The sequence below is a fragment of the Carcharodon carcharias genome, chromosome 10 (genome assembly GCF_017639515.1).
Source record: "Carcharodon carcharias isolate sCarCar2 chromosome 10, sCarCar2.pri, whole genome shotgun sequence".
NCBI lineage: Eukaryota > Metazoa > Chordata > Chondrichthyes > Lamniformes > Lamnidae > Carcharodon > Carcharodon carcharias.
In genome coordinates this window covers 164,973,005-165,045,093 of record NC_054476.1, presented here as the reverse complement: position 1 = coordinate 165,045,093, position 72,089 = coordinate 164,973,005, and positions in this window count along the sequence as shown.

The following is a 72,089-nucleotide window of genomic DNA, read 5'->3' as shown; positions in this document are numbered from 1 at the left end:
TGGTCTTTCCACTAAGTTTTTCAGGTATACCGGCCCTCCCACAGTAAATTTCCTCTCACGACTATGCCAGCCATGTCTAATTTTCTGGCTTCCCTGAATCCTTTCCAACTTCCCCTGTAAATTCAGCATTATTAAGCTCAATCGCGTCCTGAGATGGCGTTTCAACAATAACTTCACAGGTGTGACGCCTGTTGTTGTGTGAGGGGTAGCCAAGTAATGAAAAAGAAAGCACATTAGCTTGGTTGCCAAGGAATTGCCAGTTAGCTTTTTCATGCCTGCCTTGAACATTTGAACCGTCTTTTGAGGAAGGGTGGGTATGGTACGCTTTTCACATCAGTGGTACTGTTGAAGCTGATAAACTATTGAAACTCAGCATTCATAAATGCTGTGCCGTTATCAGAAACGAGTATTTCTGGTAGTCCATGAATGGCAAACCTCTGACATAGTTTCTCAATTGTGGTGGCTGAAATTGGTGACTTCACCTCCAACCATTTTGAATGGGCATCGACAATGAGGAGAAACTTTGTTCCCAGGAAAGGTCCAACATAGTCAATGTGTAACCACACCCAGGGTCTACCGGCCACTCCCATGGGTGTAATGGAGCTGTCACTGGCAACTTTTGCAGTTGCTGACATTGCACACAGTGCTTTACTAAACTCTCTATTTCACCATCCATACCAGGCCACCATAGATAGTTGGGTGCTATGGTCTTCATTCGGGAAATTCCTGGATGGACACTGTGTAGTTCAATTAAAAGAGGCTCCCTTCCCTTTGGAGGAACTATCACTCGTGCTCCCCACAATAAGATGCCATCCTGGCTGGTTATTTCACGTCTCCTGTTGAAGTACGGTTTTATTTCGTCAGATATGGGCTCCTGTGACCAACTACGTAGCACTTGTTCTCATACTTGAGATAGGACTGGCTCCCGACTTGTCCAGTCTCTGATCTGTCGAGCACATACCAGTGAGGAGTTTAAGAAATTTAACTGTAAGACAAGTTCCTGTGGAACTGGAAAACATCATTTTCCCGTAAAGGCAAACGAGTAAGGGCATCAGTGTTTGCGATGTGATTGCCAGGCCTATGTATGAAAGTGTATTCGTATGCTGCCAGGATTAAAGCTCATCATTGTATTCTTGCTGAGCTATGGGTGGTATAGCCTTGTCCTCACCAAACAATCTTAGCAATAGTTTGTGACCTGAAACAATTGTAAAATGGCAGCCATGTATGTATTGGTGAAATTTCTTGACACCAAAGCTGGTGGACAGGCCTTCTTTTTCTATCTGCGAGTATCCCTTTTCCACTGTGGTGAGCATTCTTGATACCTATTGGCCGTTCTGTGCCATCGTCCATCCAATGAGAGAGCACTGCTCCCAATCCATAGGGAAATGTGTCATATGTTAGCACCAATTCTTTCATCTGGTTATAATGCAATATTAGGTTGGACAAGTGCAACAATTGTTTCCCCTTTATGAAAGCTTCTTTCTGTGGCACCTCCCAAGACCAACGTTGGTTCTTTTTGAGTAGAGAATGCAGGGAGGCCAACACTGTAGACAAATTGGGTAAGAACCGGCCCTAATAGTTGATCATTCCTGAGAATGATTTGAGCTCTGAGGTGTTCTTTGGCACACATGCCTATCTTATGGCTCTCACCATCTCCTCAGCCGGGTGGAGGCCCTGTGAATGTACCCAGTGACCCAAATAGATGACCTCCCTCGCTTGGAATGTACACTTTTCATTTTTTAAATGCACTCCAGCTTGCAAGAAACATTTTAAGACTTCTTCTAAATTTGCCAAATGCTCTTTTTCAGCGAATCCTGTCACCAATACGTCGTCTAAATAGACTACAACCTGGGGCAGCCTCTGCAGGAAGTTTCCCATTGTTCTCTGAAAGATGGCCCAAGTGGGGGAGACACCAAAAAGCAATTGTGTATATTGATACAACGCTTTGTAGGTATTAATTGTGACAAATTCCCGGGTGGCATTATCCAACTCTCATTGTTGATAAGCATGATTCATGTCAAGCTTTCTGTACATTGTCCCTCCTGCCGGCTTGGCATACAGGTCTTTGATTCTTGGAATAGGGTGAATGTCTAGCTTAGCTGCTTTATTAACCATCAATTTGTAGTCTCCACAAATTCAGACACTTTGGTTGGGTTTAAAGACAGGGACTATGGGTGCTGCCCATTCTGAGAACTGAACAGGTTGTATAACGCTCAGTTTCTCCAGTCAGTTCAGTTCAATGTCAACTTTTTCTCTCAGGGTGTATGGCACCGGCCTCACCTTCATGAAGTGAGGGGTTGCTTCCGGATCCATGTGAACCTTGGCCTGCAGACCCTGGATTTTCCTCAGTTTGTCCTTAAGGACCATGGAATACTTTCTAAGTAACTCTGATGGCCTACTTGCTCTCATCTGGAAAATTTCAACCCATTCTAACTTCATCTCTTTTAACCAATTTCACCCCAGGAGACTTGGCCCTTCACCTGCTGCCACCATCAAGGGTAGCTTTGCCGATTGGCTTCCATAATAGACAGTTACTCGGCTTATGTCTTTTCCTTGAATGACTTCACCCGTGTATGTTTTTAGTTTGGTGGCTGTTTCTTCTAAACTTCTAAGCTCCCGTGTCCACTTCCATTCTAACAGGTTTGCCATTTACTTTCACTGTGACAAATATTAGTTCTGTCTTACCAACTTTCAGATTAAACGAGTAAATGTCTGAGTTTATTTGTTTCGAGCTCTTGTACATTGTAGATTTCACTGGGCAACTACACGTGTGCTTTCAACTCCAACTCTATCTCTACACTGACTGCTGAGGTAGCTGGCGCTACTCTCCTATTGGTAACTACAGATCATGTGATCTTGTCTAACAAGTATTATTCCTACAGGTACATTACACACCAAATAAAACTATAATTACTACAGAAACCCTGCCATCTGAAAAATCCTGGCCATTGTACATCAGCAGAAAGCCAAGAATCAGTTATTTTCCCATTAAAGTCAACGATAGCTTTAACAATACTTTTGTTTGATGATTCCATGTTTTCTTTGTAAAAATATACTAAGGGCCTTGAAGTTTTAATATTGCCCTGATATATTCGTTTCTTCGCTCAATGTGTGACATCAGGAACACTCCCTTCCCCAAATCCCAGCCCCCGCAACCCCATCACAAATGCATGTGGTTAAAAACATGCACCCAAGGGCTATTTTGATAGTGTTTCCTTGGCAGCACCTCTTGACATCTACACTATTTCCTCAGTGATGACCATAACCACCTAAGTGTTGATTCTAATAAGCGCCCAGCTGTGTTGAGATGCTGTGGCCCATTGGAACTAAGTGAGGTGACCAATCTCAGACTTGACTCTAATCAAACTTCCAATTGGTTTCATATACAAAATCTGGAAGTAGAATTCCTGCTTTGCGCACAATCTGTGTGCAAACTGTGCCCAAAATTGCGCCATGAACTAAATCTGTCATGAACCAGCATGATCGAATGTTTACTATATGAGTGTATAGACCCAAAACATTGGGGAAGTGTGAGGAATTGCTTGTTTCAGACACATTGGAACAATAATTCAACTTTTGGCCTAAGGTTGGAAGACTGTGAAAAATGCTGTCGTTATAAATGAACTGAGTAAGTGTGATTTTGTTCAACATGCTTCTTCTACATACAGTTCTATAGTCTTCCTGTTTCTCTTTTATTGTCCGACTACCCCATCTATTCTTTACCTAGAAGATGCCAATGGAGTTTTGTTGTTACCCTGATGTATTCATGCAGTATTGCTCCAGAATGAAGCTAGAGATGGCCTTGCATTTTGCCCCAAGCCTTGAACCCATAGAATAAACAAAATATCTCACTAGTGAGGATAAACTCCAAGCATTTCCTTTCCAGTTAAACAAAGGACTGTCATAACTCACTTAGGCCAGTATTGGTCCTGAGTGATGAATCTTTCACACTCATGAAAGAGCTATTATAGCACAATGTCCCAAGTGGGATATCCTCCATGGAATAAATGACTGATTTATGATCATTTAAGTGCTGTAGCCCAGGTGAACTAACATATGGGATCCTCCGTGTTTGAATACAATACCAACGCTTGAATTAGCCATCAAAATTCTAACAAATTTATTTTATTTGTAATCTAATTATTCTACATTCTTGTTAACGCGTCAAAGTTTACCTGTGATAGTAGTGCATTGTAATACTGTTACAGCAGGGATTGTGTGAGATCAACTCTTAGCATCAAATAGCCCTTAAAGATCCTGGGTCACCCTATGAGAGGGATGAGCCATTTGCATCACCATTGGATGAGTCCAGTTTCTAAGCATTACAGGCACATATTTTAACAATATTCCAACTGACCCACAATGAATCAAGGAGCAATGAGGTTTTAGCTCTGTGAAGATGTAGCTCTCAGTGAATTGTTTGAAGGAAGAGTTCAGCTATGTTACAGAATTAAATGTCATTTCTAACTTTCTGGTCGTACTGGGTTGGGCTTTGTTTTTTGTCTTTATTGTATAAAGCAAAGAATCTACCCCGCAATGCTGAAATTAATTTCAATTCTATTTTCGGCCCAGGATACTGTGAAAGTTTTATTCTTGATCTGTGTTGAGGGGACTTTCAAAATGGCAACCAAAGAGCCAGTACAGAAGGGGAGATATCACAGCTAATACACAAATCATGGAATATAATTTACCTTTTACATATGTTAAATAATAAATATTTCTACTGGCGTGCTTACATTTAGACTTCTGGCATAAAATTGCTTTTTCAAGCGTAACTTAATTCCAAGGCCATTTAATTCCATACATTCATTCCCATGGGGATGCCGGCTAGCTCAGTTGGTCGTATGTGATAACATGTGATTCAGAATGATGCCAACCGTGAGAGGCTGAGGTAGACTTGGGACCTACCTCCTTGTCCTGCCCCTGAGACTGGAAGGCAACAGCAAACTACCACTGACAAAAAATAGCCAAGGAAATGGCTCAGGGTGAGGCATCAGCAGACAATGAGTTAAGGACCTGCCTTCAGTCAGAGGTCACATGACATGATGACTCATTCCCATAGTACATGGATAAATAAAAACTTTAAAGATTTTATAACACCTCAGCATAGCACTCGGAAACATTTATGGGATCATAGGTGGTTACAGCCTATCAGGCCCGTGTCCACTTTCTGCAGGAAAAGTTTAGCTTGCCCCTTTCCCAGTAGCCCTGCAATTTTTTTTTCCTTTCCAGTGTTTATCCAATTCCCTTCAGAAGCCATGATTGAATCTGCCTTCGCCACACTCTCAGACAGTGCATTCCAGATCATAAAGACTAGCTGCGTAAAAGTATTTTTCCTCATGTCACCTTTGGTTCTTTTGCCAATCACTTTAAACCTGCGTCCTCTGGGTCTCAACCCTTCTGCAAATGGGAACAGTTTCTCTTTATCTACTCTGTCCAGACCCCTCGTGATTTTGAACACCTCTATATGAAATCTCATCTCAACCTCCCCTTCTTTAAGAACAGCCCCAGCTCCTTCAATTTCAATTTCAAATGCTTGACAACCAGTAAATTATTTTGACGTGCAGTGACTGGTGTTAGGTAGATGAACATAAACAGCCATTTTAAGTCTAGCAGCATCCCACAGTGATGAGATGACCTATTCTAGGTGTTTGCTGGTTGAGAGATGAATGTTTGCCAGCACTTCAGGATGACTCCTGCCTGCTATTTTAAGAAAGTCATGGGAAAGTCAATATCTTCTTGAACGGGCAGTCTGGGCTTCCCTGTAACATCTTAGCTGAAGGACAGGTTAATGATTTCACAAGGTGATTATTCAATTGTATTTTAGTTTTTTAAAAAAATCTACAAATAAAGCATGTCTTCATTAGCACATCGGTTAAAAGTGTACACACCACAAATTTAATTGATCATTTATTTTTCTCTCTGTTTGATATCTGTTTCTCAGTGCCTAATCTCTATTCGTCGTTTTATGTCTGCAACAGAAAATTTGTACCTCACAACCTTTTCAGTGGCTTTGAAACAATGGATTAATATGTTTATGTTTGGAGTGTGTGTCAGGCCCTTCCTTCACTGAAGTGAAATCTCTGGCCCAGCTACATACCTGGGGTGTTAACTTAGCCCATCATATGTCGGCTCAGTTTTACTAGTACCTATCTCATAGGCATTGTACAAAGTTAAGATAGTTTTATACTTCACAGTTTCAGAAAAGTGGCTTCCTCAAGGAGCCGATATCAAAAATCTTAAACATGCTCATTGATGGTACTTTTAACTCCCGAAAATGAGTGGGCTATAGTCAGGTGGGAAGTTAAAATGTTAAAAATCTGAAACAGGAAGCTAACCCACCTTGAGCCCACTAACTTGCTGCTTCAACGGAGGCGGGATGAGGATTGGGTGACCAACCAATTGGTGGGTCAGTTGTTGAAACCTTTTATGGAGCTACATGCCTTCATTTTCTATTTTTTTTATTTTTAACTTGTGTTGTTTTGGTTTCCCTGGCCTCAGGAAACTGGGCAGGTAAAAGGAGGCAAAAGGAGCAAGATCCATCAGGTGAGTTCCTTTCACAGCACTGCTTGTGGGACAAGAGAAGCAGGGCCAATAATAAAACCTGTAAACATCCCCTTACTTCCACGATTTCCCCCATCACCAACAACCCCCACCCCCTATATCCAACACCACCTGCAATCTCTTCTAACACCCTCGAATCTCTACCGAGCCACCCTATCCCACCACGCAAAACAATGTCCAATTCTTTCTCCATCTCTGCGCCAATCCCCTGATCCCTCTTTCAATCTCTCCCTGAGCAGTCTTCATGATCTTCCAATCCCTATGATCATTGTGGTTTCTCCCAACCACCTGGTACACACTCCCAACTCTGCAATCGCTACCCACCCCCAACTACCACTAAACCTACTTGTTCCTGGGCTGTGGTCTTTTCTGGAGCATCCCCCACCAGAAAAGCAGCTGGATTGTCAGTCAGGCTGGTTTCCAGGTGGGACATCTGTTAGCAATAAAAAAAATACATCACAATGGAATTAAAACTCCATGGTGTTCCAAAACATAGCTCCTAAAAGTTCTAGCTGGATACCCTGGTGAAGGAACATAGGAACAGGAGTAAGATATTCAGCCCACCTAGCCTGCTTCTTGCTCCTCTGTCAGGTACCATGCCCTAAGAGAGTGTTGGGGACCATGGACTTCCTTTGGATTGGTCCATGATTGTGCTTGGCAAAGTACTGCAGTGGTTTGACATCAAGTCCTGAACTGGGACTTGATCCCTGAGCTGCTGGTCCAGAGATAGGAATGCTACCATTGTACCACAAAACCTCCCTTATGGGCTACCTCACCATTCATTTAGATCCTTGTATCTCTGTACCTCAGCTCCATTCATCTGCTTTAGCTCCATGTTCCTGACACATAACATAACTCCATCACTACTGTAAGAAATTGGGCATTAACCTCTACCTTAACAAAATATAACCCATTACATGATCTCTACTTCCCAAGTAGAAAGCATTATGGAATTTAACTTACATAGTAATTAAGCTTAACCATTAATATGGTTATAAAATGCTGAAATTGTAGTGTTTTACTGAGGACAAATTGGCCTGGACTTTTCAGGGCAGCAGGGAGTGTGCTAGGAGGCATAAATCAGGTGGGAAGGAGGGGTTGACATGCCCGACACCTTCCAGCAGTGGGTGGGCCCTTTGTCACGTGGAGAAACTGCCAGATGTATCCTGGCAACAAAGCTCTGGGCCGGTGGGGGGGAGCAGGGGGGGGGGGGTGGGGAGGTAGGTAGGGTGGTGGGGGTGCAGGGTAGGACCACTTCCCTTAAAGGGTGGGAGCCCCAAGTGCAGCCAATTAATTGCCTGAGTACTGTAAGATGTATTCAGGGCTTCCATGACCAGCAGAGACAGGGTTGCCCCTGACTTTTAGGCCATTGGATGGGGCATCTGCCACTCTGTAAAATCCTGGCCCTCGTTACTGCCTTCAGAATTACTTGGCAGAAACAACATTATAGGACATTAACCATTAATTTATGCCATTGTCTTTTAATAAAACTGTAAATAATTTCATTACTAATATTGCATAGTAGAATTTCAGCCCCTTACAGTCAGGGAGCCTATGATAACAGAATAATCTTGTTTCTGTTCAGATTCCCACTAAACATTTACCGTAGCATTCCCTCTTCAAGATTCTCCACTGATAAACATTGGAGAACAAAAGAATGCAAGAAGAATCCTTTCACTCTTCGAAAGTAGGATATTCAAATGTGTCCCTGGGAAACATTTTCAATTTATGCATTTTGACAACACAGCACAATGTGAGTATGCTATATAAAAGCAAAAAACTGCAGATGCTGGAAATCCAAAACAAAAACAAAAATACCTGGAAAAACTCAGCAGGTCTGGCAGCATCTGTTGAAGGGTCATTCGGACTCGAAACGTTAACTGTATTCCTCTCCACAGATGCTGCCAGACCTGCTGAGTTTTTCCAGGTGTGTATGTTATATTTGGACAACAAAGTTGCAAACCACATCCAGAATGTAATCCCAGAAAAAGTTAGACAACAGATTGCTCACCTGAACTGAAAACAAAACAAGATTTATTAGAAAGGCGTTATTGACCAAGACCATGGTGTCACTCTTTTTAAAACAACAATAAATCAATAAAATAACCTGGTTAACAAGGAAATAGCCCCTTAAAGGGGCACTGTAACAAAAGGACAAAACATTAAAGGAAACTTAGCAAAACTGCATTAAAATATCGTTCCCAACGCTGATGATACACTCCAGCCCCCCTGTGTTGCCCACCGGTCTTGGAAGACTAGGAATTCAATGTCTTATCAATTACATCGTTAAGGTTTGTTAGTGTCAATTATGTTGTTAATTGGGTGATGGGATATTTCAACACATATAAATAGGGGATAGTTGGACCACTGAGTGTGGGTAAGGAGTCTTGCTATTGGATAAAGTCAATAAATGTTCTCAAGAAGGAAAGGCGCTGTGCCTTAGTTTTGATTTCACCAATTGGCTTGGATCCTGTTAAACACAGTGGGGTGGTACCAGAGGCCTGGAGAATTGCAAATATTACATCCTTGTTCAAAAAAGGGTGTAAGGATAAACCCAGCAACTACAGGCCCGTCAATTTAACCTTGCTGATGGGGAAACTTACAGAAAAGTCAGTTCATCTCAAAGTTAATAGTCATTTGGACAAACGTGGGTTAAATAAGGAAAGCCAGCATGGATTTTATAAGTGCAAATCATGTTTAACTAACTTGCTGGAGTTTTTTGGTGAGGTAACAGAGAAGGTTGATGAGGGTAATGCTGTAGATGGACTTCCAGAAGGCACTTGATAAAGTGCTGCATAACAGACTTGTGGGCATAGTTATAGCTCATGGAATAAAAGGGCAGTAGCAACATGGATATGAAATTGGCTGAATGACAGGAAACAGAGAGTAGTGGTTAATGGGATGTTTTTCGGACTGGAGGAATGTTTGTAGTAGAGTTCTCCAAGGGTGAGTTTTGGACCCTTGCTCTTCCTGATAAATCTTCATGACCTAAACCTTGGTTTACAGGGCACAATTGCAAAATTTGCAGATGATACAAAACCTGGAAGCAATGTGAGCTGTGAGGAGGATAGTGTTTAACTTTAAAGAGAGATGGACAGGTTGATGGAATGGGTGGACAAGTGACAGATGAATCTTAATGCAGAGAGGTGTGAAATTATTCATTTTGGTGGGAGGAACATGGAGAGACAATATCAAATAAAAGGTACAATTCTAAAGGGGATGCAAGTGCAGAGGGAGCTGGGTCTATGTGTGCATAAATCATTGAAAGTGGCAGGATAGGTTGAGAGAGCAGTTAATAAAGCATACAGCATCCTAGGCTTTATTAATAGGGGCGTAAAATGTAAAAGCAAAGAGTTTATGTTAAACTTATATAGAACACTGGTTCGGCCTCAAATGGAGTATTGTATCCAGTTCTGGGTGCCACACTTTAGAAAAGATGTGAGGGCATTAGAAAGAGTGCAAAAAAGATTCACAAGAATGGTCCCAGGGATGAGGAACTTCAGTTAGATAGATTGGAGAAGATGGGGCTGTTTTCCTTGAAGAGAAGGTTGCGGGAAGATTTGATAGAGGCATTCAAAATCATGAGGGGTTTGGGATAGAGTAGATAGGGTGAAAAGGTTCCCATTGATGGAAGGATCAAGAACAAGTGGGCACAGGTTTAAGGTAATTGGCAAAAGAAGCAATGGCGACATGAAGACAAACTTTGTCACGCAGTGAGTGGTTAGGATCTGGAATACGCTGCCCAAAAGTGTGGTGGAGGCAGGTTCAGTTGAGGCATTCAAGTAGGAATTGGATTGTTATGTGTAAATGAAGAAGGCTCAGGGTTATGAGAAGAAGGTGGAGGAACGGCACTAGGTAAGTTGCTCCTACAGAGAGCTGGCACAGACACAATGGGCCAAAGAGCTGACTTCTGCCCTGTACCATTTCTGTGATTCTAATGAGAACAGTTAGCTTGCATGGTTCAATTGGTAATACTTTTTGTCTGTGTCAGAATGTTGTGAGCATAGAACTTTAACACAATATAACAAAAATAAAGACTTGTATTATGTAGCACCTTTCACAACCTCAGGGTGTCCTAAAATACTTCACAGTCAATAAAATTAAGTAGATGTCAAGTGTAGTCAATGTGGTAATGTAGGAAACACAGCAGCCAATTTGTGCACAGCAAAGCTCTCTCAAACAACAACATGATAATGACCAGATAATGCATTTTGTTTCAGTCTTGTTTGAGATTGATTGAAAAGTAAGTATTGCTCAGGCCACTTGGGATAACTTGCCTATCTTCTTCAAAATATTACCATGGGATCACTTACATCCACTGATAGGGCAGACAGTGTCTCTGTTTAATGGCTCATTCGAAAGGTGGCACCTCCCTCTGTACTGCACTGGGAGTGTCGGCCTAGACTTATGTGCCCATGTCTCTGGAGTGAGACTTAAACACATAACTTCCTGACTCAGAGGCAAGAATGCTATGGGTGACATTGTGGTTGACATTCCACTGCACTGTTGAGGAACTGCTGGATGGTCTGAGATGTCATAACCCCAATAAGGTATTAAGTTGGAGCCCCATCGGCCTGCTCCACTGGTTCAGGTGGACACTAAAACATCCCATAGTATCCAAAGAAGAGTATGCAATTCACTCAGTAACCAAACCAGTGTTTCTCCCTCAACCAATACCATCAGAAACAGATTAGCTAGTAATTCATCTCTTCTATTTGTGGGATTTTGCCGTTGCAAATTAGCTGCTCTGTTTACCTCCGCAATAGCAGTGGCTGTATTTCAAAGTAATAAATTCCAGAATTTCCTGGAATTTTCCCATAATGCATAACTGCTGTGTAAGAATGGTGTAGCATAGTTTTTTTTTTAAATGAGGAAATTCATGCATAACTAGTTTACACTGAAATATTGTTCTGGGCAAATTCCCTCCATTACTTACCAGGTACATCTGGCAAAAGTTCAAATCGATAAGATTGGCATAGAAACTGGACTAAATTTCAATATAAATTGAGTCAGGAAATTCTGGCTCAAGATACGTGACATGCTTTCAAGTGAGATATAGTACTGTAGGAGTACAAATCTTTCTAATAACTTGGCTGATTTCAGACAAACCTCGCACTTACTCCATAAACCTCTCTCAGCCTAGAAACAGTGTTGCTGTGATCAATATTGTGTTATAATGCTCCACCGATGGGCCAGTAATGATGACAAACAGTAAAACAAAAGCAAAATACTGGATGCTGGAACTCTGCAATAAAAACAGGAAGTACTGGAAATATTCAGCATGTCTGGAAGCATCTGCGGAGAGAGAAACAGAGTTAACAGAGTTCAGGTCAACTGTTTGTTATCCTTAATGTTTTAAGTCAAATTTGACTTTTCAGAACTGAAGGAAGGGAGAAGGAATATTATGTCTCTGAAAGGTGGGATGGGGGAGGAAGAGCAAAAGGGAAGGCTTGGGATAGGGTAGAAGGTGGGAGAGATTAAATGACAAAGATGTGCTGGAACAAAAGGCTAAGGGACTGGTAATGATTGTAATAAAGCAAACACCAGGAGGGAAATGGAAAGCAACGAAGGTGAACAAGGTAAAAGAGACAAATTGAAATCCGGGATGCCTACCTTGAAGAAATTCTGCTCTTCTCTCCAACGTGTTCCCATTTTCTCTTTTACCTTGTTCACATTCATTGCTTTCCATTTCCTGCCTGGTGTTTGGTTTACCACAACCATTACCACTCCCTTAACCTTTTGTTCCGTAACATCTTTGTCAGTTAATCTTTATTTCTCTTTCATAGGATGCAGGTGTCACTGGCTAGGCCAACACTTGTTGCCCATCCCTGATATCTCTCCTGCCCTCCACCCTATCCCAGACCTTCCTCTTTTGTTCTTCCTCCCCCTCCTGCCTTTTGGAGGCATAAAACCCTCATATTTCTACCTTCCTTCAGATCTGAAGAAAAGTCATATTTGACTCAAGACATTAAGGATGACAAACAATTGGACTGAACTGGCTACCAATCAAAGTTGAATAAGCTACCTTTTAGTCCTGCCTGTTTTTGCCTTTTTACAATTAACGCCAATAATGGTCATAAAGAGTAAATTGTACCATTGTTAAAAACACTTGTAAAATATTGTCTTTAATGTTAACACCCTTTCTTTTTAATTTCTGTTCTCTTGATATGTTTGTCATCGGCGTTCAATATTTCATCAATTAATGTACACACTATTGAAGTTATAGCATCCAGATTAATAACTTCAGCCAACTTGCACTGTTATGCTCACTCACCCCTCCCAGCCAATTCCACTGATGGTGTCATTAGCCTTCACTTGATCCTTTTACACTGCTCCAATGTCCTCTTTGTGCCATCGACACTCAATGCACCATTCTCAGCTGGCTGGTCTTTCTGGACTTTGTGAATCCAGCAAACTTCTTTAGGTGTTGCTACCAGCTCCACACGACCAGCATTCGATGGAACTGGGGTGGCACTTGACCAATATGCAAAACAGCGTTAGTTGAAATAGAAAACCTTTTCAAGATTATCAAAGATGGAACCAAGAAAAGGATTCTAAATAATGATTTTTGATAAACATTTTGAGTTTTGAAGAAGTCCTTGGTGACTTACTCAATTCGTGGCTTCCAACATGAACATTCGATGAGGATTTGAGCAATACAAAAGAACTGAAATTTGAATTTTGGGGAATAATCAAGATAACGCTTTACAATCTTTTGTAAATTTATCCTACAAGCTGAGTTGTGCTAATCTCACAGTTGTAGCTGTCTCAATTGGAAAATTTCACGTTACAGGGCACCAACCGAGCAGCTTAAGACGGACAACATTGTCCTGGCCAAACTTCCTTTTACATTAACACTACTGGGTTTATCTTCCTCTATTCAATAAAACTGGCAAAATGTTGGTATGAATACAGGTTAGTTTCCCCATAAACCAACTTATCTCCTTTGAGTAAATTATATTTCTCTATGCTGCAACACTGACTATACCTTTAAAAAGTGCTTAATTAGCTGTAAAGCATTTTAAGACGTCCAATGGTCATGAAAGATGCTATATATAAACACAAGTTCATTTTTCTTTTACTCATTACTAACAAATCTCAGCTAACCTGGCTTTAAGGGCACACCGCCTTCACAAAAAATAGCTTGGCAATTTTTTTTTTCAAATGCAAACTGTGTTGAAATACATCATTATGTCAGCTGGAGGAATCTGGAAAGATAATGTACAGTCTTTCTGGTTCATCTCCCCTCCCAAACAAAAATAGCTTTGTCAGCTTACAAGAAGAAAAGGCTCCTTTAAAGCATCTACATGAAACTCAGCACAGTATTTGCCTTTTTGACAGTGCTCTCCTCTTCATTTCTGTCTGTCTCTGTTTTCCTATCTCTCTATGTCTGTCTGTCTCTCTTGTCAGTCAGAAATGTTTTTATTTGTATTGTGCTCTGTATTGCCTACAATTAAACAGTGTGTCTTACCTTTTTAAAGCTGATGGATGTGCCATCTCATGCTAATGTGCCTTCTCCAATGTCCTTCATTTGTCAGAGATCATGCCCATTTACTGCAGGTCATTATTTCATTAAGATTTCAACAGAATACTTCCAATATACAGTGAGTGATCCATTTCTCATACACACCCACCGCATTAGCCTCTGAATACTCTCATTATACCATTACTAATTAGAAATTCTCAAATCAACGGTTGCATTAAAAGACAGTGTGTGGAGCATATGGGCATAATATCCTATTAATGAACACTCTAAATTCAAACTCAGGTCAGATGCTCATTTCATGTTCGTGTCACAGAGCAAAAGAGCGACCTTCTTTTAAAATGCATAATGGAGCCTGACTCTGAGAGATGATGCCTTGGGCAAATGCTTAATTCTTTTTTAAGCTTTGCTCCCCCCTACAATTACAAATAAGACAATTTTTTGTTTTTGCAAAATAATAGTTTGCAAACTGTTATTGTACCATTAATTTAAATGTGCTGTAAATATCACTCCTTGTCATCTTACATTATTAGCCTTAGTGGTTCTGTTGGTCATCCAGACAAACTTTACTGTTTCAGTAGATTATTGTAATTATGTTAACATCTCTCTTGCTGCCATAAGTTATGGCTCATGCTTGAATTTCTTTCGTGTCACTGGTGCATACTTTTCAAAAAATTAATTTTGATGGTGCTTCGATTAAATTGGATATTTCATACTTGCTTCATGTGCGCAGGTTCACAATTCAAACGAGCTTACTGACGACATTGCACAAAGCCAGTGTAAAGGACAACAGCAAAACAAGTCTGATCAAAGGAAAGCCACTCATATCAAAACAGAAAGTGCTGGAAATATTCAGCAGGTCCTGCAGCATCTGTGGAGAGAGAAACAGTTAACGTTTGGAGCATAACATGACTCTTCTTAGACACAGAAATCCCACCACCCCACCCCCCCCCACGTCCCTAACCCCCACCCCCATGCCCCTAACCCCCACCCCCACCAGAGAGTTGCAGGCCAATCAGAGGCCAGAGGCTGTGCACCTGCTTGGCAATGCCACTGGGGCGGTGGTGATAGCTGCCAGTAATGCACTGACCCAAGGCCCACGATCGCTGAGGGACCCACGCACTGGAGAGTGCTGTTGGGATGAGGGTCAAGGGGTGGGGGTTGCTGGGGGCGGGAGAGGTGCAGCAACAAGAGCAGGGACTAAATGCCTTTGAACGAGGGACCCCCTCCCCGAAGCTGCAGGCAACCCTGACAGATTTTGCTTTTCAGACTCCCCACATGATGACACCCCGCCCACCACTGGATGAGGCCCTTAAGTGGGCATTAGTTGCCCTCTAAGGGCCTCAATTAGTGCAAGGTAGGGAGGGCCATCCATGAGCCTCTTGCCCCAGGTTTAATTGGCTTAGAGCTGGGAAGGTGGCAGGGACCCCACCCACCACCTTCCTGTTCAATCAACTGCCTCTCTGCCACCAAACCTGCCTCGGGGAAGCACATCAAGTTCCATCCTGTGTATCAGATAATCCATCTCTCTTGAGTTCTAGAAAGAAAGAACTAGAGGACTAGGTCTGATCTTTGCTTCACAATCGTGTTTGGCTGATCGCTAGAATTTTGTGATGCAAAGCCAAAAAAGAAACAAATCAAAATTTGATTTTGCCATGAATATTAATTCAGGGTGAACATAACTTTGCTCCCACCGCTCCCCTTTGTATTTCGCTTATGATGTATGTTTTTATAAATTCGTTAAAAATTAAAGAATATAAAATTGAAAGAAAAAAATGGCATTAATGCAGAAATTTTCGTTATCTCAAGACATCACAAAGCACTTCATCACCAAGGAAGTACCCTTGAAGTGTGATAATTGTTGTCATGTAGGGAAATATCACAAAGCATTTACATACAGCAAGATCCTGAAAATAGCCATGGACTAAATAACCCAATAACCTGTTTTCGGCAATGTTGGTTGAGGAATAAATATTTAATAGAACTCTGAGAAAATTCCCTGCTCTTCAGATAGCCTGGGATCGTTCATGTCCGCTAGACAGGGCAGACAATGTCTCATCTGAAAGATGGCACCTCCAACAGTACAGCATTCCCTCAACACTGCACTGAATTACTGGCCTAGATAATGTGCTGTACGTTTGATTTTCTAATGAAGGTGTTGCATGAGCTCCTGAACTTCAATTTAAATAATATGTAATCTTTTATTCAACTTTATTCCTTTGTCAGCTTTTCTGTAATAGATTTCAGTGAATAAAATGTCAACTGTTCATCTACCAAATACATGCTTTTATGTTTCAAGATCACGGCCCAGTGGCTACGTATGTGTCTCCCATGTTTCCACAAGTCACTTTAAAAGTTTAAAAGTCACTTTGTTTTGTAACAGTTTGTGGTCCTGAACAGCTGAACACTCTCCCGAATACTGAGCATAATATACTGTTGAACATGGGGCCAACAAATTAAATAATTACAGATTTTTTCAAAATAAAAAAATAACTTTGGATATCTTCTCATTATTGCCATGAAAGGTGCTCAAATGAAGATTTCCCTTGGGTGCATACAGATTTTTTTCTGTAGTTTAAACTTCTTTCCAGGTAGATGAAGTCACGTGGTTGTAAAATCTGGCACTGGGCTGGGATTGCAAACTGTGATTTAATGTTTTCCTGGAGACTTCATCACGCAACTTGTCTCCGTGCTCCAGCCATTAGTCGGCCAACACATGATGCACTACCTTCCTATGCCATTGGAAAGAAAAAAAGATACATTCCCCAATCGAATGATGCTTGGCTGTCAGCCTAACAGCCTTTTTCCCCCCCATTTTTAATATTTTTATATCTGGTAAAGAGAAACGTTCAAAGAAAATGACAGAAAAAAAAATCTTGTTTTCATATTCCAATGATTTTTCTCCAGGGTTGCACACAGCAGTGTCCTGGTCTTCAATTCCTGGAGACTCCTGGCCAACCCTACACTGGGCAGTCTAAATTGTTAGAGTTAACAATGGTTCTTGGAGCATTAAAATGAAAGGTGCCAATAGAAGCCTAAGTCTGCCATGTTTATTCTGGGACAATAAATGTTTCAGCTTAAATGTAAAAAAAAACTGCTTCAAGCCTCTCCTAAAACTCTGTCATGACAAGACAGGTTCTGTATTTTCCTGATGCTATGTATAGGAGCGTTCATTCTGCCACTACAATTTCTTGTTTGCAATCAAGAAGACCTAGATTCTATAATGCAGCCTCAAAAGGAGGGACATTTGAGATAGATTTATATTACAGTGGGAATTTTAACCTTGCCGCCCAGCAGAAACCAGGTGAGCAGCAGTTAAAATGGAGGGCGATTTACCCACCTCGATCTGGCCAGCTTCATGGCTGGTGGCAGCCAGTAGGGACCTTCTTTAAACATGTGGGTGGGCTGTGATGATGTAATCAAGATCTGACCGCAGTATTAAACTGAGGCTTGAGCAGAGGTGGTTTCTTCACAAGGCCAAAGCTGTCGAAAGTGGATTCAGAACCAGAAGAGACCCAAACAGGTAAGTTTGGATTAAATTATCTTTAAGGAACATTGCATTTTTTTGGTCTTCAAAGGTATATAAATCTGCATTATGTATGTCAACTGACAGCATATATATTTACTTGTGTCATGCAATGACATAGTGGCACAGTTTAAGCCCCCTTTCAGGGCAGATGAAGTCACATGGTTGTAAAGCCTGGCACTGGGCTAGGGGTTGCCAACTGCAATATCTTCAAAAAGTTGTGTTATCTTCAAAAAATAACAAAATATGGTTAAAAGATGGGGTCTATTCTACTTTTTCCCCCCTAAATTCAATAAAACTACAGCTCGATACCAGCCCTGAGCTGCTAGACACGTTGATGGGGTTGCTTTAGATTTTTCATTCCTTCGGGCGTAGATTTGTGAAAAGTTTGGGTTTTCTTTGAAAGGCTGTTCTCCCCAGCCAGCCTGTGTCAAGTAGGGATTGTCCTGTGGGCAAATGGTCCACAGCTGCAATAATTTTACTCAAGGACAAAACCGTTCTGCTTTGTCCCTCTTGTACCTTTAAAAGGCAGGTGCTAGCTGTATTGTATTTGAATTTGTAGTGGTCCAAACATTGTCAATTCAGGTTAGCCCTTCAAATTCAGCAGGGCCCCCCCCCCCACCACTGAAGCAGAACTTCACCCATGACAATGGAATCAAGGCCACCCTATTGTTCGTATGAAACATCAAAGGAAAAGTTTTCATTTATGTAGCACACATGCTTAGGAGATGTCAATGTGCCTTATATCCAATGGATTTCTATGTTTAAAGTGTTGTGTAGACGAATATAAATTTCCAGGTGCACGTATTGCACAATGGTCACATTGCGGGACCATTAACCCAGAGACATGAGTTCAAATTCCACCATGGTATTCTGTGAATTTAAATTCAGATCAATGAACAAATCTGGAATAAAATGTGAATATCACCGACAGTGACCATGAAGCTACCATATTTTTGTAAAAACCTATTATTATACTAACATCCTTTAGGGAAAACCTGCCGACCTTATCAGGCCTAGATGTCATCAGACCCACAGCAATGTAGCTGATTCTTAAACAGAATTACCTGGAAAAACTCAGCAGGTCTGGCAGCATCGGCGGAGAAGAAAAGAGTTGACGTTTCGAGTCCTCATGACCAAGGGTGGCAGCCAGTGGGGACCTTCTTTAAACATGTGGGTGGGCTGTGATGATGTAATCAAGATCTGACCGCAGTATTAAACTGAGGCTTGAGCAGAGGTGGTTTCTTCACAAGGCGATGCTGCCAGACCTGCTGAGTTTTTCCAGGTAATTCTGTTTTTGTTTTGGATTTCCAGCATCCGCAGTTTTTTTGTTTTTATCTCTGTGTTTAATTGACTGCCACTGCTCTTCAAGAAATGCCTACCTCCTTGAAGAAGTTCTGTTACTATTGTCGTTGACATCTTTTGATGAACTGCTTCTATCACTGCTTGTTTGTCCCTACAACCACACCCCACCCCCCCCTCCACCTCTTTGTCTCTCTATCTCTCCGCGCCCCACACACACACCTTAAACCAGCTTATATTTCAACTCTTTCTTGGACTCAAACGCAAGTTCTGTCGAAGGGTCATGAGGACTCGAAACGTCAACTCTTTTCTTCTCCGCCGATGCTACCAGACCTGCTGAGTTTTTCCAGGTAATTCTGTTTTTGTTTTGGATTTCCAGCATCCGCAGTTTTTTTGTTTTTATCTCTGTGTTTAATTGACTGCCACTGCTCTTCAAGAAATGCCTACCTCCTTGAAGAAGTTCTGTTACTATTGTCGTTGACATCTTTTGATGATCTGCTTCTATCACTGCTTGTTTGTCCCTACAACCACACCGCCCCCCCCCCCACCTCTTTGTCTCTCTATCTCTCCGCCCCCCACACACACACCTTAAACCAGCTTATATTTCAACTCTTTCTTGGACTCAAACGCAAGTTCTGTCGAAGGGTCATGAGGACTCGAAACGTCAACTCTTTTCTTCTCCGCCGATGCTGCCAGACCTGCTGAGTTTTTCCAGGTAATTCTGTTTTTGTTTTGGATTTCCAGCATCCGCAGTTTTTTTGTTTTTATCTCTGTGTTTAATTGACTGCCACTGCTCTTCAAGAAATGCCTACCTCCTTGAAGAAGTTCTGTTACTATTGTCGTTGACATCTTTTGATGATCTGCTTCTATCACTGCTTGTTTGTCCCTACAACCACACCCCCCCCCCTCCACCTCTTTGTCTCTCTATCTCTCCGCCCCCCACACACACACCTTAAACCAGCTTATATTTCAACTCTTTCTTGGACTCAAACGCAAGTTCTGTCGAAGGGTCATGAGGACTCGAAACGTCAACTCTTTTCTTCTCCGCCGATGCTGCCAGACCTGCTGAGTTTTTCCAGGTAATTCTGTTTTTGTTTTGGATTTCCAGCATCCGCAGTTTTTTTGTTTTTATCTCTGTGTTTAATTGACTGCCACTGCTCTTCAAGAAATGCCTACCTCCTTGAAGAAGTTCTGTTACTATTGTCGTTGACATCTTTTGATGATCTGCTTCTATCACTGCTTGTTTGTCCCTACAACCACACCCCCCCCCTCCACCTCTTTGTCTCTCTATCTCTCCGCCCCCCACACACACACCTTAAACCAGCTTATATTTCAACTCTTTCTTGGACTCGAACGCAAGTTCTGTCAAAGGGTCATGAGGACTCGAAATGTCAACTCTTTTCTTCTCCGCCGATGCTGCCAGACCTGCTGAGTTTTTCCAGGTAATTCTGTTTTTGTTTTGGATTTCCAGCATCCGCTGTTTTTTTGTTTTTATCTCTGTGTTTAATTGACTGCCACTGCTCTTCAAGAAATGCCTACCTCCTTGAAGAAGTTCTGTTACTATTGTCGTTGACATCTTTTGATGATCTGCTTCTATCACTGCTTGTTTGTCCCCACAACCACACCCCCCCCCCCACCTCTTTGTCTCTCTATCTCTCCGCCCCCCACACACACACCTTAAACCAGCTTATATTTCAACTCTTTCTTGGACTCAAACGCAAGTTCTGTCGAAGTGTCATGAGGACTCAAAACGTCAACTCTTTTCTTCTCCGCCGATGCTGCCAGACCTGCTGAGTTTTTCCAGGTAATTCTGTTTTTGTTTTGGATTTCCAGCATCCGCAGTTTTTTTGTTTTTATCTCTGTGTTTAATTGACTGCCACTGCTCTTCAAGAAATGCCTACCTCCTTGAAGAAGTTCTGTTACTATTGTCGTTGACATCTTTTGATGATCTGCTTCTATCACTGCTTGTTTGTCCCTACAACCACACCGCCCCCCCCCCCCCACCTCTTTGTCTCTCTATCTCTCCGCCCCCCACACACACACCTTAAACCAGCTTATATTTCAACTCTTTCTTGGACTCGAACGCAAGTTCTGTCGAAGGGTCATGAGGACTCGAAATGTCAACTCTTTTCTTCTCCGCCGATGCTGCCAGACCTGCTGAGTTTTTCCAGGTAATTCTGTTTTTGTGTCAGTTTGAGTTAGTCAGCTGGTCAGTTTTAATCAAAAAAGAAGTGTCCCAGAGAGAGGGACAAGGGAGAGGTCCCAAAAGGAAATCCAAGGTAAGGGGCAAAGACAGGGGACAGAAACAGGCCCCAGTTAAGTTAGGAAAAAGAGTGGAGCAGAGAAACAGGCTGCAATTAGAAAAAGGACTGCAGGGAGATTTTAAGTGAAATGGGCTCAGGAGAAGCCCTGGTGATCAGAACGGGCTCAGAAGAAACCCTGAAGATTCAAGAAGGCAGCTGAAGGTTGGTGACTCTGTGCTGCAGGGTTGGGGAAAAGGTACCTTTTGAAGCATTAGTGCTCTGCTTGGCACAGCCGAAGAGCTGAAATTGTGTTTGTAAGTTGATGCTTGAATGTACTCGGGAATCCAGGGTAACAGAATCTCGGAAGGCAAGGTTGAAACCATGCAGGGTAGGCCATCATTGAAGCTGTCGGAGTTGGTGCGAGAGAATAGAGAGAATTCCAAGGCAAGATCTTCGAAGATGAAGATTGGAAACCCTTGTGAGAGAGACAGAGTTTCAGTGAGATTGATTGATTAAAAGTGTGACTGACATCTGGGTGGGTCATTGAGAAATCCATGGAATCTGTTTTGGTTGCATCTGTCATTTATTGTGTGGTGTGATGTGGTCAACCACAGTTTTCCTCATTTCTCAGCATGTACCTCATTCGTGCCATGAATGCTAGAATATGAGAGATATTGTAAATTATTTTATCTTTCTGATCTTATATAGTAAAGTTTATTTTTGTTTGTTCAAAATCCATGGAATTGTGTGGCTCCATTCTATTAGCAGGTGCCTTAAATCTCAAAATTTGTCAATTTTAAACAAAACTTTATTTGTCCCTCACCGGATCTCACCAACAACTTGGGTTCTGGCCAAGGATCAAAACACCACCCAATATTGACCTAGGCATTGGATTCAAATACAACCAAGACATACTCGGCCCAACTGACCTTCATCACACAGACTGCTGCAGTTCAAAAAGATGGTCCACCACCACCTTCTCAAGGGAAAAAAGGCCTGGATTTATAGCTAAGCCCCACAAACAGCAAGTGAATGGATGACTACACAATCTATTTTTGGTGCTGGCTGATGTTCTTCCCAATACTAGGAAGACCCCCTGCTCCCCCTCAGGTCAAGACACAGGACAATTTAAATCCACATGGGTAGGCCTAATGGCTCACCAGAAAGACAACACAGAAAACATTGCCAGACTCCCCCAGTGCTGCATTGAAGCATCGGCCGAGTTAACGTGCTGGTCCATTCTTGTCTGAGCTCACAACTTCCTGAATCGGAAGTGAATGGGTTACCAAGGGAACCAAGCTGACATTAAATGTATGTTTTGATGAGATGGGCAGTACCCATGCACAACTTTATTAACCCGCCGTTACAGCATCTAAATCAGGTTGATTTTGATTAAACTGATCTTTGCAATCGTGTTTTACCCAATGAACAGTTCGTGAATGGGAATTTTATGACGGGTCACATTTCCCACTGCTGGACGTCGGGAAAATCATTTTAATACATCTGCAAATCATTATAATCGCTGCTCGCCAAAACCATCACCCCTCCCCTCTCCCCCTGCCCCCCCCACCACGCTGGATCAACCAGGCACGTCAGTGTGATTTCACACCGATGTGTTTCACAACAGCGTTTAAAAGGTGTGCACCTGGTGAGCTGAACTTCGAGGGGAGCTCGGCGGTGAGCGCTCCCCAGGGTCACCCATTCGAATTCAAGGTTGAGGCGCCGCACATTCAGGCGAGGGCACGGGCAAGTCACTTCTCCCCAGCTGGCTGACAGTGCGGTGCCGGGGGCAAGGGCTGCACTGCAGTTGGGGGTGAGTTGTGGGGGCAAGGTAGCATGGTCCGATGGTAGTGCACAAGCACATACAGGGGGGATGTGGGGAGTGGAGGGAAGTGGCCACGCATAAGGAAACCTTGTATAACGTGACCATTCTTCCACAGCTGAGACAGTTCAGGCGCGGCCACAGTGACATGGAGCCGGGCCTCTAGCCTATCTGCCCACTCAAACAACACAGAGGCATGAAAATGCCACCAAATGCTCAAGAACCTTTCACCCCCCCACCCCCCCAACCCCCCGCAACCCCGCACTCCCTGCCCCAGGCACAGACTGCAAACTAATGAGCATTTTAGTGGACTGCAGGGCACGTTGTACAATCTCCTTGCTAAATTTGGCCATGGCTCAATCATTGGTGGAGGAGCTTACAGCCCCTTATAATGTAATTCGGTTTGGGCCAGTCTCCCCCATGGTTCAAGCTAACAGTGCAGCCTTGCAGTGCGGGTTAGGAGAATGTCTGTGCCTGAGCTGAGAGCACAGCCTGCCGTCCAGGGGATGAATCTGCTGCCAATCGGTCGGGTGGAGTGGGGCGGAGGTGGGTGGGGTTTCAGGCAGCCATGCAGTGCACTAAACTCTGACCATCCAAGTGGTGACCAGCACTCTCTGGGATGCATTAAGGGGCCTTCAGACTTAAGCAAGGCAGGTACTTAGTACACCCATGCTAACCCATGCACCTCTCTCTCTTTCATCCTGCAGGAGGAGTACATGAGGACCATGGAGCCTGTATGCTACAGAGAACGGAGTCGAAGGAGAAGAGAGCAACATAGACACCTGACTGGGCAGAGGGAGGAGCAGCACCCTCAAGAAGAAAGGGCAGCTGGGGCCCCAGATTTTCATTAAATGCAGTAACGGGCAGGGAAAGGGACATTTTACCCGCTAGCCGCAATGGCGGATTTTCATGCCATATCATCCCATTCCCACCTCATTAATTATGCATTCCTGGGAAACATGCTGGATGTCTGGTGGGGTGTCCTCTGATTCGCCCACCCCACTGCCACCTCAGGTCTTCAGTAAACCAGCGCCATATTTAAAGGCTGCCCCTGCAAACCCAGCTCTCTTCAAGGGATAGGAAGCTGCTGGGAACTGATGGCTGCCAAAGGGAGGAAACGTGCTGCCCCCCCCCAGATTTAGCGACACCTCCCTGAAGCACCTGCTGGACACAGTGGAGGCCCGGTGCGATGTCCTCTAACCCCTCTCTGAGTAAAGGCCAGCAAGCAGAGATGGTCAGTGCCAACGACCTGCAAAAAAGGACAGTCATCCAGTGCAGCAAGAGGATGAATGGCCTTATCTGCTCCGCCAGGGTAAGTTACTCTTCGCATCACTCTCAACTCTCACACTCACAAACCCATCCCACATCCACAGGGATCTCACACCTCAAGGGACAACACCACTAACTCTCGCACGCACACCCTCACACCTCCATCAGGCTCATACCCTCTGGAGCTCACTCCCTCATCCTGTCCATGGCTCCGCTCACCACACAAACATTCCCCTCAGTGCCATATATCCCGCTCACACTCTCTCCATCTGTTTCCATGCAGGAGAAGCTGCAACAGGGAGTGTTCCCAGAGTGCGGGTGGAGTGGCCTACTTTAGGCACCTCATTCATTTTGAGGAGTGTGCCATCACACTGACTGGTGAGGGTGTGGATCGTGCCTGCGGTGACAGTAAGGTCGGCGGCAAACACCCACTTTAGGATCCTGCACCACATTAACCTTCACTTCACGTAACTGTAAATGCTCTCTCTCCTGCTTTTGACTCTGCTGCCATGCACTATTATCTCTACTCTGGTTCACAGGGAGATCCGCCAAGCGACTGACACCCTCAGCCAGACAGTCCCTCAGCTCCATCCAGGTCCTCACTTCCAGCCAAGAGGACACCTCCTCCATTGAAGAGCTGGAAATAAGCAGCCTGGAAGACCCATCACATCGCTTACCCACACCCTCCACCAGCACAGAGACACACACCTCGGTGGGACCTAGATCTAGAGCAGGCTCGGGTTCACAATCTGGTGATCACCGCATGGACACGTGTCCACAGCAGGAGGGGGCAGGTTCAGCCGAGCTCCCCGGCATTTGGGGACTGCTGGGGAAGAGGCATCTGTGAGGCCTGAGTCAGATGACAAGCCTCTGGATTCCGCCTTCTTACTCAGCCTGGAGATTCAGCAGAAGGCATGGGGACATCATGCAGAGCTGTTGGAAGCCCTCAACAGAGTGACATGTGAGTCAGAGGAGTGTGCCCGCCTGCTCTCTGATGAAGTGGTGCCCACATGTGCACATATGGAGGTCTCCATGGGGAGGCTGGCGGATGCCATGGAGACTCTGGTCCAGCAGAATGTGGAGATGTGCGCAGACCTGCACTCCATTGCGGGAGCCATGGGTGAGTTCCTGCATTGCAAGTGGGAAACAGGGCACCCATCTCCTTCCAGGTGCTCCTTCCCCTCAAGGATTCAGGCCAGGGTCAAGGCCCTCGGGTACCCAAAGGGAGGAGGAGCAGCAGCTGAACATCCCTGGATCATCCACTCAGGAATCTCAGAGGTTGTCTTCTCCCTCCAAGTCCCCTTTGCCTGTTACCCCCTCAACCTCATCCTCTGTCACCGCAGAGAGAGCAGCTGGCCCACAGGAGGACATCCAAAGCATCCCAGGGCCCTCAAGGCCTAGGCTTTCCAGAGGACCCATGCCAAAATCATGAGGCAAGTTGGCCAACCATTGCCCAGTCTGTCTCCACCCCTGCTGCTGATCTCAGGGCAGCACCTAGAAGAAGTGGTAGGCCTAGAAAAGTTAAGAATTTCTGATCACAAGTGGTTGCATGGGTGAACACATTTTGTCACTTTATAATCTGAAAATATATTCACTTTCTCTGAATAATGTGTAACAATAATATCTTTCAGCTTCATTTACAGGCTTCACGAGCTCTTCCCCACCCCCTGCCAATCCCCACACTAGCCGGCCCATAAGTAATTCTGGAAGGCTTTTCAGACCCTTGTGCAAACATTCTCCTACACAGCCTTCTTCCATCATTCCCATCTCAATGTCCTGAGCATTGTCAATGCTGCCTGCTGGGGTTCCCTTTCAGTTGTCCATCTGAGCTGTATCTCCGCCCACCCCCTGATCTCACTCCCATGCTGCACCTGTACCCGCCCAACACGAGGCTCTGCTCACTTTCCATTTCGGAAACATGCTCATTGTAAGGTTTGGTTTCAGCCCACCCATCCCTTCCCCTCCCCCAGTCACCCGTGTCCTTTCCCCCATCACTGTCGACCCCCTGGCATCACCTTCCACCTCCCCACCATCACCAACAACCTGAACCCTTCTCTTTCCAGGATGTTCAGGTGAGCGTGCACATTCCCTACCTTCCCAAGAATCCCACCCCCATCCACATTGACCTCTCCGACCTCCTCCATCCCAATCCAAGGGTCCGTATCTGCCTCAGAGTCCCCACCATCCACCCTCACCATCCCTTCTACCACTGCCGTCACACCCTCCCCCTCCCACCTTACTAGTTCACTCTGCCCCCTCTCATTCTCACCATCCCTCCCCCCTCGCCCATCCTCATTTTGCTCCCCAGGAGGCAGTCATCGACTCCACAGACCCCTCCCTTGCATGTTCACCTAGATGTTCTCCCCTTACTCCTTACTCCACCTTTACTCCTTCCTCCACCCTTGTTCTTTCCTTTCCCCTAACTCCCTCCTCCTCCCAGACCCCTCACCTCCTCTGAACTCCTTCCTCCCTCCGAACCCCTTCCTATACACCTTCCTCCCCTCCTTAGTTGCCACATTCTCCCCTGTTACTTCCATCCTCCCAAATTCAGCCCCATGACATCATCGTTCCCCCTCCCAACCTCATCCCCCTGACACCATCATTAACCCCACCCTCCACCACCATTGGGTACATCTTCCTCTCCCAGTCAAACCTAGACCTTCCTCTTCCACTCCCCAGTACACCTTCCTCCCCACTCCCTCGACGACCATCCATAGCAGACCATGGCCAAGACACTGATGTCCCAAAGCAGACCCCAGATATCAATGGTGACCTTCCACCTTCCGTGAGCTGCTTCATGGTGGAGCCATGTCCATCAGAATCAACCCAGCATGCGATGCATGTGTTCCACCAGTGTCTGGTAGCTATAGGGCTCCAGCATCTTCTGTTCCTCGGATGTCTGCAATATAAGCAAGGTCCTAACAGTAAGTCCTGACTTCTGCATGTCACACTTGTCAAGACGTGTTCCGGGCCTATGTTTTTTCCCACCGACATGGGTAGTAGATTTGACATTTGGGGATGATTCCAGCGAGCAGGGCTTATAATTAGACGCAGATGCATTAAAGTGATGTTCCTGATGAGCGGCAGCAGGCAAGGCGGACAATCACAAACTGGCTTCACGACAGCGTGAAACCGATGTTTGGTCTTCCCACCATATTGTCTGCTCACATCCGTCATGATGCCTGATGCCAATGGCGATGGAAAATTGTGGCCTTAGCCTTTGGCGGACAAGAAACCTTGTAAAGAAAGATGTAAAGGTTTGTGACAACTTTGCAGTCAAGTTTGGAATGAAGCAAACAAACTCCATCAAAAAACAATGGCCCAGAATTTATGATAGTAATAATAGCTTGGCTGTCAATGCTCACCATTATTGATGAGTAAAACTGACAGCAACCCTCTGGCATCCACACAGGCACAGTTAAATGCGGAAATCCAAAGTTGCTGTCAGATACCCTACTCTTTGACAGGGTGCACTGTTATCATCTTCACAGATGGAATCAACAGAAATCAGTGACTTGGTGTAAGCCTTAACTACAGCTCCACTATCCTCACTGTAAAGACCAATGTAAAAAGTTAAGCCTTGTTTAATCAGGGGTAACTGAAATTTTAATGTTGTAATGGTGTTTTACTTGTACTCTGTCACAATTATTGCTGAACAATTTCCCTGGCACTGAAAAAATAATTTCACAAATGTGGAGCCTCATTCCCCCTCAGAAGAAAATTGAAATGTTATAAATTTAAAAAGATATTTTACACTTCGTGTTTTGCTATTTGTTTATTTCTTAATTACATGTCTATATCCCAACTTTATCACGCTTTTTAAAAATGACTTAAATGTGATCTATGTTCTCTGCTTTGCCATCTGTTAGAATTTTTCAATTTAATTGGTTGAGCAGCTTGCCTGTACCTTCCCTGATCTTGGATTTGACAAATCCATTGGAGAAGGTGCCAAATTCAAAGTTGATGTTGGAATTGAAGTGGTGTATCATGGGATTACCCAGGCTTGACCAAGTTGTTGGTTTAGGTTTTAAAAGTATTTACAGTAAAAAAAAACACTAGAGTGGATGAGACCTTTCGGTCAGGCCAGGAAGCTGATGACTAGCCTATGGCTTAGGCTAAGATAAGCTAAGGAATGTGACCTTCAGGGCCAGGCTAAGATATGCAGATGACTGGACAATTTAGTAACTCATCAGAACAGATAGGGGAAAGATTGTGATTCACTAAAACTGTGGGTATTGTTTCTGCCAAAGGTCAGGTCATTCAGTGATTATTTTGTAAACTCATTTGTAATTGCAGACATACCAAACTAAACGTACAAGATAAGAGCATTGTGAGTTAATGATGAGTTATCACAAAGATGGTATAAGCAGCTGACAGAAACTGTGTAAATTTGAATTGCCTCCTACAGCATCCTGTGAGAACATATTCATATGCATATTCGTATTGAATAAACTGCTAAACTGCTGCTTGACTTGCTTATAACTGACTCTGTGCCGAGTGCCTTTAGATACTCCACAACAGAATGGAGGAAGTCTGCGCCCTAGAGTCTGCCAAAGCTTTGTCGACAGCTTTTTTGGAAGTAAAAGACGAGTACCATTCCTTTGCTGCTGACCACAAAAATCTGGTTCAATGCTTTTTAAGAGAATACCACAGAATGGCATGTTTCACGGATGGGGCCACTGAATATCTCCTGAAAGAAGTTGGGCAGTGCACGGGTCCTCCTCACCAAAGGGCACCGCAAGCTCCTGACAACCTAACAAAACTGGAGAGAAGCTGAGGATTTAGCCTCCAAATGTTCTACTGAATCTTCTTAAAGGGCTCCTTAGAGCTACTTCAGTCAATAGCAATCCTAACAATTCTAGATACCAATTTCATGTAAGAAGATGCATGAAAAAGTGCGGTACTGGTGTGAATGCCAGGAATTTAGAGTCTGGAGCACATAATCTAAGGTGGCACTTCAGTGAAATACTAAGGGAGCAGGTGCCATCTTTTGGATGTGACATTCAATCAAGGTCCCCTCTGCCCTCTCAAGTGAATGTAAAAGATCTCAGAGCAGTCTTTGAAGAAAGGTTGTGGAGTATTCCCTGGCATCCTGTCCAATATTTATCTCACACCCAATGTCACTACAAACAGATTACCCCAGTCATTATCTCACTGCTGTTTGTGGGAACTTGCTGTGTGCAATTGTGACTGCGCTTCAGATGTGCTTCATTGGCTGCAAAGGTTTTGGGGACATAATGAGGTAGTGAAATTCAAGTTTTTATTTATTTATTTCTGTGCACAGTGCTGTGATCTAATTTTCACTAAAAACAAACTTTTTATTTTTCTGTCCTTCTGCCAATTGCTGATCATTAATGTTATCTAATGTGCATGGATCTACCCACCAACTGGTGAGCACATTTGGCAGTTGGCGATTTAATATCACAAAATTGGATACAGCACTAAATAGATAAAGGTTCAGTGCCTTGATCCTTCTCCAAAATTACGCTCATTTGTTGAATGAAACTAAATCAGAAAATCTTGGCTAGTGTATTGTCAGGCACGTAAACCAAAAATGCAAATATAATCACCAAGTTATTTTGTTGCTGTTGTTGAATCAGGCGTGATGGGTCAAATCTTTTAACCAAACGGTAAGCTTACAAGCACTGGAGAGTATTCTGAGTACCTGGACAACAAAATAATAGGGCTGAATTTTCCGCTCAGCGTGCAGGCGCGTGCCCGAAACGCAAGAGCGTGAAATAGCGCGCGATGACATGGGGCAAGCATCCCGATGTCATCGAGCACTTGCACCGTATTTCGGTGGGTGGGCCTGTGCGAGAATTGGCAGCTCGCCCGCCGACAATCGAGAGGCCCATTGAGGCCATTAATAAAAACCTAAGCACAGAACTTTTATAACATCCACGCGCACAGGTAACTCATTCTGACGCGAGGACGTTTTTTTTTCCGGATTTTAAATTCCGCCCTTATTGATTTAAATTTGTCAGCTCCCTGAGGCAGCTCGTTCCCCAGACACTCCCAGGCCTACCAATCACGCCTGTCGGCCAACCCGAAAATTCCACCCAATGTGCTGGTTTATCGGTAGCATAAAGCACATTGACACCCACGTCACTCACGTTAGATGAAACTTAGGTATCTTCCTTCAACTATGGCTTTTTTGTGTTTTTCAATCTGTTCCCTTTCTCGCTTATATCGTATGGTAAGCAAAACAGGCCACAAAATGACCTGCTGTTTGGAAAATTCTTCCTATAAAACAGCAGCAAAATTTAAAAGAACATTTATCTGACAAAGGGATGTTCTATTTGTTCCTAACAGCGATAATTGTTAGATTGAAATAATAAACACTACAGCAGGAAGAGGCCACTGGCCTCATCATATCCACACCTATTTTTCTGCACGTAAATCTTGTCATCTAATCTCACTCTCCTCCCGAACTTCCCATGTTTTTTTTTTAATATTCCTCCTTTTACGAGCAACTTTAAATTCTCTTCTAAAAATGTTTTGTGGGCTCTACTTTAGCCTGTTTATAACCGTGGATTTCACCTGATTGAAGGTGACCAATGAAAAATTTTAAATAAGTTGCTATCAGGTGCAGCCTTCGTTGATGTGCTGTACAGAGTGGAATGGCACAAGCAGGAAATCGTCAGATAATCAAATTGTTATAATACGCTGCTAACTGGAACATCCTTTAGAAGCACAGTGCATCAATGCGCTAGTCCGCTGATATGAAGCCGTGGGACATAACTTTGCATACGTGGTGCCCCAATGGTTTGTTCCAGATCTCAGCTATGATGTTGTGAGAGGTGATGAATGGTTTTCCCATACAGACAATGGGTAATTCAGTGGGGGAGCCATCTGGTACTGTTCTTACATGTTTGATTCAGAGGATGACCTCTTCTAGGGTACTATCCTGGAGGAGTTACTAAACCCAGAAGTGTGAGGGAGTTGAACGAACGCACAAACACTGAAGCGGCAACACCTTAGCTTTTATAGTGGACAGCAGGCCAGGGTTGAATAGTGATGATGTGAGGAAGGATGTACAGGAGATTTGCTTGATTGCTTTTGAGGGTCAGAGTGCACTCACGCAAAACTTTCAGGAAATTAAGTGGGTGAAGTTGAGTCTACGATGAGGTAGGTTACATGGTCTACTAAAAGGCCTGCTTTTCTCATTCAGTACTTTTTAAAAATAGAGTCCTTCTGCTTATATTCATTCTGTTGTACTTGGTATTGGGCTGAATGTGCACAAGAAATCATCAGCTTGGTTTACTCTCCATCTAATTTTCTTATACATTGGAAAAGTCAATCTTTAATGATCAGCAATCGAGTGCAGGACAGAAAATAAAAAAGTTTGTTTTCAGTTCAAACCCTTTGTAATTGTTTTTTTTTCAAGGTTCCTGATGGTGGTTCTTGCTCTTTAGAGTAAAGCAACAAAGTCAGCTATGGGTTATTCTGTGCAGAATATAGGTTATGTGGGCTATGATATTCAGAGACTGTCTGTGCAGGCTCTCGCATTCTTATTGATTTTTCTGAAGGAGGATGTTTTTTGTGACTTGCTGATTTGGTCCTGCAAAATTTTGCATTGATTTTCCCCTTAAGGGTTTGACAAACTTTACTGCAGCATTGGAGCCAAATATTTGATTTATATAGAGCTCATGAATTCTTATTGCAATAAAGGTGAGCAATCTCGGACAGAAATCAAGCCAAGTTCAAACCATTGTTCTGGTTGTAACTCAGCCTGGGTTTAATGAAAATAAAAGAGAAGGCAGAGACCAGTAAACCTATAGCCGTGAAGAGTTTATAAGGCCAATTTTCTGTATCTGACTGTCAACAAGTACTCTTTTTAGAACTATAGTATTACATAGCAAAATATTTCTGGATGGAATGGCAAATTGCAGCTGCAATAAACAATACAGTATGAACTCGCAAAAGTCAAACTGATGATGTACCAAAGATTTTGATGGAAATAAGTTAAGGGGCAGACTGTCCTGTCTCTGCGCCTGGGGCTATTAGATCACCAGGTCAGTTCTAATCCAGGAAACTCAGGTGCAGAGATACACAAGTCTATAAGGGAACCTGTTCGATTTCCTTGCAGTCGCTGTACTTGGGCAATCCATTAGCACCAGGAAAACCTGCCCCTTAATCTCTTGAATATTTACATACCTCAGCATTAACTATATTGAATGTGTTCTGTTATTTTGCTAATCTTTGGGTCGAAGAGAATATTGACCCAGTGAATTAGTCATTTTAGAAAACCAAAAGGTTGCACCTTATTATGAGCTAAAGGATGATAATGTCATTGCTAAGCTTGAGTTCCCTCACTGGTCCATCATTGGCTCAGTTTGACCTTGAAGTTATCTGATCTGTATTCGAAAAGTTTTCATTCAAGTTGCTAGAATACACCCATTATTTCTTCAGGCTTTTTTGTAGGCAGTTCACAAAACCTTTCTGCCTGTTCCCTCTCGCTGATTTATGGCTGTATATCACATTCTACATCTGACACCAAAGAACTGGAAATTTTACTGTCAAACTTTTACAAGCTCATGGGGACTAGCAAAACAATCCTGATCGAAGATTTATATGTCTTTTAGATGTGAGCTCATCGAACTATAATAATGGAGATTGAGGCAGGACCGCAGAAAGTGTTTGGTATAACATGAGACTTGTAATATTGGAGTTTGTTATAACCAGAGGTCTTGTCAGTTCTGACCTCACCCCTGGTTTCCCCCTACAAACACTAACTTTAAAGAACTTTTGCCATTTTTTTTTTTGCTGTTCATTAACAAATGCAACCTGTGACCATAAATTTGGTTAAGATTGATATTGAAAATTTCTCAGCCAGTTAGATATCAATTTGAACAGGTTCAGTCGAAGGGTCATGAGGACTCGAAACGTCAACTCTTTTCTTCTCCGCCGATGCTGCCAGACCTGCTGAGTTTTTCCAGGTAATTCTGTTTTTGTTTTGGATTTCCAGCGTCCGCAGTTTTTTTGTTTTTTCAAACCAAGGACTTTGTCTGGCTCCTCAGAAGAAAATAGAAGGCCTGGAATTTCCCGTGGGGGCGTAATTGGCAAGTGATGCCAAAATTTATGCCTGTTGTTGCTTCCATTTTGCCAACAGCAAGTTACACCTAAATTTCTTGCCAATCTCATTAGCATTGGACGGAATCTAAAAATCAGCATATAATGGTGTGAATCAACCTAAACAAGCTGAACTCTCACAACATATTCCTTCATTAAGTATGAAAATTAAAGTTTAAGTAATTTAAACATTACTCATACACCCGCATTTAAGGACACGCAGTGGCGGCTGCTTCCTAATTTTGTGAACCTGTCGAAGGGTCACGAGGACTCAAAACGTCAACTCTTTTCTTCTCCGCCGATGCTGCCAGACCTGCTAAGTTTTTCCAAGTAATTCTGTTTTTTTTTCTACTCATATCTACTTCAGTTGGAATTGGAACCCCCTCACATTCAATTGTTCAGTCATATGGAATTTGGTTGCACTATACCCTGAATAGTTTATCATTGGTCTGTTAATGAAAGTGGTCATAATTAATACCCATTACCTTTTGCTATTTATCCACTGGACCCATATCACTATCAGCCTTTCTACCCTATCCCTAAATCATATCTCATTGACTATGAAACTGCTCAGTATGCTCACTGCATAATTGTAAAAATAGGGGAAAAATGAACAACTGATTTTATATGATATAGCGAATCTCGAGCAACAAATCTTTCTCATGGCTTCTGACATCAATACAGTTGTTCAATAGAACTGCAGCCTTGAAACCTATCCTATCATGTTTTCTGTATTGATGATGAAGAACTTATGGAGCCAAACCTGGTCTCTTGGACAGGTACGGATGCACTTTTTAGAAGGAGCTTCTCTATCCAGACGAATGTCAGAGATTTTATTAGTTTCAATGCACTGGTAATTCGACAATATCTCCAATGCAGACAGTCAGTTTAGTTCTATTGTTATCCATGACAATAACTTGATGGTTTGGAAGTATGTGGAACCCAGTTCCACCAGTGATGGAAGCTTTATCAGTTGCTTGTAGAACTGTTAAGTGGTTGCCTCATGGGAGAGAAAAAGTACATCACCCCACCGCAAGGGTATCCTAGTCAGTTGTTACAGAGTTTGTGACTCCTGACAGAATGACAGTAAACTGAGTCATAAATCCACTAAGTTAAAGAAATAAAAGGCAATAATTTTAAAGTGAAATGTGTTGACATGCAGTTAGGACTGTCTGAACCAAAACAAACAAGCATTTGGTTTTACAGGAAAAGATTATTAATTGAAAACAACACTTTGTCAAAAATAATACATTTTAAATCATTCTGCTTCTTTACTTGTTCATTTTTTTTGATACATTCCCAGCATGATTTAATGTTAGTAAACACAAAAAAAATGTCAAAAACGAAGATTAATCCAAACAAATAAATGGGAGTGAATTGCTATAACAGGCACACAGTCCTACCAATGAAGATAAGATAGTGGCAGTATCCCTGCTATGAGCAATAGTGACAAAGAATGACCGTAAGCTCTTTCCCTAAGGTTGTCCTCCATTGTCTTACAAATGCAAATCTAATTATTTTCCATGAAGAATTGAAGATATTCATTTTGGCGGTTTAAATTGCTGGGGCAGTAGATCCCTTCAGTCTTATTGCCCATATAAATTCACAACATCACATAACAAGCAGGTGTCAACACCTTTGATAAACATATTTGCTTCCTATTGAGGCAGAAGAAAACAACTTTACGGAAGATTAGTCCTTCTCATTGTGAAAATAGGTACACTAAAGGTGCAGTATAAGTCATTCTGAAGGAAGCAAAAATTCAGGTTAATTATCATATACAAGCTAAATAACAGATTATTTTGTTTTCTGCTCTTTTTGTGGGTTTAAATGAATAGACTTAATACAACCCAAAGATAAATTTGAAGAATCTGCCTCGTTTTCTTTAGCCTTTTGCTTGCTCATGTGTTCCGCTCCATTAAAGGGAGCTATGGCAGGGGTTTCAAAACAACATATAAACTTCCTTAATACTAACCCTCTAATTATTCATCATATAGTACATGAAGCACCTTGGGATGCTTTATTACACTTAAGATACTACATAAGCACAAGCTGTACATTGTGCATGGAAAATAAATGTTTGCAGTGGGATATTTTTGCAATTTCCGTTGCTCTAAGTCTATTGAATGCTATACGTAGGAGAACGCCATGAATGGTAATGCATAGTGTAGCTAAGAAAATTCAGTTATATCATTTACTTATTATTTTTCTCACTACTTTTCCATTCAATGCACCTAAAAGAGCACCAGCAGGGGGCTTGCTTTGGCTATGTAAATGTGAGTGAGTGAAAAAGCAGCTTTTTGAAGAGAGTAGAAAATAAAGTTAGCTGTTACTGGAGCCCCTTTCATACCTAATTTCCAGTCTGACTTTGTTCAGCTTCCTTTACTTTCCTCCCTCATTGATACTGGTGACACTAGAGAAGGGTCTTATCCATTCAGTGTCCTTCTGCTTGGCTACGTGTGCGTACAGTATATAGCACTCTGACCCCACAGATACACATGGGTTGTCATGTGTGCCGCATAGTAACTCCTGCCACGCTGAACCAGTTGCTTCAACAGGCTTTGTCCCCATGTAACTCTTGTCAGTTAAGGTCAAGATCAACAACTGAAGAGAGCTTGCTGCTTTCTGATTTCATTTCGGGGAAACTCATTCTATTTACACAGAGTGCTATAGTTCAGATTAGCCCTGAAGCTGAAATGAATTTGGATTAAAGAGCTCTATATAAATGGATCTTGAGAACAAGCATTTCAGGAGACTGAAGAATGCATTGAGGCATCAATGGTTTTTGAAACTGTCTTCAAAAGGCAAGAGATTTAGCCTTTGATTTGGCATTTTCCAACTAGAGATTCAATAGCAAGAATCCACTAGGTTCAATGAATTGTTTGATAATGGTTAAAATGGTACTGTGATAAGGGAGTTATGTATTTTTTAAACTGTTGTAGCAAGCCTTGGAAAAGATGTTCCAATTCTTAGTCAGGATTGATAACTCTGGGGTATCACTGCAACAAACCAGTAATGGTTTCTCTGCAAAATAGTATTTCAATCCGGTTAGGAATGTGTCACACTAATCAAATGCTTAAGATCTTCACTGCTTTTTTCAGCATACTCTAATCAATTGACAGCACTATAGTCAAACATTCCATGTTGTGCCCCATGATGTAACTCTCAACCAACATCACTAAAAGAAACTTTCTCCGGATTGACAAAGATGGGACGTATGTTGGGAGATGCGCATCAAGACTCTAATGTTTTACCATGAAGCTTACCATGCCTTCGAGGCTGCTTCACCTCCTGCTCCTCCTGGTATGCATTTTTTTTAAGAAATAAAATTGACCTTTGGTGGCAGCCTCCACTGGTCTCTTTAAGAACCGCATGTAGATCAGATATTCCTGTACGCATAAAATGTGCTCCCTACAGGGTGAACCAATTTCAGATTTGGATGTTAAAACACATGCAAGGGGTCTAATGGCTGTTTTAGGAGGCTGCTGCCAGGGTCAGGGACAGGGCCAGAACCATTATGGTGTTGGGTGTTTAATAGGTGGATATCCATATACCGAATCAGGCAGCAGGAAACATTGTGTGAATCACAGCTGTTTTATTGTTAATCTATAGTCCAGTACAAATACCAGTTTCCACTCTTCCCTTCTGGATTCTTTCCTTGTCCAGTAGCAACAACCCCTTAACTAGGGAAAAACCCAGCTCTTAAGTATAGGCTTCAATGAGCATCACCTCCTCTCAAACCACTCTGAAGCTTGTCCTGGTTTTCTCTTAAAGGGACCTGCACTTCTAACATTATCGTTGGGCCTGTTTCAGGCATAGGAGGATAGCCCCCCTTAAGTGGACCAAGGATTCAGTTTCATCCCAAAGGCGTCCAATAATGCAGCACTCTCTCAATGCTGCACTGATGTGTCAGTCTTGACTGCGTTCCTGAGTTCTGGAATGGCAATTCGAACCCACGTCCTTTCGACTCAGAGGTGAGAGTGTTACTACAGAGCCAAGCTGACAGTCAAATAATATGTGAAGGATGAACAGAGATGATTGTGGGTTGCTTATGAGTAGAGAAGATTGACCAGCAGTATGACACGTGAATTTGGCAACAAGTTAAACCATCTAACAATAATGCTGCAGAGGATAGTGTATGGCAGACACCGTAAGTGGTCCATTAGTCCAAGGAATACTGCTCAACGTTTATTTGTATAATATACTACTTTCTTTTAAATGTTTTCTGCTCATTTTGAGTGGGATTTGCTGGAGTGGGTTTAGTGACAGACTGGGGTGAGTGAGGACCTCAGTAAGCTGAACTCTTCAGAAAAATATTGTATCATGAGTGTACTTTAGGACAAAATTGCACTGCTCAGAACATGATGGTTCAATGAAACATTCTATAGAATCTGGCACACATCAGCAAAACCACCTCAAACGTGCCCAAGCTGTGCAAGTGCCCTGCCCTCAAGAGGTGGAATACTTTATTAACGTACTTAAATCAGGCTCCTACGGTGCAACTGGGATCGTGATTTTAAAGTTAACTGTTGCCGTGTGGATTTCCTCAGGTGTGGGAAGGTACTAATGCAAGACAAGGTGGGAGTTGCCGGTGAAGGAAGCTAAGTGCCTTTTTTAGCACTCCTTTTGGGTCAGAAAGACCAAGAAGTCCTCCGCAGCCCCACAAGGAAGGCTTTGGTCTCCCCATTGTTGATCAGAGCCTCTCTCTTCCTCTTCTGCCCCCTGACCTCCCCCACCCTACCAGTTGCAATGAATAATGACCTGCGAGCCACCAAACACCTTCCCCCACACTGTCCACCCCACTCCTGCCCTGACCTCTCACTCCATCCCTCCCGCAATTGGAGACTTTGCGACACACAAAGCTCTGATCTCTCATTCCTTCAAGAGATTGCTGGTGAATATCCCCAAGAACCCTTATCTGTGACCTCCAGCCTTGCAGGCATAGAAATCCAGGAACAGGTGGAATCCATTTAGTTCCTCGAGCCTGTTCTGCTTGTTATTCAATAAGACCATGGCTGATGTATGACCTAACCATGTACCCACCTGTATTCCATATCCCTTAAATAACAAAAATCTATCAACATGAGATTTAAAACTTGCAGTTCATCTAGCACCAATTGTTGTTTTCGGGAGAGAGTTCCAAACTTCCTTTGTGTGTGTAGAAGTATTTCCAAATTTAACCTCCTGAAAGGCCTGGATCTAATATTCAGACTATGCCCTGTCCTAGACTAACCAATCAGTAGAAATAGTGTCCCTTACTGTTCCCTGTAAATTCTTGAAAACTTGAATCACATCACCTCTTAACCCTCTAAATTCCAGGGGATACAACCTTATTTTGTGTAATCTCTCCTCGTCATTTAACCCTTGGAGTCCAGGAACCATCCTAGTAAATCTGCACGGCCCTCCCTCCTAGCCAAATATATCCTTGTTAGGGTGTAGTGGCCAGAACGGCCCACAATACTCAAGTAGTGGTCTCAGTGGGCTTTGTATAGCTGAAGCATGACTGCTGCCCCCTTGTATCTAGTCCTCTTGCTATAAAAACCACCCTTTCGTTAGCCTTTTTAATTATTTTCTTTACCTGTTCATGACATTTTAATGATCTGTACCTGGACCGCCAAGTCTAATTGGACCACCACTGACTGTAGGCTTTCACCATTTTGGGATCCAAAGTGGATGACTTTGCTTTTGCCTATATTAAAATCCATTTTCCACAATTTCTCACTTAGCCTATCAATAGCCCTTTGTAATGTTCTACTTCCATCTACACTGCTTACAAATGGCATCTATCTTTGTGTCATTAGCAAATTTGGATATATGACTTTCTATAGAAACATAGAAAATAGGAGCAGGAGCAGGCCATTCGGCCCTTCGAGACTGTTCCGCCATTCAATATGATCATAGCTGATCCTTTATCTCAACTCCCGCTCTCTCCCCATACCCCTTGATGTTTTTAGAATCCAGAAATCTGTCTCTTTCCTTCTTAACTATATTCAGTGACTTGGCCTCCACAGCCTCTGTGGTAGAGAATTCCAGAGGTTCACCACCCTTTGAGTGAAGAGGTTTCTCCTCATCTCAGTCCTAAATGGCCTACCCCATATCCTGAGACTGTGACCCCTTGTTCTAGAGGCCCCCACACAGACGAAACACCGTCCCTGCATCCAGTCTGTCCATCTCTGTCAGAGTTTTATATGTTTCAATGAGATCTCCCCTCATTCTTCTAAGCTCCAGTGAATACAGGCCTAGTCAACCCAATCTCTCCTCATATGACAATCCTGCCATCCCAGGAATCAGTCTGGTAAAACTTTGCTGCACTTCCTTTATGGTATGTATATCCTTTTTAGGTAAGGAGACCAAAAATACACACAGTACTCCAGGTGTTATCTCACCAAGGCCCTGCCCAGCTGCAGTAAGATATCCTTGCACCTGTACCCAAGTTCTCTCGCAATGAAGGCCAACATACCATTTGCCTTCTTAACCGCTTGCTGCACCTGCAGGCTTGCTTTCAGTGATTGGTGTACAAGGACACCCAGGTCCCTTTGTACATCAACATTTCCCAATCTATCTCCATTTAAATAATACTCTGCTATTCTGTTTTGCCTACCTAAGTGGATAACTTCACACTTATCCACATTAAACTGCATTTGCACTCACTCAGCTTGTCTAAATTGGCTTGAAGCCTCTTAACACCCTCTTTGTCGCTCAAATTCCCACCAAGTTTCGCATCATCAGCAAACTTGGAAATACTTGTCCCACCCCCCTTCCTTAAACCAGCTTATATTTCACCTCTTTTCTATTTTTCCTTAGTTCTGTTGAAGAGTCATACAGACTCGAAACGTTAACTGTGTTCCTCTCCGCAGATGCTGCCAGACCTGCTGAGTTTTTCCAGGTATTTTTATTTTTGTTTTGGAAATATGACATTTGGTTCCCTCACCCACATTGTTGATATTTTTTGTGAATAGATGGGGCCCAGGCACTGATCCCTGCGGTACCCCACCTGCCACTCCAAAAACAATCTATTTATTCCTACTCTTTGGGCTGAATTTTTCCCCCATTGAGGGTGGGGTTGATGGGCAGCTACATAAGAGCGCGCTTCCAGTCAGTGCCCCCAATCGGAGGCGTGGCGCCATTTTACATGGGCAGGCCAATTAAGGCCCACACAGCATGACGTCCACACAGAAACACCATGCACTCCCTGTGCAGGCGGTGGGGGGGTGGTGGGGGGAGGAATCCCAGAATCCAGAGTGCGCTCCTTCACACACACGCGCAGAAGAGCGCACTCATCTCCCTGAGGCTAAGTGCAGCCTCAGGGAGATTGGCTGTACATTAAAAGATATTAAAAATAGAAAAATAAAATTTCCTTTACATGTCCCCTCATGTGACAATGTCACGTGTTGGAACATGTCCATAAATTTTACACAATCTTTATTTAAAATTTTTAAAGCCTACATGAAATCTCAGCCCACCCGTGGATGAGGTTTCATGTTTTTTCTGGTTCCCACCGGGGCTCCTGGCCTGTCGGCTAACCTTAAGGTCGGATGGGCAGGTCCTTTAATTACTTAATTGACCCTGTCAATGAACTCAATTGGCCATTGACACGTTGGGGGGATCTGGAGATCCCCCCCTGACATCACCGCGTGTCATTTTACTGTCGGTGAGCAGGCCCCACCCCCACTCACCAACTCGTAAAATTCTGCCCTTTGTTTCCTGTCTGCTAACCAATCCTCAGTCCATGCCAATATATTACCCCCAATCCCATGTGCTTTAATTTTACACACTAACCTCTTATGTGGGACTTTATCAAAAGCTTTTTGAAAATCCAAATACACCACGTCCACTGGTTTCCCCTTATCTATTCTACTAGCTACGTCCTCAAAAAACTCCAGTGGGTTTGTCAAACACGGTTGCCCTTTCATAAGTCCATGTTGACTTTGTCTAATCTCATTGATATTTTCTAAATGTCCCGTTATCACATTCTAGGATCTCTAGGATTTTCCCTACTACTGATGCTAGGCTATGGGTCTGTAATTCACTGTTTTATTCCTCCCTCCTTTTTTAAATAGTTGGGTTACATTTGCCATCATCCAGTCTGCTGGGACTGTTCCAGAATCTACAGATTTTTGGAAGATGATAACCATTATTTCCGTGGCCTCCTCCTTTAGTAGCCTGGGATGTAGATTATCGGGTTCTGGGGATTTATCACTTTTCAGTCCCATTAATTTCTCCAGTACTATTGTTTTAGTAATACTAATTTCCTTCAATTCCTCCTTCTCACCTTATCCTTATTTTGAGACTCTAGTAATTTTCTAACAAAAATGTTAGCCTAGCTGGGCTATAGTTCTCTGGGTTCCTCTACTCACCATGCTGGAGACCTGGTTTTACTTTGAGATTTCTGCTTTGACTTGTGCAATCAATTGCTGTGCAACCAATTGGCTTAGTCCCTTTATGAGATGTTAAGGATGGTGTTGATCCCAGCCATTGTAATGAAGCCCTTCATTACCTTACCAAGTATTACATGTCTAGTGCTTTGTAGTTGATTTCCTTTATATGACACAGATGGTACAGCCCTTTAAAATTTATCTCGCCCACTCCATTAGTAGCAATTCTCAGGCCAGTGCTTCCTGCACCAAACTTTTATATTGTACAGCCTCAACCCATCACTTACATCTTATTATATTCAGGCAGATGCACTGTGTGCATGATAACTTGTTTCCAGTTGAAAAATCCAGTAGTAGCAGGGAAAGCAGTCCAGTTAATCAACGTCCCATCAATGTCTTAAACGTTCACTCCCTCCACCATCTGCATGCCATGGATGCAGTCTGCACTGTCTGCAGAAACTCGAAGGCATCTTTGGCAACACCTTCCAACCTTGCAAGCTCCACCACTTAGAAGCACAAGGGCAGCAGACAGATATAAGTAACACTACCCCTCCAAGTCTCACACCATCCCAACTTAGACACGTAGCACCACCCCTTTGTTGCTGGGTCAAGATCCTGGATATGCCTACCCAACAGCAGAGTGGGAGCTGGTCCATGATGAGCTTCGCCCAGCAGTCACCCAATGGACTGCGGTCGTTCATTCAGAAGGTCTTCCACCATTTTCCCGAGGGCATCAAGGGGTGAGTCATAAAAACTCAGCCTTTGCCAGTGACATCCACATTCTGAGGGAAAAAAAATTAAAGACAACTTAATGAGGAAATTGTGGCTCTGTTGAATAGGAAGATCTGCCCATCTTTGTCTAGGAACCACAGCGAGGATCATACCAGCTCCCCCCCAACCCCCCCACCACCACCACCACCACCCCACCACCCCACACCACCCACCCCCCCCCTCTCCCCCACCCCCCCACGCTGAAAGGACGGGTGCCTTGTGGTGCCATGGTTCCAGAAAGACCACGTGGGTGAGGTAATAGAACTCTGCCATCCATTGTCAGACTTCAGCAGAAGAGGTAGGAAAAAGCCTTCTGCTCACGCTGTCATCAGCTCTCTATCCCTTGTACAACCTGCTATTAGAAAAAGGATCACGGGCGGGATTTTTTGACTCGGCCTGCTGCCAGGATCATCCAGTCCTGCTGAAAGTCAATGGACTTTTGGCTGGGCTGCCGAATCTCCTGTGGTGGGTGATATTTGAAATATTTGTTCTTAGTCTAAAGTAATGGGCAACTCATTTAAGAGCATTCATTTGCTTTTAAAATTCAAGTGACGGCCTTCGAATTCAGGACAATGATTAATATCTGCTCAGCAGCCAATGAAACACATAATTCGCCACCTCAGTAATCTATCTTCATAATTAAGTCCGGTTAGCTTCTTGAGATGAATAACACAATCATCACTTGGACTTAATCCACTCCTCGTCTACAGGAATAGGACTGTATTTTTCAGCCGCAGTTAATGGGTGGATTCTAAGGGATGATTCCCTTGGCCCACATTGAGATTTGCCCACCAGTCACTCCAACTAGAAATTCAGGCAGGCATGGCCCACAATTTTGTGATCCTTTGTTCAGAAAAATGTGAGCAGAATGGCATGAGAAAGAGTTTGACCAGCTTTTCCTACTGGAGAAGGAGCAGCCAATCAAGCTGTCATCATTAGAATGACTAACACCAATTACATAATGTTACCTTTTGGCACAATTTGGATTATTGTATCCTGCATTTGTAACCAGCCAAAATGTATTGCTAACTGCTTTCTCATGAAGACTGTCATCTTTAATTTTGTTTATTTTCTCAATTGTTGTTCTATTTATGATAGTGTAAGTATATGAAGTATATGAATAAAAAGTAGTCTTTGGCATAAAAGTTTAAAGAGTGGCTAATATTGAAATATTAGTACAATGTTTAACATTTTTGTACTGTGCTAGAAAATTGTAATCACATGATTTAACATGAAACTTTTCAGTTAATAAAATTACTTTCAACAAAGCATTTTATTCAATAAAGTATTTTTAAGAAATCTGCAGATGGTGTGCACACATGCGTTTTCAGCTGTGTGCACACCTATAAAACCTAAGAACATATCTCATTGTGTGTATGTGTGTATATATATATATATATATATATACAAAATATGGCTGTGTTTGTTGCCAATGCCGTCCATGCACAGTTCTAGTATTTTACTCTGTAACGTCATTGCTAGCGACAAGAGTAAGCAGCAACCATAAATAAACAAGGAGCAACATAGCAGCGTTTTACCCGACTTATTTAGGGAAACGAAGGTTAGCATGCTCGATTGTTCCTCCATCTTCATCCTCTTTGTGGAGAAGCCGCTCCCTCCCTCCCTCCCTGGGCCCACCTTCAGTGCCATCTGTCTCAGAGTGAAGTTCACCGTCGAGCCTGCGAAACTAACCTTAAAGGTGGGTTGGGGGGGGGGGGGGGGGGGGGGGGGCGGGGGAGACTTCACCATACACACAAATACATCCCCAGCCACCTGACCTGTGAGCTCCAGATGAGGCCGCCTGACCTGTGAGCTCCAGATGAGGCCGCCTGACCTGTGACCTCCAGATGAGGCTACCTGACCTGTGACCTCCAGATGAGGCCGCCTGACCTGTGAGCTCCAGATGAGGCCACCTGACCTGTGACCTCCAGATGAGGCCACCTGACCTGTGACCTCCAGATGAGGCCGCCTGACCTGTGACCTCCAGATGAGGCCGCCTGACCTGTGAGCTCCAGATGAGGCCGCCTGACCTGTGAGCTCCAGATGAGGCCGCCTGACCTGTGACCTCCAGCTGAGGCCGCCTGACCTGTGACCTCCAGATGAGGCCGCCTGACCTGTGAGCTCCAGATGAGGCCACCTGACCTGTGACATCCAGATGAGGCCGCCTGACCTGTGAGCTCCAGATGAGGCCGCCTGACCTGTGACCTCCAGATGAGGCCACCTGACCTGTGAGCTCCAGATGAGGCCGCCTGTCCTGTGACATCCAGATGAGGCCGCCTGACCTGTGAGCTCCAGATGAGGCCGCCTGACCTGTGACCTCCAGATGAGGCCGCCTGACCTGTGACCTCCAGATGAGGCCACCTGACCTGTGAGCTCCAGATGAGGCCGCCTGACCTGTGACCTCCAGATGAGGCCGCCTGACCTGTGACCTCCAGATGAGGCCACCTGACCTGTGAGCTCCAGATGAGGCCGCCTGACCTGTGAGCTCCAGATGAGGCCGCCTGCCTCCGCCCTTTTTCCAAAAAAAAGAAATCTTGTTTTGGAACAACTTAATGACTGAGGCAAAACTGGGGAGCTTGGGTCCAGCCCCTGCCTCCCACCCATTGGCTCCCTGCCCGCAGAGCCTGCCCATTGGTCTAGGGTGCAGTGGAGTGACATCATTAGATTTCTATGCATGCACGGACCAGTGCACATGCGCAGACAGATATCTTGCATTGGCAGGAGACAGTGATTAGATAAATAAAATGTGTTTACCTATGTGATGAGGGCATGTGTGACGTATTTTATAGGAGTCTTTATGTACGTGGTATATGGACTAGTGCACTTAAATTATGTATGGGGTGTGTATATAATATTTCTATAATGTTAGCACATAATGTGTCTATATTTGTGTATTGTGTTACCTGCATGCCATGTGCTCCTTTCACACCGGCCCCAGTAATGCCAATTAAATTTGGAACAGCTCTATTCATCAGCCTGATCGTCAATCTGCCCCAATGATTTGTCCTTTTTGGTCTCAAAATATTGTCCAATGCAAATACTTACACAGGTTCATAATGTTATGCAAGAAAGTTAGTTAACTGTATTGATCATTTTATATATCACGATAAGCAATAACATTAAAACATTGGTTTCTTTTGGATCTGGTGATGCTAACAGTACTGTGAATCTAATTAGGTGACTATAATGCTTAAAATAATGATAAAACACGATTATTTTGCTTAAAAGTAAATATAATTTGCTCCATTTAACAACAACCCTAACAAAGGAAACTAACATCATGATCAACTTTACTCTCACCCATTACTACTGTACTCAGCTCCTGATAGAAGCAAGCTGTTTCCCTTATTCACAAGTTAATTTTCAGCTGCAGTGATTTAGAGACGCCCTGCGTACTTCTGTCCTGTACTCGGTTCCATTAATCACCCATTAACGATCCATAGTCACATAACAAAAAAAACCACAGAATGTGTTAATAGCTTGCTCATAAAAGATGAGAAAAAGCTGATGTGCTATTTTAATTCACTCTCCCATATGGTCCTAATGTAGTGTCTGTCAACTATCTAATAAAGTTTGCTTTATTTTTATTTCGAAACAATGACTGTACTTTGACATGTGATTCAACATAAAAGACTGTGGCTAAGGACCAAGTGCTCCATGTGTGGTCTGAGATATACTGGGCGGTTGGCAATTGGTCATTTTAACTGGTAATGTCACATGACTTCAGGTCACATGGCTCATAAATTTTACCAAACTTTCTTTTGGTAAAATTGAATGCTTTTATTTTATCACACAGTTTCCAACTTGGGAGGTAATCTGGTACAGGAAAATAATTCTTTAAATAAAAGCTTCCTGATCAATAAACACTTGAATTTATAATTTTTGCTTTTATCACTTGAATTTATATGTTGCCTTTATCAGAATAAGGCTTTTCACATTAGATAGCGCAGATACTGACCAGCGATAGGAGTTAAGAAAGATGACCAAAGGCAGGGTGAGAAAGATAGTTGTGGGAAGACGTTGAAAGGTCTGAGAGCAATAGCAAGGCAAAGAAGCTTAGGGAGAGAGTTGAGAGTAAGATGACTGTAGGTTCTGGGCTGGAAGCAATACACAAAAGGCCTAGGTCAGAGAATTAAAGTTGCATGGACTTGGAGATAGTGTAGGGGAGAGTCTTAGAAAGACAGCTGTAAACAAAGACACAGATTTTGAATTCATTGGAAAACAGGAAGTCTGTAAGGACAGGGTGGTGGGCAGGATTTTGTGGAGGGTATAGGATGCAAACAACCGTGTTTTTAACAAGTTGCAGTTTGTGTAGGTTGGAGTTTGGCAGACAGGTGAGAAGGGCATTGGAGAAATCAAATCTTCAGGTAAACAAATGTTGCTGAGCGTTTCAGCAGCACTGTGGGGTGAGGTAGAGGTGGAGGCCAGCAATATTGGGGAAACAATTTAGATGATGGATAGGAAAAGGATTTCACCAGCCGGGCAGAGACATGTCATTACCAATGTTTTACAAATGAGATTCAGGTAGGGACAAATGTTATGTACCAATCACTTGATATTGTATGACAAATATGTGCTTTATATAGGGGAATTACTTTATAAATTGGAGTAATTTTCAATTTACAAAGTCCAAAACATCAGCTAACACATTATTGCAGATGGTCATAGTAATCTCTGTTATGAGGGTGGCCAGGTTGTGCTGTTAGTGATAGATAGAGTTGATCTACAGACACTTCTTAAGTGGAAACATTACATTTATTTATACCATACTCAGCAGCAACTACAAGCGTGCTTTCACTTCCAACTCTATCTCCACACTGACTGCTGAGGTAGCCCACGCTACTCTCCTATTGGTTACCATAAATCATGTGATCTTACTTAACATGTATTATTCTTAAAGGTACATTACATATTAAATAAAACCATAATTACTACATTCCTCCCCGCTTTAATTCAGCTATACATACTATATTTACAAGTATATATTTTTCAAGACAACATCATTTTCACTGGGTAAGGAATTTACAAGTTCAGTCTTTCAGGTGGTTTTCTGGTATGTGTGGAACGTCACAGCTCCACAACTTCAGATTCTTTGTCAGGAACCTCCTCTTCCAGAGTTGCCTGACCATCCGGGGCAGGACATTTTACGCTCACCGACGCGTAAAATGACGCAGGATGATGTCGGGTGGAACTCCTGACATCATCCCTTTTAAATTTTCAGGTAGGTGGGGGCGCAGCCAAATCAGCTGTGCACCTGCCAACCTGTCAACGGCCAATTGAGGCCGTTAACAGATTCAATTAAGTAATTAAAGGACCTGCCCGTCCAACCTTAAGGTTGGCGGGTCAACCAGGAGCCCCGTCGCAAATTAGAAAAAGCAGGAATCCTCATTCACGGGCGGGATGATGTTTCATGTAGGCTGTAAAAAAATTTAATAACGTTTTTGTGAAAATTATGGTCATGTCCCAACTCATAAGGGGACATGTTAGGGAAATTTTACTTTTCTACTTTTAGGATTTTAACATTTAGAGCCGATCTCCCTGAGGCTGCACTTAGCCCCAGGGAGATGACTGCACTCTTCCGTGCACATGCATGAAAGAGCGCACTCTCGATTTTGGGATTCCTCCCCCTGCCAATTGGGTCCGCTGATCGAAAGCGCGCCTGTGGGTGCCCGCTCTTCAACTTCACCCCCAGCGGGGGGAAAATTCAACCTCAGGTGCTTCGATGGGCACTTGCAGTTCTGTTTCCACAACTCTAACAGAAACACCAGACATGTCCGTCCTGGGTTGAGTATCCTCACCAGGAAACGCAGACCTGGTCATGATCTCTGGTGGAATCAAATTTTGGTGATTTGTCTCTCTCTTCCTAAAATGGTCCCACATTTTTCCAGATGATCCAGCCTTCCAGCTCCACATGACAAGGTAGCGGCCCAGTCACCGCACTTATTTCACCCGGTAACTTTTTTATTCCTTCTCCAAAGTTCTTCTCATATATCGCCTCTCCCAAGGTAAATTTCCTCTTGTGACTATGCCAACCGTGTCTAGTTTCCTGGCTTCCCTGACTCCTTTCCACCTTCCCCTGTAAATTCAGCATTGTTAAGCTCAATCTCATCCTGAGACAGCGTTTCAACAATAACTCTGCAGGAGTGACATCTGCTGTATGAGGGGTAGTCCTGTAATGGAAAAGAAAGCTAAGTTTGGTTGCTAAGGAATCGCCGATTAGTTTTCTCATGTCTGCCTCAAACGTTTGAACCGCCCTTTCAGCCAGTCCGTTAGAGGAAGGGTGGTACGGTGCCATTTTGACATGAGTGATACCATTGAAGATGATAAACCATTGAAACTCAGCGCTCGTAAATGCTGTGCCATTATCGGAAATGACTACTTCTGGTAATCCATGAATGGCAAAACCTTGACGTAGTTTCTCGATTGTAGAGGCCAATGTTGGTGACTTCACCTCATATATGTCCAACCATTTTGACTGGGTATCGACAATGAGCAGAAACATTGTTCCCAGGAAAGGTCCATCGTAGTCAATGTGTAACTACACCCAGGGTCTACCTGACCCATCGGTGTAACGGAGCTGTCGCTGATAACTTATGTAGTTGCTAACACTGCATACTGTGCTTTATTAAACTCTCTATTTTGCCATCCATCCCAGGCCACCATAGATAGCTGTGTGCTATGGTCTTCATTCGGGAAATTCCTGGATGTGCACTGTGTAGTTCAATTAAAAGAGGCTCCCTTCCCTATGGAGAAACTATCACTTGTGGTCCCCACAATAAAATGCCATCCTGAGTGGTTATTTCATGTCTTCTGCTGAAGTATGGTTTCATTTCATCAGAAACGGGCTCCTGTGACCAACCATGTGGCACTTGTTCTCATACTTCAGATAGGACTGGGTCCCGACTTGTCCAGTCTCTGATCTGTCGAGTATATACTGGTGAGGAATCTAAGAAATTTAACAGTAAAACAAGTTCCTGAGGAACTGGGACATGGTCATCATTTTCTTGTAAAGGCAAATGACTAAGGGCATCAGCGTTTGCGATTTGATTGCCAGACCTGAGTTCGAAAGTGTTCATGTGCTGCCAGAATTAAAACCCTATTGGTACTTCTGCATCTCCTTTCCAGTGCAGACTTTAATCTTAGTCTTCTTTTTGACTTCACTATCGGCCAGACTTCTCTGAGCTCAGCTTGTCTGAGTTTAGTGTCTAAGTCTCTCAAAACTTCGTTATCCGTCTCCTTCTTGGAAAATTCTGCAACTTTTGCTTCATTTAGCTGATTCTTCAACTCTTCCGTCTCTTTTTTGTATTTGTTTGCTGCCTCCTGGAAAAATGAACATTGTTGTGTCTTCTCTGCCAACTCATTCTTCAGTTTGTTCAGAGAGGAGTTGAATTCTTTCTATTTCTCTTCATACTTTTCCAGAGGTACAAACTTTGACCTGGGGGAATCTTGTCGTGTGTCAACAGGTTTTCTGTTTCCCTGAGAAGGTTGCTCACCTCGTCTCGAACTTTGTCATCAAGCAGGGTCTCTTTGAATTTCTTCTGCTGTTCTTCCAGGTTTTGGCTTAAGACAAGCTGCATTGCTTTAGGTTGTTGAGTCCTCGCACACTCCTTTTTCAGAACAGGGACACTTCCAGCTTCCTTTTGGAATCTCAGAGGCCCATCAAGTCTGATTTCCCTTGGCCAATTTTACCCGAGAAGACTTGGTCTTCTGCCTCTCAATACCAACACAGGTAGCTTTGCCGATTGGCTTCCATAATGGACAGTTACTCCGCTTATGCCTTTGACTTGAATGTCTTCACCCATGTATGTTTTGAGCTTGGCAACTGTTTCTTCTAAACTTAAATGATGTTCACCATTATTCAAGTATCTGAAGGTATGTTCCCCGATTACTATAGTGGGATCTCCTGTGTCTATTTCCATTTTAACAGGTTTGTCATTTGCTTTCACTGTGACAAATATTGGTTCTGTCTTTCCAACTTTCAGATTAATGGCGAATTTTTTTTGTTTCAGGCTCTTCTACATTGTAGATTTCATTGGGCTTCTTCTTTTGTTTACATGCCTGCTTGAATCTTCCCTTGCACTGCCTCATCATATGTCCATTTCTGTGACAATAGTAGCATTTAATTTTTTTTTAACTGCCAATCATTAAAAGACTGATTGTTTCCACCTCTATTAAAATTAATCTTCGATTTCACTGCTATGTTATTTTTCTTCCGCTAGCTGTTTCCCACTTCCCGGCAGATCCTTGCATTTTTGTGCATTTTTCGCCTCGGTTTTCCCACCATTTTGCGCACCCCATATTGCTTTTGAATCTCTTACTGTGCTTTCCATGGCCAGTGCTATCTCTAGCGCCTTCTTGAAATCCAGATTCACTTTGGACAATAATCTTTTCTGAATAATGTCCTCATTCACACCACACACTAAATGATCTCTGAGCATGTCGTTTAGAGACATACCGAACTCACAATGTTGCATTAGCTGGTTCAAATTTGCCACGTAGCATGCAATTGTCTCACCTGGGGTTCCATTTTTTGAATTAAACCTGCACCTCTGTATCACGACTGAGGGTTTGGACTGAAAATGACCCTTCATGAGGTCCACCAATTCATCGAAATTCTTCAAATCTGGGGCACTGAGTGCGGTCAAGCTTCAAATCAAACCATAGGTTTTATTCCAACATGTACTTAAGAGGATCACTTGCCTCTTCTCTTCCCCCTTAATCTCGTTCACTTGAAAAAAGAATGTGAGGCGGTATATGTATGGAGACCAATCATCTGTGGCTGGTTCAAAAGTATCAATTCTCCCAGATTGTGGCATGTTGAGAGAGGATAACTTCTTCAATTCAAATGGAGCTTGCTACTTACAATCACTGGGCGAGGTACAGTGCCAATTTCTTTCTAAGTTGATTGCTTCTGTTCAATCCTGTTTTATCTTCATCGCCAGTTTGTTGTAAGGGTGGCCAAGTTGTGCTGTTAGTGATAGGGTTGATCTGCAGCAACTTCTTAAGTGGCACCATTAAGTCTATTTACAACATACTCAGCAGCAGCTACACAAGTGCTTTCACTCCAATCTCTGGTGGGCAGGGAGATGATCCCCGCCGGAGAAGCAGGCCCTGCCACCATTTTACGTGGGCAGGCCAATTAAGGCTCGCCCAGTGTGATGCCTGACGGGAAGCGCTATGCACTTCCTGTGCGGGTGGGGGGGGGGTGGGGGGAGTTCCCCAAACGAGAGTGCGCTCTTTCGTGCATGCGCACATCTCCCTGAGGCTAAGTGCAGCCTCAGGGAGATCGCTTACACTCTGAAAAATCTTAAAAATAGAAAAAGAAAAGTCACATGAGATGGGACATGTTCATAATATACATACTAACTTTATTAAAATGTTTAAATCCCTACATGAAATCTCAGCCCACTGGTGGATGAGGTTTCATGTTTTCTCTAGTTCCCACCGGGTCTCCTGGCCTACCCGCTAGCCTTAAGGTTGGACGGGCAGGTCCTTTAATTGTTTCAATGATCCTGTCAATGGCCTCAATTGGCCATTGACAGGTCGGCGGGCCCGCAGCTGATTCGGCTGTGACCCCGCCTTCCTGAAAATTTAAGTGGGGCGGGATGAGGTCGGGGATTCTGCGACATTTTATGCTTCAGCGAGTGGGCCCCGCCCCCTGCTCACTGACGGCAAAATTCAGCCCTATCTCTACACTGGCTGCTGAGGTAGCCCACACTACTCTCCCATTGGTTACTACAGATCATGTGATCTTCCCTAACAAGCATTATTCTTAAAGGTACATTACACACTAAATAAAACCATAATTACTACACTTTCAACTAATGTATCTTGTAATATATTGTGCACCATCTGTTTTTTCAGAAGGCAGTAAGAGCAGTTGGGCTTGTTAATAGGTAAGCTGCGAGGGCTTTCAATGAATGTAAGAGGTCTGCAGTTAAGATGCCTACTTATCTGGGGATGCGTGGCTTGTTCTTCAAGTCAGAAGGTTGTGGGTTCAAATGCCATTCCAAAGGTGTGAGCACAAAGTCTCGACTGACACAACAATGCAGGACTGAGGGAGTGCTGTGCTGTTGAAGGTTCCATCTTTCAGACGAGATGTTAAACTGAGGCCTCTACTGCTCAAGATGACATAAAAGATCCCACAATACTATTTTGAGGAAGGGCAGGGGAGATAATCCCAGTGTCCTGAACAATATTTATCCCTCAATCAACACCACAAAAACAGATTATCTGCTCTTTATTGCATTGCTGTATTGTGGGAGCTTGCTGTGTGGAAATTGGCTGCTGCATTTCCCACATTATAACACTGACTGCACTTCAAAAGTACTTCATTAACTGCAAAGCATTTCGGGATGTCATTTGGTCATGAAAGGCACCATATAAATGCAAGTATTTCTTTCTCATTTCTTTGCTTTTTATTATTTCACAAAGATAAACTACTGTTTGAACTAATGAAGTCCAGCCACATGCCATTCTGTATTCATCTTCCTATGGAATAAAGCAATTTATCAATTTTGTATCAGGTCTGGTCTTGCTATATACTTGGTTTGTCTTCAGAGAGATTGAAGCAGTACATGTGAGGAAGGTACAATTATCTGGTTTGGTTCACAAGGACAGTTATACCCTCAAGACGATGATATCAAGCAAGTAGCTTTAGAATAGTGTGAGTCAACTCCTACAAAGGTAAGACATTCAGATCACTTACAGGAATCACTGACACTCTTAACCCAACAAGGTATCATTAGCAACAACACCTTCCTAACTTCTTTCAAACCTCTGAACAATTCCATTAAACCCTCCTTTCCCCTACCCCCACCTCCACTTTAGTGCATATAGTTCTAATATTTTAAGTCACCGATTAGAATTATATCTTCCTACTCATCTTGCCAACCTACTAAATCCATATTGTGTACTTTTCATGGCTGTAACATCCTTTCCCAAATTGGCTGTCTAAAATTAAGTACTCCAAACCTGCATGCAAAACTGCAACTCCTCAGATAATGAAGTAATCCGGTCCTGCATGGAGCAAGGCCCAAACAACATTCTGGCTTGGGCTGATAATTGGCGAGTGACAGTTATGCCACAGAAGTGCAGGAAATGAACATACCCAACAAGAGAAATTTACCCACCTCACCTTGACATTCAATGGTAGTATCGTCATCTTTGGATTCGCCACCATCAACATCCTGGGGGTCGCCTTTGACCAGAAACTGCATCAACCACGTAACAAGGAACAAGTACAGGGGCCACATGGGAACACCACCACTTGAAGGTTCTCCACCAAGTCATGCACCATTCTGACTTGGAGCTATATCACCATTCCTTTGTCATCACTGGGTCAAAATCCTGGAACTCTCCTAACCTAAATACTGTGAGTATACCGACAGCCAGATGCTCTGCAGTGGTTCAAGAAGGCAGCTCACCAGCACCTTCTCAAAGGCAATAAGGGACGGTCAATAAATGTTGGCCTTACCAGTGATGCCCACATTCCATGGATGAATTTTTAAAAAGGCTCCCACTTCGGGGGGTAGAATTTAATGCCTTCCCCCGAGGTGAGTTTGGAGGTGGGGCATGGTATTTCATTGGGAAGGAGGATGCTGGGTGTGGCCTCTCACATCTCTTCCTTCCACTTAAGTGCTTCCCTGATACTCAGTGCGGTGGTCTTCCCAGAAGGAGGCGCTGCAGGTCTCTCACTAGCTCTTCAGAGAACTTTGCAGGTCAGCACAGTTCCCATGAGGAATACCACTAGCTAGCTACACTTTGTTATTCCAAGAAACATCCATTTCCTCAGTTCTGATGAAAGATCACAGACCTGAATCATCAATTCTGTTTCTCTCTCCACAGATGCTGCCAGACCTGCTGAATATTTCCAGCATTTTTTTGTTTTTAATTCCTTTTCCTCTTAATCTTTCAGGCACCACTGTACCAGTGCCACCATGTTATCTTTAAGACCAGGGCTATTACCTTTTGCAACAATACGTCCATGTGCCACTTTATCAAATACTATTTGAAAATATAATTTACTGCACCCGCTTTCTCCTCATTTTCAGTAAATCCCCTTTGTCCACCATTGCTAGTGGCAGAGCCTTAAGCTACCTGCCTCTTCTCTGGGGCTGCTTTGCTATAACCCTCCATCTCCTTGTTTCAATTAAACTTTAGCAACCTTTACAAAACCCATGTTTCCAACCAAACTTTTAATCACCTCTCCTAATTGCTCCCTCCATGGATCAGTGTCTGCTTTCCTCATTTATTTCTATTTGTGAAGCACTTGGGCACATTTTTACATTAAAGACACTATTTAAATGCAAATTGCTATTATTGTTGTTGTTGAAGAATTAAATTAAATTAGTCAAGCATGACCCTGTCCTTCACAAAAAAAGACAGAAAGTGCTGGAAATATTTAGCAGGTCTAAAAGCATCTGCGGATAGAGAAACAGAGTGAACGTTTCGAGTTGAATATGACTCTTCTTCAGAACTCACAAATGCATGCTGACTGTTCCATACATTATGTATTTACTAAACTCACACCTGTTCATAGTCTCCAGTAAGTTTCCTACCACAACAACAACTTACACTTATATTGTGCCTTTAATATAGAATAATGCCCAGAATTAGTGCTTTTCCATTTCTGAACAGGGTGTAGCATTAACCATGCTCACTCCATCCTTTGCACCAACACTCTTTAGGGGAGTTTCAATTCGAAAAACTGGAAGAGTTTGGGTCAAGTAGGAGGTTAAAGTATTAAATATCTGAATTCTGATTGCAACCCACATCTAACTTGCCCACTTCCGGTTACCACAGAGGGTGGGGGGGACGGTTGTGCAGGGCAACAACCTGCTCCCAGGAGGCAGAATGGTAATTTAAGTATTATAATGAGGTTGCACATCTTATATTTAACCACCATTCCAAATTTAACTCTGGCCTGTCAGGTTTCCTGGGCCTCAGGAAACCTGCCAGTTTAAGGAAGGCAAGAACTGCTGGATTCAGGAAGTAAGTGTCTTCCCTCTTACCTGTAGGATCTAGTGTACATGCCTTGCCAACATGTGTGATCATAAACCCCAACCCTTCCAATTTTCCAGTGACTCCCCACACAACCCTTCCAAACTTCTTCCTGAGGCTTCCAACCTCCCCTCCACAAACCCTTCCAATCTCCTCACAACCTCGACTTCTGGGGCCTCCAACCTATGCACACTCCCCCCCACTAGGCCTACGGTTTCCCTCGCTCTCCGCCCTAGTATCCTATCCCTTTGGGGTCAAGGATCGACCCTCCAGGTTGGGACTAGAACTGGGATCTAACTGGACCTGCAACTTCTAGACCAGAATTCCCCAGCAGACTGGAACGTTGTTAACCATGTTGTCTTCCGGTCTGGGAACCTGCCACTGACACCATATACACATGCTAAATTTCCACAGCATGTGGAGAAACCCCAAGTTTCCAGGTTTTCCATACGCTATCCCACTCTTCCTGGCATGTAAAAAAAAAAGTTAACCACCCCATCGCCTCCACCACACTCTTGGTGTTGATACAAAGCAGCTTGGGACCCACAGCAATACAAATAACTTTGTGGATAACTGGTGAGCTTGTGAAACTCATTACTACATGGAAATTTCTGCTTAGTAATACTGTCACTAATTTCCTTTGCACCCCCCCCCCTCAGCATAGTCAAATGCAGATCATCAAAGATAGATTACTTATTAACTTTAAGTTTCATTAAACTTTTTGATGCAGCTTCCATTTTCACAGTTAAATCCGATAGGCCTGCATACAGTCCTTGGTTTGCCTTCATTTGTAAGTTCAGAATTCTACAAACTTGTTTAAACAACCTATAATAATCCTAAAGGATAAGGTGCAAAGGATAATCTGTGCTTGCCACAAGGGGCCTTGGCTGCCAGGAGTGCACATCAGACATGGGAGGACATAGAGCTCATCATAGTTGAAAAATCACCTCACGTATCTGCCATGCATACCTGAGATTTTCAAATACATTTGAAGCGGGCAATGCTTGACAAGGAGGGTAATTTTGATTTGTGCAATAGTGTAGAATGGATGACAGCAATCAGCTTCATATTATAAATATTGGAAGAGTTGTAAAGCAGGCTGCCAATTTGCTATAACCAGTTCTACACTATCTCACAAAGTTAAAATTGTCCAATGTCCAGGATTCCAGATTCATAAAATGGCCTATAGATATTTTTAAATACAGGTATTTTAATCTTTTTGAGCAAGCTTTTGGACACCTGTCCTAATATCTTTCTTTGAGGTTCAATGTCAAATTTTGTCTGAGATGTTTTTCTACCCTAAAGGTGCTATATAAGTGTTTGTTATTGTTGTTCTGACAAACTATGGGGAAGGCCCATTCTTCACAATCCGGACATGATCATGGTTGAAGGATGCAGAAGAGAAGGTAGGCCGAGAAATAACAAGGAACAAGCACTTGCGCTGGAGAAGCTTACAGACAACAGGCAGAAGAGAATTCAGACGGGGGAAGTTAGAACTTGTATTAGATTCAGAGAATATTGCAATTTGAAATAAAAGCTCTTCATTACGGGAAACACAGATTGTCTTAAGTATTTTCTTAATTTCCCTCCAAAAGCATATGCCAACCATGCACATAAAAAAGTGATTTTATAGCCAAACAAGGGAAGCGCATGTCACACATCTTTGGGCTCTACATAAACTGCAAAAAGCACTTGCAGGTAAAGCAGCATCGACTCTGCACGACAGCAGCACGCTTATTAGGTCATGCACTTCCAGAGGTGAACCAAATCTTAACTGTTGCTGGTGTAACAGAGACGTGTATCTTACCGTGCTTCTTTCCTCAGGCTGTCTTCATTGGAATTCAGCTCATTTCAGCCCTAATTACATGTTCGCTAACTATAAACCATCTGATTTATATTCATTAACCAATACCAGACAGCAGTGGAGGCATAACTTTTTTTTTGCCAGACATGCCCCCATCGACAGGTGGACTAAATTTCAAGTAATTACTGTGCTGTAATAGTTGTCCAGTACAAGTGCCCTGAGGGTATTTGCCCAGTAAATAATTCTGTTTCTGATGTCCTAACTGATATTTTAGGATCATGTACAGCTTACAAATAACCAAAATGACTTCAGTGAACCTCCTGCCTTATAAGTAACCCATAATATTTGTTACTGTGAAGATATTTAAAACAAAAGAGACCTATTAGCCATATTTTGGTCATGTAATGCTCATTTATTTTAGGATCATGTAGTGCTTCACTGTCAGAGATTTTAATGAGATCCTATTTAAGTAAAGCCACTTCATTTATTAACCATTTCTGTTACGGGATTATTAACGAATTACTCCTTGACTCTGGATTGGCGCTGCTAAAGAAACATATCGGCCAGAATTTTGTGTCTCATGGGTGGGTGCACCACCAACCCGAACGGATGTGAAATAGTGCGAGGTGAGGTCGGGCGAGCGTTCTGACATCATCCCACACATGAACAATCTTCAGGTAGGTGTGCACGTGCAGGTGTCAGAGCCAGGCTCACCAACAATTAAAGGACCTGTTAAGGCCAATAAATTGCAATTAATCCCACGTTTACATTGCCCACTCTCTACCTGCAGTGCCATTGCATCCTAGCAACCACCCCCCCCCAACCCCAGGACACCTTGCAGGGCACATCCAAGTCATGGCCCTCGACCTGCAAGGCACTCAGGCCAAGCAGCTGGGGCTCACCCCCTTGGTCGGCTCCAATGTCAGTGACAGTTGGCACTCAGACTCTAACACCCATGAGCTACAGAGGTGGATGGCCAGCCCTTAACGCTTCTCCACATTGACCCATGCCAACTTGGTACTCACCCTTGCTGAGCGCAGCAGATCATTGACCCTTTTGCAACACTGCACCCATGTGCACCGCACAACGTCGTGTCCGCTGACCTCAGCCGTCACCTCTTCCCAGGCTTTTTTTGGTCAGCTGTGGTGGCCTCCTCCTGCCATCCTTGGGTATTACAGCGTCTGACACCAACCCCCTCCGCAAGGACTGCAAGGCACTCGTCCGAGAAACAGGCGGCCGAGTGCCCACCCGACATTCCCTCCCGCCTGATGCTTCCAGTCGCTGGTGACGCCATTGTTCGAGCGAAATGGTCTCCTGGAGAGACTCCAAAGATCCTCATCTGGCAGCCTTCAGGGAGCTGCCTCTGCCAGTTTTAAAATGTCCGCCAGTTCACCATTGGACTCTGCGCCTGACAGGCTCCCGCCCCCACCCGGCCCTTCCGGACCGTTGAGTGGACGCATTTCACGCTGGACAGACCTTAAATGGCCATCCATCATGAAACCGCTGGACAGCCGGGAGCAGATTCCACATCTGCTTCCACTCCTGGCAAGCGTGAAATTCAGGCCATTAAAGATTAGGAAAGTCCAGAACAGGAATAGTTTGCTGAACACAGATACTTACATTTCATTCATTTGCACATATCATGGATCGTACATGCATTCTATATAATGGGATAGAAGTCACAGAGAGAATTGGCAGAAAGGCACTTCTGTATTTTTATGTGATGTGATATAATGACATCCGTCCGTCTCAGGAGAGGTTGGACTGCACCCAGGGTGTATGTCACTTCTGTATTGAACATCATCTGTTGTGGCTGTAGAGGCTGATTGGTGAGTGCAGTCCCTTCTGTAGCTGGCACAGATGAATAGCTTTGGCCTGAGGTCGACTGATGTTTTTTTCCTTCCAGCGGACTCTCTTTTCCACCATCTGGTCATTTGTTTTGTCCTCTTCCACGTCCTTCCTGGCTGCCCATCTCCAGGCGCTCTGGTCAGCAGCGAGGACTTCCCATGCATCCACTCTGCTCCCAGACAACTAGAAGTCTCGCTTGCAGACATCCTGGTATCGCAGACGTGGATGACCCTGTTTCGTGCCGACTACAAGCACGCCACAGAGAATGTCTGTGGGGATGCGCCCGTCATCCATTCAGCTCACATGACCCAGCCAACGGATTCGCCGCTGACTCAAGAGGATAAACATGCTGGGGATCCCTGCACATTGGTGTCCTTCCATGTTCAGCATTCTGTCTTGCCAGGAGATGCCCGATATTTGTCTGAGGCAGTGGATCCGCAAGCCGTTCAGCTGCATTTCTTGGTTTGCGTAAGTTGTCCATGCCTCCCTGCTGTAAATAGGGGGTCGGCTGCTGTGAATACAAACCTGGTCCACACTCAACTGTGACATGACAGTTGCGACCTTGGCAATCCTGGTGCTGATTTCAGCATCAAGGTATGTGAAGCTATCAACAACCTCCAGAGTGAGGCTGTCAATGTTGATGGAAGGTGGAGACTTTACGTCCTGGCCTCTGACTTTGGTCCTCCTGACACCGCTTGTCAGTCCAAACTCCTTGCAGGCCCAGGAGGACCGATCTACAAGCTGTTGTAAGTGAACTTCTGTGTGGGATCATCAGCAAACAGCAACTCACGGACCAGGACATTACGCACTTTGGTCTTGCTGTGCAGTCTCACCAAGTTGAACAGCTTGCCATCAGCTCTGGAATGCAGGTAGACATCCTCATTTGAGCCACCAAAAGTGCACAGTGGCAGCACGGAGAAAAATATGCCAAAGGGAGTTGGTGCCAGGACACAGCCCTGCTTTACCCCACTGCTGATCTTGAAAGCCTCCGATGATGCCCCATTGTAACTGATTAAACTGCGCAAGTTCTCAAGGAAAGAAAAAATGATGTCCAGGGCTCCAGGTGAACTCCTCATTTCCTGCAGCAATTTGAAGAGTCCATCTCTGCTGACAATGTGGAAGGCGTCGGTGAGGTCGATGAAGGCAATGCAGAGCGGTCTGTGCTGTTCACTGCTCTTCTCCTGTAACTGCCAAAGTGAGAACATCCTGACAACTGTTGATCTGCCAGTTCTGAAGCCTCATTTAGTCTCAGGGTAGATGCATAATGCCAGGGTCTGCCAGCTGGTCAGAGCAACATGGGCAAAGACCTTCCCCACAATACTTAACAAGGAGATGCCTTGGTAATTGTTACAGTCTCTGAGGTCCCCTTTTTTAATACAAGCTGACGATTTTTGCAGCATGCATGTCTTCAGGCACAAATCTTTCCTTCCAGCAGAGACACAGATGTTCATGGAGATGCTGCAGCGGTTCCATTTTTGATGGCATTCACCTGAAATCATCATTTCCTGGGGCTTCACGATGAGCAAGACTGTCAATGGCCTTGTCGAGCTCTATTATGATGGGCTCGCTGTCCAGCTCCCCTGTGACTGGAAAGTCCGGAATGGCACTGAGAGCTTCTTCAGAGACAACGTTCCCCATTGCGTAGAGTTGGAGATGGTGCTCCACCCACTTTTCCATCTGCTTGCTCGGTTCAGTGATGGTCATCCCTGTCTTTCTCTTCAAAGGGGGCTGATTTGGTTGCTGCTGGGCCTTTGGTTTCTTGATTCCTTCAAACATCTCTCTGGCATCCCCCGATTCAGCAGCAAATTGTATGCTGTTGCAGAGTTTCAACTAGTATTGATTGGTGCAGTGCCAAGCAATCTGCTGAGACTTGTTTCTGGCACCTCTAAGGGCATCTGGATTTTGTTTGCTGGGGCTCTGGCTTGTAGTTCATGAAGGTTTTCCTCTTGGCCACTTCATGTGGCTCCATTTCAGTCCAATAGGTCTCAAACCAGTCAGCATTCCTCTGATTTACTTTCCTGTATGCAGTGAGTGCAGAGTTATTGATGGCGTTGGGCAGATGATCCCACATTGACACAGCATTGACCACGAGTGCTATTGTCCGAAAGAACCTGATCAAGGATGTTGAGGAACTCCTCAGTCCTTTCTCGGTCAGTGGGACGGCAAGTGTTGATCCGAGGATGACCTTTCTTCTTGGAGTGGTATAGTTTCCTTGGCTGAAGCCTGATCTTGCTACACACCAGGGAGTGGTCAATGTCAGAGTCAATGCTGTAAGAGCTACGAGGGATGAGGACGTTGTTAAGGTTGGTAAGTCTGGTAATGATGAGATCTAGCTAGTGTCGGGGGTGTGATCTTGGATGTCTCCAGGATACCTTGGAAGTAGCTGATCGTCGCACAGAGTCCATGGTAACAGAATAGCTCTAGCAACCTCTATCCATTTTCATTCATCTTACTGATTCTCTGATGCCCTATGCTTATTGGCCAAGCTGTGTAATCAGTACCCACCCTCGCATTGAAGCCCTCTAGAAGGTACAGTCCCTTAGTGCTGGGAATTTTGTTGATGGCAACCTTGACACCTGGGGAGGAGGTGAATGTCGGGGCATGGATGCACGAGATAAACTGGGCCCATGCTTGTTGACAAGTGAAGAGTAAGAAATCTCTCTGAGCCTTCTGTGGGGCGGGGGGCAGGGTTCAATCATTACAAGTAGTGTGCTTTTCACTGCAAAACCTACTCCATGCTCATGTGTTTCCTTTTGAGTTTTTTCCTTGCTCCAAGAACTTGTATTGTTTCTCTTTAAGGGATTGACTTTGAGGGAGCCTAGTTTCTTGCAGAGCAGTAATGTCCACACTAAGCCTTGTAAGTTCTTTTTCAATCAGAGCTGTCTTGTGTCATCAAACTATAGAAGGTCATCAGTAAGGCCAGGATGCATGATCCTTACAGTCCAGCTTGTGATGCAAAGGACTGGTGCCTCCTTTGTTGAGCTTGCCTTGCCTGGTGCATAGATTAGCAACCCACCCATGGAGAGATAACTCTCTAAGCATCAATTACTCATTGAAGCAAGTCAGGTCATGGAAAGACAGCACCTAACTGACTGGGGGCTGCCCAACTTGAAGAGGATGGTAGCTATCCAATAAGGTGCAACGATCTCTCCCACTGTCGGGAGTGGCCGCTGACGTCAATTGAGCGGAGCTTATAACCTGTTGTGCCAACTTTAACCACAAAGCTGGAGTGTCCTCTCGAGGTCACAGGCCTGTGTGAATGGTATGGAGACCCTGAGTTGCCCCAGCATCAGGACCCTCTCTCGGCATTGCTAGTTGCAATTGTCAAAGTTGTTATTGTCCAAAGGAAAGGATGAAACCAGTACAGTTTGGTACCAGCTCTGCTGCAGGAGCTGCTGGAAAGTGGGCTGATCGATGACAGATTACTGCCTACCACACTCCATTCCAGATTTTTTGTCAGGGTTTACTCCCTTAACCTTCTTTTCTCGAGAGACACTCACAAGGCTATTTATCCATAGCTGAGGCTCTGGCACTAGGGTGTAACCACATGCCAGTGGGCCTATATGCCACGTGTCTGGGGGGCCAGGTTTTCTCCGAGTCTCCTGTAGTTTAGCCTGGGTACATGAGGTACATATGAGGTATGTCACCATGGGGAGGCACTACATAGGGCTGGCTGATGGAAGAGGCTATGTACTGGTAGGAGAGGCTTACACAGTCAGCTCTCTTTTCATTATAGCTATACTGCTAGCCAGCTGTGAGAACTAAAAGCAAGATGTGACAAGCAGATTAACCACTACGTACCACTCACTACTCTACCACACTCGATACATCACGTCAGCCTGAGACACACTGTAATTTTATACTAACACAGAGGTGTTGTTGAGACGACACTGCTGTACTGCAACAAGACCTGGATTGTGTCAGCGACACATAGGAGCACCAGAGGAATTCTATCTGCAGTGCCTCCAACACGTTCTCTAGACCCAATGGGAGTACCATTGAACAAACACTGGTGTCCTCTTTGAAGACTGGTCTGTTCTGAGGGTTGGGTCTTTCTGTCTTGGACTCTAGGGCCAGAATTCTTTGCTCATCGGGGTGAATGCCTGACCTGAAGGAGCGTAACATGATGCGCGATGCTGTCGGGCAAGCATCCCAAAGTCATCCCGCACTCGCGCAATATTTCAGTCAGCGGGCGAGCGTGAGAGTCAGCAGCAGGCCCGCCGACAATTAACAGGCCTATTAAAGCCATTGAAGTCCCAACTGAATTAAATTTTTCACTGCCCATCCAGCTTCACAGTTGGCAGGCAGGCAAAAAGGCCAAGCGGCCTTTGGATTTTTTAGGAAACCTCATCCAACAGCTAGTAAAAATTAAATAAAAACGTAAACATTTCATTAATAACAAGTCCATGCCCACGTGACTTCGTCACATGAGGGGACTTTTTTTTTAACAGTTTCGGATTCTTTATTTTTATTTTTTAAAATCTTCATCTCCCTGAGGCAGTTCTGTGCCTCGGGGAGCTGTTCCTGCGCGTACCCGCACGCATGCACAAAGTTCCCCGCTTGCCCTCCTCCCCACCCCCAGCCGCACAGACGGCGCTGAACATTACAGCACGTGTTTCATTGTGAAATCACGGTCGTCTTCCCAACTACTCCCATTGGCCCCCACCGAGCCTGCCCGATGAGGGCAAAATCCTGGCCAAGGTGTGGGTCTTACTTCTTAGACAGACTGTAGACATACTCTGGTATCTGCTTAACACTTGTTTATTAGTCCGGCACATAGCTGCTAGACATGATTCCAACCTCTCTCTGTCGCGAGAGAGAGAGAGAGAGTCTAACACGTGGCTGCGTGGTGTCAGTGGCACATTAGTGTCTATGTCATACATCAGCATATCCCATCTGTTAACCCTTTATATTACACCTCCCCCCAAGTATACTCTCCTACTTTTTAACACAACATGAAACTATATCTCTAACTATTTCTCTAACTATTTACATTACATTTTTGTAACTCCCTTTTTTAACAACTGCAGATTCTAGCCAACTTCAACTCTTGTTCTTCCCCTCCCCAAGTCACAGTGCTGGGGGATTCAATCTCCCACAGCTCTCTCGCCCTTAGGAAAGATGTCTTGGTAACATGGGAGCTTTCATCTACACCTGGTAGGACATCATCATCTGCAGAATAGGACAACACTTTAGCAGCGTTGCTGTCAGCGTAGCTGGAAAGCTGAGGGTAGATATCAGGATGACTGAACTGCAAAGACAACAAAGTATTTTCAATGAAAGACTGATCCTAAAGAGAAAACTGAAGAGAATTGACCATTGGACCCTCTGGGACGAGAAGATAAGAATTCGAGACACTCTGAGGAACATGTTGCTCACTCAAAGGACTCTGGGAAGAAGCTTCAGAATCGGAATGATCTTCAACTTCAGGAAGGACCATCACAGCTGCATCATCCACCACTGTATCAAAGACTGAAAAGGCATTGAAGATCTGAGATTTCCATAAACTTAGACGATGAAAGAAAAAAACAAACAACTTCTTGTAGAACTGTCAGGAAAATAAGAAGAATGATTTCCCATTGATTTTCCGGAGAGACCAGCTACTTTCTGTAGACAGTGGTAACAGAGCCGCACTTACCTCTGTACGAAGTTGCTCCACTATGGGCAATGGGAAGAATTGCTCAGAAAGCAGAGTCAAGACAGCCTCTTCTTCTGTAATGAGAGGAATGTCCGGTAGACAATCAACCCTGGAACAAGAAACAAGATCGCTGTACAGGATTCTGCAGCTTCAGAAGTGCTAAAGATTCTGCTGCAGCTTCTGTGCTGACCTCCAGCTCTGAGGAGAAGATGACTTTCAGCTGGGATGAAGTATGGATGGCAATTGACTCTCACCCAGTAAAGGTACCAGCCCTTTAGCAGTGTGATCCTCTATGGACTTTAACCTGGATTCAGGCAAATCATTCTCTGTAGAAGACTCTTCATGGACAACAGAAGACAATGCATCGGTAGATTCAGTGGAACTTAGATCTGAATACTGCTCAGCCACCAAAAGCACAGCTGATTTTTCTGAAAAGACAACAGAAACATCATGAGGTGCATCCATCAACAGGAAAGATGAGTCATTCTCTAGGACCTTATTCTCTAAGAGATCACTCAGTGCTACAAGGGATTCTTCCTTATCACTCTCTAGGAAGAGCCAATTCAGGTCCAGCAGCTCTCCTTGGGGATGGTTAACATCTGCTGCAGTGCCTTCTGTATCCTTCATCTCTGGTCTTACTTCATGAAGAACTGAGAGATTCATAACTTCCTTGTCTGCCTTGGGTCTATCGGATGGTGTATCTGTGAAAGAAAGGAACTTACTGCTGAGTGTATAAACTTCTCAGCTTCTGAAGGCTGAATTTCCACTGCTTCCAAATAAAAGGATGAAGATTGTTACATGAAAAACAGCGAGTTGTTCAAATGATAAGCATTGTCAGATTTTTCTACCTCCCAGAAGTATGCCAACATCACCAGCCAATAAGGATGTGCATTAATTGTGAAGAACATAGAGAGAATCAATGACCTGTCACCCTTGTAACTAAGAGGAGCAGTAATCCTGTCTTTGATTGGAAGGTCTATGCCGCCTGGACCCTGTAACTTGATGTCTGATGGATAAAGAGTCATTGGCTGAAGCCAGTCAAGGTCATCGCTAATATATTAACAGAAGCTCCAGTATTGATTTTAAAAGTTGTATCAAAGCCTTGAACTTGGACTATTACTGGCCAGTTGACTGGATTGAGACTATCTACTTCCCCTAGGAATTGTGTCGGGTTGTCATTTTCTGGACTTTCCATTTCTTGAAATGCATAGGTTTCATAAATATTAGGTGGTCTGCAACTTCGATTAAAATTACTGATTTTACAGAAACGCTTGAAATGCCCAATTTTGTCACACTGGAAGCATTCCGTTTCCCTTGCTGGGCAGTCTTGGTGTCTATGCTGGGTTTTCATAACGCATGCATCTCAAAATGGCTGCCAGCACGGAGTTTCCGGAGTTTCCCACGCTTTCGGTTAGCTTTGTGGGCTTTCGTATGGATGGGGCTACTGCCCATGGGCCTACCCAATCTACTGAGTCATATGAAGCCTCTGTGTTGCCACGAATTACAGCCTGGTTAAATGCTCTAAACTCAGCCTGCCTCACATACTAGACTACTTGATCAAAAGTAAGACCATCTTTAGTCTGCAGAAAGTTGGAGAGCTTTTTTATCTCAAACACCCATGACTATGCGATCACAGATTAACTTATCCTTCAGCTCCCTGTGTCCATAAGAATTGGCTAGGTGATATAGGTCGGATAGGAATTATTCAATTGATTCCCCAGGTCATGTGACCACTGGTTAAAATATGTTTGTTCAATTACTAAATTTTGCTTTTGGCTAAAATAGATGTCAAAAGCTTTAATAGTGGAATAAATGTCTGCCGCGGACTCCTGCACACCCTGTCTTCGGAGAATGTCCTCTGTTACTATACCTACTGCATAAAGAAAGGAACTAACTTGACACTTTGGCTCTTTTTCACGAAGAGCTGATGCTGCTCAGTACTGGAGAAAATGGTATTTTCATAACTCCCACTGCTGGCCTCTCTGCGGGTCCCCGAGGCAACAGGCAAGGCAAGGGCAGGGACTGCTCACTAGGTATGGTCATCATTACTTCTCTCCAGTGTGCCTCCATCAACCATCAACATTTCTTCGAGCTGCTTTCTAAGGTTTCTTCACTCAGTGGTTGCTTCAATAACAACAATTTGTCCTTTTCATTGATGTCTCCATTGCTGCCACCATGTTCTGAGATTGAGTCCTGTCTTAGACTCTGGGACTTGGTTCTAAACCAGACTATAGACTTACTCTGTTAGCTGCTTAACACTCACTTATGTGTCTACTTCTAAACAGGTTACAGAATAGGCACATAGCTCCTAGGCATGATTCCAACCTCACTCGAGAGTCTAACACATGACTGACTGATGTCAGTAGTACATCATCACCTACATCATACACTAGCATATCCCACCTATTAACCCTTTAAACTACAAGATTCACAAGAATTCAGGCTAAACTCCTGCAAAATCAACTTCACTGTACTTGCCACAATATCTGGATGCCTGAAAATGATCTCCCCCACCAGGACCTGTTCTCTCAGTTCTCAAATGGCTAACATTCCAGGGGAGGACAAAGGAAATGCATCAAAGACACACTGAATCTCTCCCTGAAGAGCAGCAGCATTGACATTAATGACCGGGAGGAGGTTGCTTCCAATCACTCAGAATGGCAGCAACTTATCCATCAAGCTGCATCCTGCTTCGATTCCTAAAACCTTAATGCTGAGCTCGAGCGATGGCAGAGAAGGAAAGAAAAGGAAGTGAGTCCTGCACCCTAGTTCCTACTACCTCATACCCCATGTGCCCAAAGATCTTCAGGTCAAGAATCAGCCTGCTCAATCGCATGAAGATCCATGACAGAAACTCACAACCCACAGTAGACATCAGCCTTGAGGAGCAACCAATGACAATGGCCAATGCATTCATATAAAGAAAAGGAAGACTTGCACTTAAATGGCACCTTTCGCAATCTCAGGACATCACAAAACACATCATTTTTGAAACATAGCCACAGTTTTAATGTAGAAAACATGGCAACCAATTTGCACACAGCAAGCTCCCACTAACAGATATGAGATAAATGGGCAGATAATCTGATTTTGTGGTGTAGATTGAGGGATAGATATTGGCCAAGAGACTGAGGAGAGCTCCCCCTCTTTTCTTGAACCAGTGCTATGGGATTTTTTAAATCTGTAAGCCCCAAAAAACAATATTTTATTATTTTTAATTTCATTTCATTTCCTTTTTACTCATCCCCTCATCTCCTGAAGATGCTGACCGATCTTTGCATCCAGTTCCACACGAGCCCTCCATTAACTTATCCAACAGACCCAATTCACCTCCTAACTCCCCAAAGCCTGTCCACCATCTACAAGCTACAAGTTGGGTCCAATGTCTGCTGCATTCTGGGAAAACCAATATTTAGCTTGGGTCATTAAATACACATCAGATCCTTATTAACATATTAAAAGGGTCGAACACCTGTTTTAGCCAGTTGCTTGATATATCTCTACAGTGCCCAAACCATTGTGTATTTTATATCTCAGAGCTATGCAGAGATGATGCTGCTGTGTGTAACAAGTTTTATTCAGTGTTTTAAAATGTCTACTCCATGCTTCTAGCTCTATTCTCCCAGCTGTTACTACAGTTTGTTTACTTTTTGCTGAGTCAACACTCAGTCTTAACCAATCAAGCGCAGCGAGCATCAATTGTAAATAGATTCACATAATCAAACACAGAACAATTGAACACTACAACATGTCAATGAACATGTTTCTAATCGCTGTTCAGGTACAAGGGTTTGAGCCCCTAATTTGGACCTCATTGCCCCCTTTAACTGCCTGGAAAATGAGTATAAGGTCCACTTTCACCCCAAGTGTTTGGAGAAGAAGGCGTCACAACTGAGTCCAATCCTCTCCTCTTCAATCATATGTGAACTTTATATAATGGGTCAGAGAGTAATGAACAGGATTGGCAACTATCGCTGACCTTTCCCATCCCTGGCAATATGTCTGAATTACTGATCTAGCAGAGATCTGTAAACTGTGCAAACTAGCAATCAAACTTTTCCTGGGCAGCATGCTGCCCTTATATATCAGAGAAGCTGTTTTGACTTATAGTGGATTTACACAATCCCAATCTCCCACTCCTAACTATGATCACAGCCATTGGTCCCTATCACTGAAGGTGAAACATCACATGCCAGTGGTACAGTGACATTATTGCACTACAGTGTAATATGATGTTAACGTGGTTCTCATTCACACTTGATTATGACCCAAGCTGGACATTGGTTTACCCTGAATGTAACTGGTGTTTTAGATACTTCAGGATGACCTGGTCAAACCAGTGGTCCTTAAAGCAATAGGAAGGTGTTGTGTTGTGTAAGAATGAGAAAATATACAAATATTTTAAAATAAACATGATGCTCATTTTTTTAAAAAGCAAGAATAAATACAGTATAGGTTACAATACAAGAGGAGGCAGGAGCCAGTGGGTTACCAATTGATGTTGAATTTCTAGCTTTTCATGACCAATTATGGAAAGCATTCCTTTGCTTTTGTTTGGAGTGGAGTATATAACAACAGTTTCCATGAGTGATTTATAGTGGCACAGTCATGATCTGGGCAGGATTACATTGTAATAGTACACAAGAGCATTTCCCATTAGAAAGAGTCATTTACATTATAAATTTACAGCGATACAATCATATTCAGTTCATTCCGGATTGTATTACATAGAATGCACTATTATTCCCTTGGCGCTACATTTCAACAGGTTGTTAGTTTCTCTATCCTGACTGGAGGTATTTCCTCCTGTGTGGTCACAGCTATGCCTCGCTCTCGTTCTCCTAAATGAAGCTGATCTGTCCTTTCATTTACATTCTTCTGTTATACATTCAGCCTTTACTTTCTACTCTGTTTAATTTCTTTGCTCCTATTTTCTTTGAGCTACAATTATTTAAGTGCTGGTACCTTTTATTCTTTATATATCCTTATCCTCTGCACCTGAGAAGTGTGGTTTGGGGGAGGGGGAGGCAATCATGTTAATACCGTGGTCACGGGTGAAGGCAGTGCATGATTTACCTGCTGACAGACCCAGGTTACGAATTAGTAGCGCCCTTGGCACCACAACCATTCAGGCACCTTCCACTTCTGGTGCACATACAATTCCTCCCTTACTGCAACAAAACAGAAAGATGCAAACGCAGGAAGAAATAAGCCAATCAAAATGTACATCGCTTAAAACTGCTTCTTTTTTGCCATCCCACACAAAAAAACTATGCTTGTATGGGGCCCCTGGACTTGACCCAATTCTTTGGCCGGATCCCTGGCCCTGGCTCCATAGGTCTAAATGTTAACTTATCCTTGCCTGCTGGGCTGCTATCCAAAATGGTTTCACCTCCTTTGTAGAAGGGTGGTTATAAGAGGCACCATCATCGATTTATAGATACACCTATAGTCCGAAAATAGAAAGCATTTCCGTTTCTTTATTAAGAGATCTAGGTGTAGTCCAGACAGTGTCTGAGTAGAAAGAAAGTGCTTCAATAGTGCCTTTCACGACCCCAGGATGACCCAAAGCACTTTACAACCAATGAAGTACTTTGGAAATGTCATCACTGTCATAAGCAATACTTTAGATCTGTTTCCACTTTTGCCTAAGTAAGGTAAAGGGTTTCTCTAGTTTGACATTCTACTTAAACAAGTCTGATACCATGTTGAATATTTTGTCTTACACCTCACACTTTGTGTTAAGATTTCTTAGGGGGTTCATCTTTAGGACAGAGGAAAGTGCAGTGTGTACAATGAAGTGGGTTGGCCTGCCCTTTCCTCCGTCTGCTGGTGCAAATACTGGACACAGGCACATACGTTCTGCCCGTGTCTGGCTGGGTTTTTGCCAGGTGCTCTGGTTTCCTCCCACCATCCAAAGACGTGCTGGTTAGGTGCATTGGCTACAGTAAATTGTCCTCCAGTGTGTGTGTCTGTGTGTGTGTGAGTGTGTGCCCTGTGATGGACTGGCATCCTATTGTGGGTGTACCCCGCCTAGCACCCATTGCCTGTCAGGATAGGTTCTGACTTCCCGCAACCCTGAATTGGATGAAATGGTTCTGGAAAAGTGATTGAGAGCATCTCCCATATCACTATTCAATGTTTCTTTGTTAACTGCTCCCCAGGTCTTTCAGCTTCACCATTTGCAGAGACATCATCAGAGACTGTCTGTGTACTGTAGCATCGGGAAATGTGCTTAGCTGCTTGGCGTTGCTTCATAGTATAACCAAGAAGTCAACTTGATTTGGCTTTATCTTCACGTGCATAATATTTAACATTTAAAACTTCATAGTCATTATAGCAATATCCAAATTCCTTCCAGATACCCTGTCAGAGACCTACTATATAGAATTGTAGAATGGTTACAGCATAGGGGAGGCCATTCAGCCCATCATGTCTGTGCCAGCTCTCTGCAACTCATCTAGACTCATTCCTCCTCCTTTCCCCATAGCCCTTCTATTTTTTTTACCTCAGATAAATATCCAGTTCTCTTTTGAAAGCGACAGTTGAACCTGCCTCCAGGCAGCACATTGCTAAATCCTAACCACTTTCTGCACAAAAAAGCTTTTCCTTTGGCCAATTATCACAAATTGGTGCCCTCTGGTTCTCAATTCTTCCACCAATGGGAACAGATTTTCCCTATCTACTCTGTCCAACTTCCTCATGATCCTGAACAACTTTATCAATTCTCCTCCCAACCTTCACTTCTCCAAGGAGAACAGCCCCAGCTTCTCTAATCCATCCACGCAACTGAAGTTCCTCATCCCCATCATTGTAAAGGATACAAATAACTTCCCAGAAATAATTGTGAATCAAGAGGTGAAAGAGAGGGAGTTGTTAAAACAGTCACAATCACCAGGGAAAGGGTACTGAGGAAGTTATTAGAACTAAGATGGACTTCATCCTATGGTCTCTAAAGAAGTGGATACTGCGATAGTAGATGCATTGGTTAGATTCTGGAAAGGTCCCATCAGATTGGAAAATAACGAATGTAACTAATTCCTCTATTCAAGAAAGGATGGAGACAAAAAGCAGAAACCACATGCCAGTTAGCTTAACATCATTCATAGGGAAAATGCTGGAATCTATCATTAAGGAGGTTATAGCAGGGTACTTAGAAAATCTCAATGCAATCAGGATAAGTCAACACAGTTTCATGAAAGGGAAATCATGTTTGACTAATTTGTGGAAATAACAGTATCGTGGATAAAGGGGAACCTGTGGATGAGCTGCACTTAGATTTCCAGAAGGCACGTGATAAGGTGCCGCATCAAAGGTTATGACACAAAATAAAAGCTCATGATGTAGGGGGTAACATATTAGCATGGATA